Below are 71,053 nucleotides of genomic sequence, written 5' to 3'. Positions count from 1 at the left end.
CAAACAGAAAACATAAAGGAAAAAGAGAAGCTGTTTGAGATTTTCAGACATTAGGATGGAGAGAGAGGCAGCCAAGGTCTCTCATTTCCCATATGTGAGGAAGGGACCAGGTTAGGAGTGGGCTAGGGTGCTCAGCTGGTCTGAGTCTCCTTTGCTCCCCACCCAGATCTCACCAGGCTGGGGCAGGAAATGGATTTGAGCAGATGACCCCTCACACTCCCTACCCCCCACACCATCCAGCCAAATTGCCCAGATGAGGAAACCGAGGCCTGCAGAGGAGAGGCGGCTTGCTGAAGTCCCGGGCAGAGCCAGGATTGGACCCAGGTCTCCGAACTCCTGCACCAAACTCTTCCTGCCAAATTAGTCTGCCCCTGGGAGCCAGAGTGCTCCTATTCCGACATGAAGAAAGACAACATTAGGAATGCAGAGAGCAAATCCCAGGGTAATGGAGCCTGGTGTTTGCAATAAAAATTTAAATGTGCCGTCCTGGTGGCAATAGTGACTTTTATCTGATCAGCCTGTCAGCGCTTAAGAAGGCTGGGCTGTGTAAATGGCAAAAGCAAATTGAATTCATATTTACTGCCCTTGAGTCTGTGGGGTTTATTGTTTCCAATGGATTCATGTCTCTCTCCTCTCTCCCCTTCCTCCTTTTCCTCCCTGTTCTTACACTTACAAGTACTTTTATTATCCGACATCTCACTGGGAAAGTTGACAAGAGAGAAGGCTGTTCTATGTGTGCAGATTTTTTTTCCATCTGCTGCTCCAAGCGAACTTTCCTCCTTCATCTGCCCTGCCCTGTGCCCTGGGAAGCTGGCCTATATGAACTGCCTCCTACAGTATCCTTTGTCCTCTGGCTTCCTGCATTTGGTTGCTGGGAGGCGCAGCAGGAGGTGAGAAAGAGGATGAGAGAGAGGGGGCCTGTTTCCTTGGCTGGCTCCCTCCCAGGCCGTAGTAGGTCAGTGGGTTGTATCTATCCCTGTCTCTCCCGTGGCTGTAACTATGCATGGGTTCTGGGAACTGCCCTCTGCCTTCACCCCTTCAGGCCTGTGGAGAAAGCGTTTGAAAAGCCCTCCTCTATTGCCAGCCCCTGGGGGCCTCGTCACCCCTCTTGGGTTTCCTTAACCCTGCCCATACATGCATGCTTCAGTCGTGTCCAACTCTTTGCAACCTCATGGACTATAGCCTGCCAGGCTCCTCTGTCCATGGGATTTTCCAGGCAAGAGTGCTGGAGGGATTGCCATTCTCTTCTCCAGGGGATCTTCCCAACCCAGGGATCCAACTCGCATCTAACCCTGCCCATACCTCTGTAAACAGTCCCTTCATGACGCGTCTCTCAGGTACACCTGCGATTCTGTTCCCCCCTGACTGATGTCTCCCTATCCCTTCTGTTCAGAAATGGGCAGGCACAGAGGACACTGTTCACAAAGTGGGAGGAGCCTCAGGGGCTAGCGCTAGACCTGGACAGTGAGGAGGAGTTCACGCAGAGGTGGAGAGGACACACAGGCCTGGCATCCCAGACCACCACCCCCCGTGAAGGGCTGGACAGCCCTGCCTCACCGCCCCTCCTACCCCTTTAGTGCTGCTCGGCTGGGGCATGCGGCACAGGACAGGCTCGCAGGCCTTTTCTCTAGTGAGACTTTTTCTCAAGACTTATGTCTGCTGAGGGAATTTGTGGGGTTAGGGCTAGCAAAGGTAGCCCCGACTGTAAAGTCCTGAAAAGTCCTCTTGCTTTCGTGTGTCACCTTGTGAGTCTAGGTTGGCCAACCTGTGATGAGGATTCTGTCCCAAGGCCAATTAAAGGCCTGACATTGGAGGTGGCAACGTGGGAATCCTTGCCTGTAACTGCGTCCCCCATCGCAGCAGCCCCCTCCCTGCTACCCACAAATAACCAAATAAACTCCCATCAAGCCAATTTGATTGCCTAAATTCTTTTTATTTTAATAATCAGAGGTGTTATTAGGAGTCCAAGATTAAACATGCTATGCTTGATGTTGTACCAAAGGCGCAATAACAAGGAAGGGTAATAACCACAGGCCCGGGCAATGAGACAGCGCCCTTCTCAGAGCAGCCTGTGAGCTCTCATGATATAATGCCGGCGAGCAGCCCCTGATGAGGCCCAGCTGTGGACTTGCGGGAAGGGCTGCTTCAGGGAGGTTGGGCCCTCGCCTCGGCTTCCCAGGATGCGGAGAGGAGAGGGGGCTGTGAGGAGCAGGAGGACACTGCTAATAATCCTCATCCTGAAGGAAGAACTGTAGGCAGATGCTAGACACAGCCCTGCCTCAGGGAGCCCCAGTCTGAGAGGAGACACAGCCCCGCCTCAGGGAGCCCCAGTCTGAGAGGAGACACAGCCCTGCCTCAGGTAGCCCCAGTCTGCTTAGTGAAATCCAACCCCTACTTCTATTGACCTTCAAGGCTGATATCCTAGTCAGATGTTAGCCTGTAATTAAGTTCTCTAGCTGGACTAAACTTCAGGGCTGTTCCACCATTGCCTACACTATAGCCTGGGTGGCTTGAAGAAGAAAAGCCAATTTTAATTTTAGCCAGAGCCAAACATAATGAGGAGAGTAAATCATAGAGTGAACATTCCCCAGCCAAATGGAAATGAGTTTTGGATTATCTGCCGCTTTGAATTATCCACCCCACTGCTCCCTTCATCACCAAGGTCCTAGAGGGGACCACACACTCAGGTTGCTCCCCCGAGTGTGGGGACTAGGGAGAGGCTAGGGGTACTTGAGGGTGGTGCTGGTGAGTCAGTGAACTGGGGATGCTCTGTGATTTAGAGCAGAGAATGAAAGGGCTGAAATGACAGACTGGGTCACTGGATGTGAATCTGCTGGAGAAGTCCTTGGGAGAGAGAGCTGGGACTGAAAGGCTGGACTGACTAGAAGTGCAGCCCTGTGTATCCACATTCTCCGCGCTCCACCTCTGAGCTAAGAAGGAAGCAGCCCACCCAGGTTCCGAGAGCTGAAGCCTTGCTTGAGGCTTCAGGTGACAGAATCGAAAAGATGCTTGAAATGGGGTCGGGAGTATCACAGAGAAAGAGAGTCTTGAAAGTCATGACTGAATAAAAGCACAAAATCTCTGGGGGGAACCAGAGCCCCCCACCCTCACACCTGAGGGCCGGAGGGGACGCTGACAGGGGGATATGGGGAGGAAGGCCGGCGCCTAAACTGCTGCTGAGAGCTGCCAGCCCTGTGGGCTGTCTGTGTCCCCTAAGCAGGCCCAGATCACAGGCAACCATGGAGATTAATGCATTCGTAGTTGACAACACGCCCACAAAACAGTATTTGTCCCTATCAAAGCCGAACGAATAAGCTCGCCTCCCGTCCCTCACACACCCTCTACTCGCAGACAGCCTCACTCACATCCCGGCCTTCATTCGTGAAACCAGGCCCTCTTTCACCCACACAGCCCTCCATTCACCAAGCACACAGTCCTCTCAGTCATCACCTCCATTCATGCGACGCCCCCTCTCTCACACACAAAGGCACATTCAGTCAGACACGCCCGCTTCTTCACACACACACACACCTCTCCACTCACACCACACCCCTCCGTTCACAGGTCTTCTTCATTCACACATAAACACTCACCGCGCACAAACACTCATCTGCATATTGGCTCACAGAGGTCTCAAGACAAAGCAGGACTCGTGTTCCACAACCCCGGTTGTGACTACATTGGGTAGAAGACATTTTTCCATTCAACTCTCAATACCAACCATTTGCATGACAACTAAAAGTCCCTTTCCTTCAGCGAGTGGCCTGTTTGTGTTAGTCTTTGAAAGAATGTACATGGGTTTTCGATCAATTTTTTGATTTATTCCCAATGGTCCAGGCTCAGTGGGTGCCTTAAATCCTGAGAGTTATAATTAAGTGTCCCCTGGGCTGGATTCCCCAGAAATGGATTTGAAACAAGGATTTGAGCTTAAGTGGTTTATTCAGCCCGTGATGGCAGGGTTCTCAGAAAAAAGGAAGATGGGAAAAAAGGAAGAAGATGAGATGAGGAGGGGGACACAGCCAGGACAGGCTGTGCAGGAGGCAGGTCACTGCGAAGGGCCGCCAGGGATCACTCTCACTGGGGACCTGAAGGAGACTGCGCAGAATGTGCTTTGGAGTCATCCCACCCAACCAGTGAGGAAGTTGAGGGGTTTATCCTTCATCCCCGCTGCTGGCCTTGGTTGGGGTCTGCTCTCCAGGGCATGAATTTGCCCCAGCCTGCCTGGCCTGCCCCAGATGGGAGTGAGCACACTCCTGCAGCAAGAGGGCACGAACAGAGTGTCAAAGGTGCCAAGGGGTACGCTGGAGCACTCATCCACCCACTCATTTGGTCACTCATCCCTTCTCTCTTCAAACGTCCCTGGTACTTGCTCTGTGCTAGGCACTGGCCTTGCTACTGGGGATTCAGAACTAAACAAAATACAGTCCCTGCCAAGAAGAGGTTCCCAGGTGAATGAGGTAGAGGGCAGGGAAACACATAATTACACGGCAATACAATAAAAGCTACCGGGGATGCTTTAACACGGAGGCAGAGCGCTGTCACCCAGAACAGAGAGGAAGCACTTCTGAGCTCAATAACTTACTTACCGTAACAACTGCTTACCTTGCACAATGGAAGTTTCCACAGACTCTAAGTGGGCTCAATCTGCCCTCGGATGTTTTAGATTCCATTTCCCCTTTTCTTTCCTGTTACCTCTGCTATCTAAGACCACTCTTTGCAGCTAGGTTATGAAGCAGTCCTGGGATTCAGGATGTGGTTTCTGTCTCTGTGGCTTTGCCTGGGGACAGCACAGGGAATGTTTTTGCCCATCCTGTGTGAGTGTCTTTCTGCAGCCATGGAACTTGGACCTTCCAAGGGCAGAGGGATCCCTTGGGGATTTGGCTTTTTCTGCCTCTCTCTCTCTCTGTCTCTTTCTCCTTCTCTTTCTTCAAACTAGAAGCTGTAACTCCAATATCAAAATTGAAGCTGCCTGATGTCAAAGACTGGGCTTCCCAGGTGGCGCCAGTGGTAAAGAACCTGCTTGCCATTGCAAGAGACATAAGAGATGCAGGTTCAATCCCTGGGTCAGGAAGATCCCCTGGAGGAGGGCATGGGAACCCACTCCAGTATTCTTGCCTGGAGAATCCCAAGGACAGAGGAGCTCATTAGGCTATAGTCCATGGGGTTGCAGAGTCAGACATAACTGAAGCAACTTAGCATGAGGTCAAAGACTATGCCTCCTCCATCAGACTGAGAGATCTCTGAAATCAGGAGCTGTCTCCCTCTCCAACACATTAATTGAACTTGCACCCTCCCTTCTTTCTCAAGGTTCTAGAAGGATTCCTATACAAGGCAGCATCAGAGAGGGGAATGGGGAATACCAGTTCTCTGATACTAACTCATTTTTCTTACCCTTAGAAGAAGCCCCAAACTGTTACTTCTGGAGGGCCTGGAAGGTAGTGGGCCTGGAAGGTAGTGGGCCTGGAAGATGGGGCAAGGGCAGGGCTGGAAGTGTCCAACTGGAACCACACCCCAGGATGGGGGCAGGGTCACCACCTGGCAACTCCTAGACCAGAGAAGCAGCGTCTTCTGGAAGCCCATGTCTAGAAATCAAGTTTCCTCTTTTCGTCCCCTGGCTCCAGAGTCTGTCCCTTCAGAGCTTGTCTTGAGTGGTGTGATTTATGGAGAGCAACCAGCTCTCGGTGAGGGCAAAACGCAGGCGGCTGCCTCTCCTAGCAGATTCAAACCCCTCCCACTCTTACTAATTCACACTTTCCCATCAGCCTGGAGCACCCTGGAGGGGCCATTTCTTTTTACCTGAAGCAGAGACAGGCATCTTACTTGATTTACAGGCTTCAGGGGCGGGTGGCTCCTCGGCTAGTTGCTAAGGTATCTTTTAAATGGAAATCAGGGTGGAGAGATATCACATATATCGTGCCAGCCATCTGCTAAATGTTGCCTCTTCTGTCTGGAACAGCTTGAGGTGGTTCTGACGGGGAAGCAAGGCCCAGGGGCTGGGGGAGGTGGGGGAGGGAAGTCTGTGGTCTCCACATCAAGTGAAGGAAGGGGAACTTTCATTTTACGCCACCTTGCCTGCCATTTCCCTTAGCGTTCCCCTTTCTGTCCTCATCTTTCTTTTTTCCCTTTTGTTTTAAATGTAAAATCCCATCTGGAGATTCTGTGCAAACCACCAGCCTTGTTCCATAACTCTAAATTCATTGCCAGTACACTTAATCGTGTACAAGCGCTGTGTATGTGTGTGCGTGAGTGACTCACTACCGTTGGGCCTGACAGGTGGGTCCTCCTGAGCCAATGAAGCCTCAGCTTCTGAGAACACCAGCGTTCCTTCTAGGCCCCTCCCCAAGCAGGAAACACAAGTGCCCAAATTTAGCTGAACAGCTGGGCCGTCCCAGGTTACTAAGCAATCTCGTAGTAGAGGCAGCCAGTTTCTATGTACACCAGGCACGTGGAAGCCTCTGGAGTGTCTCTTCTCTGTCAGGTTCTTCTCTCTCCTCTTCTACTATTAGGGCGGCCCGGAGCTAGACTCTCCCGAGTTCAAACCGTGGTTCTTCTCGGGGGAGCTGGGAGAGTTTGGGCAGGTCCAAATCTCTTTGAACCTTCCTGGTGGTTAAAATAGGGGTAGCAATACTCAGGTCGTCAGGTATGGTAGGGCAGGTTACTCACTGGACAAACCTGTTCGGCTAAGGAGCTCTCCACATGCCCAGTGGGGATTGCTGCTGCTGCTGCTAAGTCGCTTCCGTCGTGTGCGACCCCACAGACGGCAGCCCACCAGGCTCCCCCGTCCCTGGGATTCTCCAGGCGAGAACACTGGAGTGGGTTGCCATTTCCTTCTCCAATGCGTGAAAGTGAAAAGTGAAAGTGATGTCGCTCAGTTGTGTCCCACTTTTAGCGACCCCACGGACTGCAGCCCACCAGTCTCCTCCGTCCATGGGATTTTCCAGGCAAGAGTACTGGAGTGGGTTGCCATTGCCTTCTCCGCCAGTGAGGACACCCCTTTCTAATTACACAAGAGCACCATTGGACCAGCCTTAGCACTCACCTTGCAGAGTTGTGAAAACCAAGTGCAAACCTAGGGAAGGAGAGAGGAGATGCCGTTCCTACCCTGGGTAAACTCCTAGAGACGTGCTGATTTTCTCAGGCACTGCAGGTCCAGAGGAGACTGTTTCTCTTCCTCTTCAGCTCATCGCCTCTGTTTCTCTGGCAACTTTCCCGACTCACCGCTCCCTTCCCCCAGTCCTGGCTCATAGACATTCTGAGCAGACAGGGTCTGGCTCCCTTGCAGATGGATTCTTCCCATGAAGGCTGATTCTGACATTTGATACCAGCATCCGTTTCACAGCCTCCTTCAGATCTCCACGCACCTCTCTCAGCTTTGCCCACAAATAATCCTATGGCCCCTCCTGCCTGCTTTCATCGGCTTCTTTGTTCCTGATACCAGCCTTCTACTCCTAATCTCCACCCCTCCGTGGTCCCCTCACCACCTACATCATTCCGAGATGCTAAGAGGGACCTGGGTTGCTCCTTCTAGCATTTGCTAAAATCCCTTCTCAAAAGAGAGAGCCCTCTGCCCCCTAGGGTGCGCACTAATTGCCTGTTATTCACCCTGTTCCTCTCACCTCCCTCCCAACTTGGGGTTTAAGCTGCTTTTTGTTGGCTATGAGAGTAATATATTAAGTGATAGTTCTCAGAATACAATTTTAATTAAGATTCAATAGTCACTTCTCTGTCAGTAATCTTCCATGCTGATTACTTAAAATATATTTACCCAGCTCTATTATGTCATTGATTTGAATTCATTAGACGTTTGTTAATCCTCAACAAACTTTTTTTTAAAAAAAACTGTGGTTTGTTTAGCATAATTTGCAAGGACAAAACTGTTTGAAACCATGGGCTCCATGCATCCCAAAGCATCCATATCTTTCCCGCTTGCTGGTGCTTTGCCACGCTCCCCCAGAGGGCAGCCGATGGAGGCAGGACTGAAAGGCACACGGATGCCGTGGGACAGGGCAGTCAGTCCATGTGACACGGGTGTTGCCATACTGGTGAGCCTTCCAGGACACAGGGCAGGGTTGGAGAGGGTGGAGAGAGGATCTGGAGGGGCAGTGGAAGATGCCCCCCACAGGCCACCAGCAGCCTCGGCCCTGCACTCACATGTATCTGACAGTGCTTATTACCATTTGCTGTGTGCGCTATGAGGGGGAGACACTGGGAAGTGCTGCCGAGCCTCCAAAAATGCAGGGTTGATGGTTGCCGGAGGGGAAGGGGGGGAGGAAGGGATAGTTAGGGAGTTTGGGATGGACATGGACACACTGCTGTATTGCAAATGGATAACCAACAGGGTCCTACTGTATAGCACAAGGAATTCTGCTCAATGTTATGTGGTAGCCTGGATGGGAGGGGAGTTTGGGGGAGAACGGATACATGTATATGTATGGCTGAGTCCCTTCGCCATCCACCTGAAACTGTCACGACACTGTTAATCAGCTACACTCCCAATACAAAATAAAAAATTTAAAAGAAAAAGAAAATGCAGTGTGACAAGAGCTCATGAGGAGGATGCCTTTCTCAAAGCCTGCCCCCTTCCTCCATAAACACACACAGGCACATACATACATGCACGCAGGCACGCAGCCCCCTCCAGTTTAACTAGCACGGGACATCCTGGGTGTGGCTGTCGCTGTCCCTGTGTCCCCCGTGAGTATAGGGGATACCTCTCACCTCTCCTTGAGCACATGCAGTGGCCAAAGGCATATTCCATGACCGCAGTGAGCCAACCTAGAGAGCATAGCAGATGACTGGCAGAAGATGCTTCTGAAGCTTCTGTGTGACCAGGCCACCCCACAAAGATGGTCTTCTCAGCTGATTAGCCAAGTGAGTGTTGGCTCTGGCCAGTGTTGATACAGAACTCAGAACACAGTGACAACGCCAGAAATTCACTGGGCTCAGCACCATGGTTCATTCACTCATTCATTCATTCCTGGGTGTGGCTGTCTCTGTCCCTGTGTCCCCCGTGAGTATAGGGGATACCTCTCACCTCTCCTTGAGCAGACACAGTGGCCAGAGGCATATTCCATGACTGCAGTGAGCAGTCATGATTGGGCAACTTACTATGAGGTGGGTGTGGTATTGGTGCTAAGATACAGTGACAGGTGGACATGATAGATACTTTCCCTGCTTCGTGGAGTTTCCGGTCTAGGAAGGCAGACATGTAAGTGATGAAGGAACTATGTAAGGGTGGTGAGTGATACATAGGACAAGTAGAGGGTTGTTACTGTCGTTCAGTCGCTCAGCCATGTCCGACTCTTTGTGACTGCAGCATGCCAGGCTTCCCTGTCCTTTACCATCTCCCACAGCTTGCTCAAACTCAAGTCCATCGAGTTGGTGATGCCCTCCAACCATTTCATCCTCTGTCGTCCCCTTCTCCTCCTGCCTTCATTCTTTCTCAGCATCAGGGTCTGTTCTAATGAGTCAGATCTTCGCATCAGGTGGCCAAAGTGTTGGAGCTTCAGCTTCAGTATCAGTCCTTCCAATGAATACTCAGGATTGGTCTCCTTTAGGATGGATGGGTGGATCTCCTTGCAGTCCAAGGGACTCTCAAGAGTCTTCTCCAACACCACAGTTCAAAAGCATCAGTTCTTGGCACTCAGCCTTCCTTATGGTCCAACTCTCACATCTATACATGACCACTGGAAAAACCATAGCCTTAACTAGATGGACCTTTGTTGGCAAAGTAATGTCTCTGCTTTTTAATATGCTGTCTAGGTTTTTTGAGTATAGGGTACTAAGAGGCAAATAGCAGAAGGGTCCGTTTTGGTCTAGGTTTTGGAGAGGCTTCCTGGAGCAGTAGCCTAGAGGTGGACTAGGAGTTTGGTTAGCCAGGAGTGGAGGTGGGAGAGAAGCCAGGGAGAGACCAGAGCAAGGAGGAAGTCCCAGAGGAAGAGCAGCCTGGCATTTATAAGTGAAAGAGGTTGAATGTAGTTGGAGCAAGAAGAGCAAAGGGAGAGAGAGTTGGGAGAAGTAAAGTGAAAAAATGGGCAGAACCAGCTCTTGCAAAGACTTGTTCTTATGCCAAAAAGATAAGAAGAAGGTCAATGTAGATGGAGAAGATTCCTGTTAGTGTTATTAGGACAAAGTTAAGTGTGAATCTAGAAAGTCAGACATATTTGCATGTTGAGAAAGTGGCAGGCAGACACCTCTGGGGTGGATGTGCCTGGTGGTACCAGGGTCAGGGCAGGCTGGTACCTTTCCTGGAAGAGGTCAGTGAGAGCAGGGACTGGCAAGGTGGGCAGTTGCTCACGGGACTTCAGAGTAGAGTTGCATGGAATTAGGCATGTTGACAAAGACTTTCAGTGAGGGTGACCATAATGAAGATGAAAAGGAGAGATATTCTGTGGAACAGAGGTAAATGGCAAGACAATAAATATTTTAGGCTTTGCTGGCCCCATTCTATCTGTTGCAACTACTTACTCCCACCATTGTAGCATGAAAAAAAGAGCCATAGACAATATGCAGATGTGTGCAAGGCCGTGTTCTAATAAAACTTTATTTACAACTACAGGTGGCAGGCTATATTTGGCCCTTGGAATACAGTTAGCTAACCCCTGCTCTAATGGTGCTGTCCAGTTTGGAAGCCCATAGCCACATAAGGCTACTGAGCACTTGAAATGTTCTCTAAGTATTAAATACTCTTAGATTTTGAAGACTTAGTACAAATAAAAAAGATTTCTACACACCTCATTCATAATTGTATTGATTACACATTGAAATAATATTTTAGATACAGTAGGCTAAATTAAATACCTGATCAAAATTGATTTCACTTGTTTCTTTTCACTTTTTAAATATGGCTGTATAATTTAAATGTAATTTAATATGTATGTAATTTAAAATTACATTTATGGCTCATGGTACATTTCTATTAGACAGTGTTATTCAGGACTAATCCTACAGATGAAATGTAGAGTAAGTTTCTAGCCCTAAAGGATCTCAGGCAGTAGATTTACCTTTAAAGAGATACAATGATGGAATTCAAATCTTCACAGTAAAGTAATATTCAACTGGAATAGGTTTTTTTATTTACAAAGCATTTTTTTTTAGAAAACCATAAATATTTACTGAGATGTAAAAAAAAGTCTTGCTATATAAAGAGATGTCTCATATTTCATAGAAGATAGACTCTGACAAATATGTTAATTATTCTAAATTAATTTAGAATGGGTTTTTAAATTTACTATATATCTTGATTTTGTTTTTTTTTTTTTTTGGTATCAGCTAGTTGTCTGCATCTGTGCTCCTCAAACAGAGAAATGGAGCTCTGCTTTCTCAAGATATTAATAGTTGTTATGCAAAAAAGGAGTATATTTAACTAAAAAAAGAAGCCACACGGAATTAAACATTAATCCAAATTTCTTTACTGCCACAGAATTTCTCAACCCTTCTGAACTTGCTACTGCGTAGGGAGCTTTCACAAGAGTAAGAGAGGGCTGTATTTCCCAATTCACTGGCCTTAGGAGTCTTCCTGTAGAACCCAATTCACACTCCTAGAAGGCAAATTGAGAGGTGCTGGTCTGCGTGATGCAACAAAACCAGTGTGGATAATTTTCTAAAAGTCCAGCTCTGTGGAAGTTTTTAGCACCACGTAAATAGAGCCACACTGCGTGCAACATGGAATAGTGAGAAAACTATAAGATTTGAAGGTTCAAAGACCTGAACCAAAGCCCCATCCCTTCCTTCCCTGGATAGCCATTCTTGCAAAAGCATGTTCTATGTGCCAGGCGGTGATTTAAGCCTTTTATTCAGTGGTGAATTAAAAACAAGTCCCAACTGTTTGGAGCTGTGTTGTCATTTAAGAAGACAAACAATAACAAGACACATAGATGAAATGTACAGTAAGGTAGATAGCGATCAATTCCAAGGTGAAAGCAGAGCAAGGAAGAGGAATGTGCACAGAGGGTAAGGCCTCGGAGAGAAAGTGACTTTTTCATAAGGATCTGAAGGAGGTTCTTAGGCTGCGGACAAGTCCTCATCTATATACAGTGATAAGTCCTTCCCTGTGAAGGGTGCTCCCAAAGCCCAGATGAGGTGATGTATACGAAGATCTGGGCAGGGGACCAGTACATACTGAGTGCTCAGAAGTCTGTGTCTTGGTTTCCCATCCCACCCCCTTCCTCACTCCCCTAAGCTCCCAGAGACTTACCCACTCTGTGGATTCTCCATGATAAAGAATTTATCCAAAGGCAGCTCCCCACTTACCCTGACTCCCAGGGACAGCTCTCTCCTTGTCCACCTTCTCGTTCTTAGGGAATGCTGGTCTGATCTGATTTCACAGTGAGCCTAATCCAGTTAAGAAGGCAAAACCGCTTCAAAAGGCTGCTATAATGTATGTTTCAAATCCAAAGATTACTAGACAAACCACTGGTATGGAATTACCCACCCATCCATGCATCCAACAAGTATTGAGCACCTACTGTGTTCCAAGCACTGTGCTAGACACACTGTTGTTGTTCAGTCACCAAGTCGTGTCCGACTCTTTGTGACCCCCAAGGACTGCAGCCCGCCAGGCTCCCTTGTCCATGGGATTTCCCCGGGCAAGAATATTGGAGCGGGCTGTCATTTCCATCTCAAGGGGATCTTCCCAACCCAGGGATTGAACTTGTGTCTCCTGCATTGGCAGGCAGATTCTTTACTGCTGAGCCACCTGGGAAGTGATTGGAGCAATGAACAGAACAGACAAAAGCGCCTACCCTCCCGGAACTGACATTCCAGTTGGGGAGATAGAAAATATTCCATAGACATAATTAATAAGTAAATCAAGTAGGCTGTTCCAAGGCGATAAGAGCTAAGGAGAAAGGAAACATTAGAACCGTGATCGGCAGGATTGCTAGAAGAGATCACTCCTGCATGAGCTGATGCCATTCTCCACTGCTCCCTAGGGCACCTGGTAGGTGTGGGAGAGGGTGCTGCGGGAGAAGGCGTTAGGAAGTCGCCTCCCGACCCTGACCTTGTGTCCCTCTCTTCCAGGCACCACGGCCTGAGTGACCAGACCATGGAGACCCTGCTTGGCGGCCTGCTGGCGTTTGGCATGGCGTTTGCTGTGGTCGACGCCTGTCCCAAGTACTGCGTCTGTCAGAACCTGTCTGAGTCACTGGGGACCCTGTGCCCCTCCAAGGGGCTACTCTTTGTGCCTCCAGACATCGATCGGCGGACAGTGGAGCTGCGTCTGGGCGGCAATTTCATCATCCACATCGGCCGCCAGGACTTCGCCAACATGACGGGGCTGGTGGACCTGACCCTGTCCAGGAACACCATCAGTCACATCCAGCCCTTCTCCTTCCTGGACCTGGAGAGCCTGCGCTCCCTGCACCTCGACAGCAACCGGCTGCCCAGCCTGGGGGAGGACACGCTGCGGGGCCTGGTCAACCTGCAGCATCTCATCGTGAACAACAACCAGCTGGGCGGCATCGCGGACGAGGCCTTCGAGGACTTCCTGCTGACGCTGGAGGACTTGGACCTCTCCTACAACAACCTCCACGGGCTGCCCTGGGGCTCTGTGCGGCGCATGATCAACCTGCACCAGCTGAGCCTCGACCACAACCTGCTGGACCACATCGCCGAGGGCACCTTCGCCGACCTGCAGAAACTGGCCCGCCTGGACCTCACCTCCAACCGGCTGCAGAAGCTGCCCCCGGACCCCATCTTCGCCCGCTCCCAGGCCTCGGCTCTGACCGCCACGCCCTTCGCCCCACCCCTGTCCTTTAGTTTCGGGGGCAACCCGCTGCGCTGTAACTGCGAGCTTCTCTGGCTCCGCAGGCTGGAGCGGGACGACGACCTGGAGACTTGCGGCTCACCGGGCAGCCTCAAGGGCCGCTACTTCTGGCACGTGCGCGAGGAGGAGTTTGTGTGCGAACCGCCGCTCATCACCCAGCACACGCACAAGCTGCTTGTCCTGGAGGGCCAGGCAGCCACGCTCAAGTGCAAGGCCATCGGGGACCCCAGCCCCCTTATCCACTGGGTGGCCCCCGATGACCGCCTGGTGGGGAACTCCTCCAGGACCGCCGTGTATGACAACGGCACCCTGGACATCCTCATCACCACGTCTCAGGACAGCGGCGCCTTCACCTGCATCGCCGCCAACGCCGCCGGGGAGGCCACGGCCACGGTGGAGGTCTCCATCGTCCAGCTGCCGCACCTCAGCAACAGCACCAGCCGGGCGGCGCCCCCCAAGTCCCGCCTCTCCGACATCACCGGCTCCAGCAAGACCAGCCGCGGAGGTGGAGGAAGTGGGGGCGGGGAGCCTCCCAAAAGCCCCCCGGAACGGGCTGTGCTGGTGTCCGACGTGACCACCACCTCGGCCCTGGTCAAGTGGTCGGTCAGCAAGTCTGCCCCGCGGGTGAAAATGTACCAGCTGCAGTACAACTGCTCCGACGATGAGGTACTGATTTACAGGTGAGCCGGGGCTGCGGCAATGCAGGGAAGTGTCCAGATGGGCCCGGAGGAAGTGATGGGGAGGGTTCAGAGCGGTTCCTACCTACGCCGCCCTCCACCCCCGCCCCCTAGAGGTGTTTGTGCGAGTCCAGGGACAAACTGTGCCATTTGTGCAGGTGAGAGGAAATAGAATGAACATTACGTACAAGTTTAAGGAGAGGGTGCCCTACAGGTGCAGCCTGAAGATAGATGTATGCGGGGGACGGTGCCTCCCAGAGGTCTGGTGGTGCCAGGTGGTCTCAACGACTATGAGCTCCGAGCTTTCTTCTTCTTTTTTAAAATTAATTATTCTACAATATTGTGATGGTTTTGTCATACATCAACCAACATGAATCAGCCACATTTGAGCCTTAGATGGAGGACACACAATAACGATAAGCAGATCTCTTGGCCAGAGGATCTGACTCCTCCAACGAAGGAGGAATCTGGCCTTCACCTAGATTCATAGGCAGTCATGGGTAAGGTCAGGAAGTGTAGAATTCAGATCATCACGCTGCCATTTGCTAATCATTTAATTCTCTTGCCCTGCCTCAGTTTTCCTCATCTGTAAAATGGGGATAATCCACGCCTGAGTTAGTCTGCTGGTGAAAGTGAAACTGTTAGTTGCTCAGTTGTGTCCAGGTCTTTGCAACCCCATGGACGGTAGCCATCAGACTCCTCTGTCCTTGGAATTCTCCAAGAATACTGGAGTGGATAGCCATTCCCTTCACCAGGGGATCTTTCCAACCAAGGGATCAAACCTGAGTCTTCTGCATTGCAGGCAGATTGTTTACTGTGTGACCCACCAGGGAAGCCCACACTGGCTGAAGAAGAAAAAGGAAGAGGTAACATGTTGGTTCACGTAACTGAAATTCAGCATCCTGCCTCAGACCCAGCTAGATCAAAGGGCCCACAAGCATCCTGCACTCTGTCTCTTTGCTTCCCTAAGTTTTGTTTTCTTCCTTCACCGTCACACACCTCTTTCCTCTGGGCAGCCCTAGAAGAAGAGCCTCCCTGTCCCAGTTGTTCTGCCAAAGTCCTGGATGAGCTCTGATTAACCAGAGCAGGTCATGTGAGCCAGTGGATATTAGGTCATCCTGCCCAGCTTTCCTGACCTCTCCAGGCATCAGTCTTTTCATCTGTAAAATGGAGACAATAGTGTTGACTTTGTTGATCTGCTGTGAGGATCAAAGGGTCATTTCTTAGGCTGGTAGAAGGGAGGTGAAGACTCAAAAGCTGCAACAGAACTGCTTAAGTTGTTCAGAAGGAAGGCTCCATCAGATGATGAATCCAAGCTAAAGGGTCAGGGTCTGACCACAGGTGTTTCCTTTGCAGCCAGATTCTGGCTTATGTTAAACATGACAGATGTGCCTTAGAGTCTTACAGCTCAAGGAATGTATGGTTTCTTTTGAAATCCTGTGTGTTTTATCTTATGCATTCAAAAGGATTATTCTGAAAAGGGATCCCATAGACTTTACCAGACAGCTGAAAGGTCCATGGTGCAAGAGAGCTCAAGAACCTTGATCCATTGATGAGGTTTCTTTCAGCTCTGACTTTCTCACCTGATGAATAGGTCTCTGGATGGGAAGGTGTGGATGAAGAAAGGCATTTATTCACCAAATGAAGTTCATGAGATGGAGGGTGGGAACACCGTGGACCCTGGTGGAGCCAAGGAACTTCCCTTACCTTGAGTCACATATGTGACTTGTCTGGGGCACAGTTTCCTTCTCAGGATATAACGAAAACAGCAGTAGAACTTAACTGAAGTATATGCATTCACATATATATATATATATATATATATGAAATTAAGTAATATGTATTGTTATATATGTGACATACATGTGAAATTAAGCAATATACATATGTATTTTTCTGCTTACAAAAGTAAGTCTTTGTAGAAAATTTGGAACATTGACAAAATGATAAAGAGATAGAAAAAAGTTGCCTGTAATCCCACCACTCACAGTTAGCCAAAGCATTTGGTCTCTAAGTTTTATTTCACTTTAAAACAATACTCATGATCAATCTAATATGTCCTTTTGTTTCTTAATTCTTTCACTCAACATTGTACCTTGCTTAGATCTCACGATATTAAAATATTTTTCATTTGGCTATAACATAATTTATTTAATCAATCTTTTATTTTTGGACATTTAGGCTGTTTCTATTTTTCAGTATTAAAAGCAAGAAAAGCAGTAAAGCAGCAATGGATATATCTTTTTACATAAATATAGTTATGCAAAACTTCAGTGATTTCCTTAGCCTATTTCCCTAGGGGTTGAGTCACTGGTTTCATAGGTAAATAATGATCTTTATACATTGCATATAAACACTTAGTTATCCTCTCACCAGTGAGAGGTACCCATTTTGACCACACCCTTGCCAATTATAGATATATAATTACTTTCATTTTTGCCAATCTCATAGGTGAAAAATGGAACTTGTTTTAATTTGCATTTCTTTGATAGCGTGTGAGGTTGACCTTTTGAAAATAAGTATATTGCTTCACTTGTGAATTTATTATATGGTTTTGACTTTGATATAAAGTGTAAAGGCGAAAAGCTACCAGCTCTGAGGCCTACACAGGCATAGAATGAAAGGAAATGCAGTTTGTAAGGGAAGAGGTGCTGGCATCAAGGTGGCAAAAAGCCAAGACTGCCAAGATGGAGCCCCTCCCTGAGGCATCTCAGAAATCCTGGGAGGACCCCAAGAGGGGTCAGAGTTATGCTTCTGAAGTCACTCAAAGCTGAATTCAAACCACTTTTATTTGGTGATTGAGATCTTGGAGACACTAGCTTTATAAGTAGAAATATAGGCAGACTTTGGAGATAATTTTGGATTGGGTTCCAGACCATGGCAATAAAGCGAATATTGCAATAAAGCCAGCCACATCAATTGTTTGGTTTCCCAGTGCATATGAAAGTTATGCTGCCACTATACTGTAGTCTATTAAATGTGCAATAACATTATGTCTCAAAAAGCAATGTACATACTTTAATTAAAAAATACCTTAATGCTAAAAAATGCCAACCATCATCTGAGCCTTCAGAGAATCATAGTAGTAACACCAAAGATCACTGGTCACGGACACCATAACAAATATAATAATAATGAAAAAATTTTGAAATTGTGAGAGAATTACCAAAGTGTGACACAGAGACATGAAGAGAGAAAATGCTGTTAGAAAAACATCAGCTATAGACTTCTTCAATGCAACATGGCCTCAAATCTTCAATTTGTAAAAAATACAGCATTTGCCAAGTGTAATAAGCAAAGTGCAAGAAAGAAAAGTAAATGGAAGCATCAGGAAGCTTAGGGAAAAAATTCAGATGACAGTGCTGACTTCCCCTTATTGAGGTCTTGAAGATTAGAAGAGAAACATCATGGAAAGCTTTCTGAATCGTGCAGGCATGTAGTAAGTGTTCAGGCAATACAAGTGATTATTGTTGTTGTTTTTAGCAATAGGGGTAGGAGTAACAGTAATGGTGAGAGTGAGACCATTATCTTGTCTGCCATCCTGGGGGGCAAAGGGAAGAGGAAGGTTAGATACACAGCTCAATCTTTAAGAGGCCAGATTTCCAAAATTTAAAGGAAAAGGCCAGTGTGCGTCTGTAGCCAGTTAATAGTAATGGCAATCACTAGACAGCATTTTTGTCAGCTTACTGTGGGTTTTACACATAGCTTTCCAAGAAGTAAGTATTTCATTTCATTCTCCTGGACATACCAGGAAGTATAAAAGACCAGGAGAATTAAACTCTCCCAAGGTCGCGCCCCTGACTTCAGTTCCGAAATTCAGCCACCGTGGCCATTCTGCCTTCGTCCTTACAGTACAACTGGCTGTTAGGACAAATAGGAGACTCCAAGGAAGAGCAGTAGGTTTTTAGAAAGCAAACTGGCCCCACAGGAAAGAAGAGACACCAACCGGGCTGCACGGTAGCTCTGTGACATGCTCAGCCTTCAACAGCGATGTGTTCACAAGAGGGGCAGAAAGGTTTCTACCCGAAGATGAATATGACAGCGCTCAAAAAACTATGATCATGGCATCCAGTCCCATCACTTCATGGCAAATAGATGGGGAAAAAGTGGAAACAGTGACAGATTTTATTTTCTTAGACTCCAGAATCACTGTGGATGGTGACTGCAGCCATGAATTTAAAAAACACTTGCTCCTTGGAAGAAAAGCTATGACAAACCTAGACAGCATGTTAAAAAGCAGAGACATCACTTTGCTGACAAAGGTCCGCGTAGTCAAAGCTATGGTTTTCCCAGTAATCATGTATGGATGTGAGAGTTGGACCATAAAGAAGGCTGAGCACCAAAGAATTTCAGCTTTCAAACTGTGGTTCTAAAGAAGACTCCTGAGAGTCTCTTGGACAACAAGGAGCTCAAATTAGTAATCCTAAAGGAAATCAACCCTGAATGTTCATTGGAAGGACTGATGGTAAAGCTGAAATTCCAATACTTTGGCCGCCTAATGGGAAGAGCCGAATCTTTGGAAAAGACCCTGATGCTGGGTGAGGTTGAAAGCAGGAGGAGAAGGGGACGACAGAGGAGGAGATAGTTCGATGGAATCACTGACTCAGTGGGCATGAGTTTGAGCAAACTTTGGTAGATGGTGAAGGACGGGAAAACCTGGCGTTCTGCAGTCCATGGGGTTGCAAACAGTTGGACAGGACTGAGTGACTAGACAACAACAATATCCGATACAGAGATGCTCACTGCAGGGCTTTTAATCCATGTTTGTCGCAGGAAGGACAAACCTGCTGGCTGAGAAGGAGGCTGCAGGAAGACTGGACAAGAGCAGCAGGCAAAGCCACAGTTTCCAAATCGCCTCCCTTTCCCCTCAAGAACAGCCACAGCAATAATGGTACAAATTTGCATCAAGAGCTTGTTTGAACCAGGCACTATTCTGAGGACTTTATACATATGAACTCAACAGTTTTTCCAAAACCCCGGGGGGTTGAGAACTACCGTTATTCCACTTCCCATATAAGAAACTGTCTCAAGGTTTCAGAGTCAGAACTTGAATCCAGGCCGTGTGGAAGAGGCAAGACCAATACTCAGGGAGGGACCCAAGGCCAACTGAGACACCTCATACCGCCCTGCGTTTGTTCTGGTCCCCAGGCCCCAAGGGTCACATCCCAGGACTAGAGGATACAAGCCAAGGTTCCAAGCCCGTGGGAGTGAGCTTGAGACAGCAGGGACAGAAAGAGGAGTGCCCAAGATGGGAAAAGCGCAGATATTCTGCTTTTGAAGACTAGACTCATATAAAGCATAGGATGCTAGGCTGGGCGTGGACATTCCAAATTCCAGAAGGGATTGCTCAACAGATGGCTGTAAGCCCTTGGCAAAGAATGCCAATTGCCAGAACCCCACAAGGACTCCCAAGGGGCTAAATCATACCTAGGTATTGAGTTGTCTTCAGGGGACACTATGACCCAGTTCTTTTTCTTTTTCGTGTTTTAATTGAAGTATAGTTGATGTACATAATTTACAGATGTTCAACGTAGTGATTCACAGCTTTTAAAGGTTATATTCCATTTATAGCTCCTGCAAAATACTGGCTATATTCCCTGTGTTGTACAATGCATCGTTGTAGCTTATTTATTTTAAACGTAATAGTTTAAATTATTCTTCATCTTTAAATCTTTAATCTTCTTAATCCCCATCCCAATCTTGCCCCTCCGCCAGACTGGTATAACCGCTAGTTTGTTCTCTATATCTGTGAGTCTTTCTTACGTTATATTCACTATTTTCTGACCCAGTAGTTCTTTTCATCATTCACAAGGACAGCCCTTCCCAGTGACATCCCTCTTGACAACGAGATTCTCTCCACGAGACGCATTCATCCCCGTGTGTCTCCATGGGGCAAGGTGGACCAGAACCTCTGGGGTGATAGATGCTGTTGGAAAACATCCTAGCGGGTTTCCAGTGGCTGAGACTCACTGCCGTAAACAGAGTGCATCACAACTGTAAAGGACAGGTGACAAAAACCCCACCCTGAGTTTGGGCGAAAACGGAGATGCGTAAACTGTGAAATGAACTTGTCAACCAGATTATTTTTTAGTTCCTTTTTTCCAAAAATTTAGTTTTAATTGGAGAATAATGGCTTTACAATGTTGTGTCAGTTTCTGCCATGCGACAGGGTGAGTCGCCTGTAAGTACACATATGTTCCCTCCCCCGTGAGCCTCCCTCCCACCCCACCCTCACTGACCCAATATGCACTAACGTGTAGATAGACAGCTAGTGGGAAGCTGCCGTGCAGCGCAGAGAGCTCAGCCCTGTGCTCTGGGACCAGATTGATTACCAAATTGCTGTGCACATGCGAGAAAGCCTCTGGCTTGTACCTCCACACCTGCCCCATTCTGCGCTGCTCAGAATATTTTCTTATTGACATGGATAATGACACAGAAAATATGTATTCTTTTTGGTTCAAATACTCAGCTGCCATAGTTCAAGATGAAGAAAATCTGGCTTGATGGGAGTTTTGTGTGGCATCGGCTCAGAGTTTTAGCTGATCTCAAGGATGTTGTGGCTAAAAAGTGATGGAGCTGCCAAAAGACTCCTGTAATTGGGGGCTGTGTTAACAGAAGTCAAGTGCTGAGATCATGGGAGGTTGCAGTTTTAACCACTGAGTCATTTTGAGCTGGTCAAAGCAGAGCTGTAACACATTTACTACAGGAAGACACAGTCTTCAGAGATTATCTTCACCAGTGGCAATATATCCAGAGATCCGCTGATGAGAATGGGATTCTAGAATCTTGTGAGATGGGCAGAGGTTGGTGATGACAGGATTTGGGAAAGAAGTCATATATCCTTTAATTTATTCACAGAACGTACGAGTAGAAGAGAACACACACACACACACACACAAACACACACTCTAAAGCAGGCATCGGCCCATTGCAACAAAAAAATTCCAAGTGCAGCACCTGTGCCTACCTCTCTCGTTGCTCTCCATCTGGCTGCAGAATGACTTGGCTTGTGTCTTTCTTCCTCTCTAACGTGTGCTGTGCATGCATCCTCATCTCCGTATCCCGCGCTCCTAGCGAGACCTGACCCGTGACAACTAGTGGGTCAATATCTGGTGCACTGAACAGAATGGAAGCGAACATCAGGGCTGCCCGAGAGCACACAAAGCAAGAGCTGCCGCAAGGTAGCGAGCTGCCCATACCAGGACGACTCAAGCTGATTCCACACCGGGGATGCCCAGTGGGCAGCCTGACTGTAACATTTGGCTTAAACGGTCCCACCCTGATGGTCTGTGACTCTGTTTAAGGCTTATTATCCCATGATCAAGACAATATGGTTACCACAGTTGCTAAATCCACCTGCTTTTGCCAATTGGGGCCACATGGCATCTTGCCTCCCAGGGTTAGGGTGCCCTGTCTCATAGGGGTCTGAGCCCAGGGCCTGAGGTTGCAGACAGGGACCTTGGTGGAGGCTTAATTATCCAGCCAGATTGGACATGTCATTGACAGGTGACCACTGACTGACACCATGGGCCTGCAGAAACCCTGGGAGCTGGGAGCTGTGTGTGAACCATCAGGTTCTAGTCTATATACCTAGGCTTCCCTGCTAGCTCAGCAGTAAAGAATCTGCTTGCAATTCAGGGCTCAGCAGTAAAGAATCTGCTTGCAGTTCAGGAGGTGCGGGTTTGATCCCTGGGTCAGGAAGATCTCCTGGGAAAGGAAATGGCAATCTACTCCAGTTGATTTGCCTGGGAAATCCAATGGACAATCCTGGTGGGCTATCATCCATGGGGTTGAAAAAGAGATACGATTAGTGACTGAACTATGACAAACAACAACAATCTACACACCAGGAAGGGAAAGCAGAGGCCTGGCTAATCCCAAACCATGGATAACTCAGGATTTGAATTTGGCTGTGAAATAGTGTCTTGCTTTTTTTTAATTATCAGATGATTAGCTCTCTAATTATCTAAGGGTTTTTGCTGACCTCCCAAGGCATTTGCCTTCCCTGAGTACCCACAATGGAGCCCTGCAGGCAGCTCTGGGTCATACTAGACACAGACAGTCCACAAGTGGGACCATGTGACCGGGGAAGACTGACTCCTGCATCTGTCAGCCCCAGGGCCTGCCCTTTCAGGAAGTGACTGGTATTCATGGGGACAGTGTCAGAGGTGGGGGAGTCAATGAGGGGAAGAAGGCTGGGAGAGGGGAGTCAGAAAGAAGGGGGCCTCCCCTCCCCAAGGAGAGAGCAACAGTCCATCCCAGCTGTGCCCCATCCCTGGTATGACCTGGTAGGGTAAGTGTCCCACATGTTATTATCAGCCCGAGTGACATTTGCAAACACTTGTCTCTAAGAGTCGTCAAGAACATCTGTCACCAGGCGTGGTGTTGGAACAGTCCCCGGGAGGGCCAGGGGAACAGCCAGCGTACTTCTAAAGCACAGCATGGAATTAGCCAGGATGCAGCCTTGTCTTCGTGAGGCTTATTCTGCTGTCATCATCTCCACATAGCAAAAGTGAGGGCTTATGAGGCAAGAGACCCTGAAGGTGGTGGAAGATAGTAGCCATTATATGACCTGCTGCAACTTTATCTTTAACCGATGGATGTGAGAGTTGGACTGTGAAGAAGGCTGAGCATCGAAGAATTGATGCTTTTGAACTGTGGTGTTGGAGAAGACTCTTGGGAGTCCCTTGGACTGCAAGGAGATCCAACCAGTCCATTCTGAAGGAGATCAACCTTGGGATTTCTTTGGAAGGAATGATGCTAAAGCTGAAACTCCAGTACTTTGGCCACCTCATGCGAAGAGTTGACTCATTGGAAAAGACTTTGATGCTGGGAGGGATTGGGGGCAGGAGGAGAAGGGGACGACAGAGGATGAGATGGCTGGATGGCATCACGGACTCGATGGACATGAATCTGAGTGAACTCCGGGAGCTGGTGATGGACAGGGAGGCCTGGCGTGCTGCGATTCATGGGGTCGCAAAGAGTTGGACACAACTGAGCGACTGAACTGAACTGAACTTCCCGTACCATATTCCTCCATGACATAATCCCCACCTTGAACTCACCTTGTTGAGTTTTGCAGGGCTAGAGTGGGGCATTTTATTATTACTATTATTATTACTGTTGGTCTGTCTCCCATCTAGGGAAAAAATAAGGCAGATTCAATCTGCCTACTCCATCATTTTGAATCAATACCCCAGTGGAGATTGCCCCTGCCCCCTACCCCATGAAAATGCAGCAAATTGGAACTCCACAAAAGGGTAGAGGGGAATTTACTAATGAACCTACGATCCTATGAATATGGGGAGAAATTTCTGGGGAGGATGCTCCCTATAGTGTTAGTCACTCAGTCGTGTCCAACTTTTTGTGACCCCATGGTCTATAGCCCACCAGGTGTCTCTGTCCGTGGAATTCTCTAGGTAAGAATACTGGAGTGCATAGTCATTCCCTCCTCCAGGGAATCTTCCCAACCCAGGGACTGAACCCGGTCTCCTGCATTGCAGGCAGATTCTTTACCATCTGAGCCACCAAGGAAGCCAGGGAGGGCCATACCAGATATAAGAGCTCCCATCTATGCAGGGGGAGGATTCTTTGATTCAGCTGCCTCCACAGACATCTCAGCTTCTACTGAAAGGTTGGATTGGACCCCACTGTCAGGGAAAAAATGTATAAAGGAGAAAGTTGGGGTAACTGGGGCAGAAAGATTCCCGTGAACTCCCTGGTTAGAGCCAAAATCAGCCTGCCTTGGATTTTATATTTTTTTACACTGTTTGACTATTGAAATCTGACGTCAACAAGCAGGGATGGCCAAGACAAATATTATATCCATTTTATAGCTCAGGAAACTGAGTCTTTAATGAATTGAGGAGATTTCCCAATGTTCCACAAAGCAAAGACTAGAAATATCATGCCCACATCCAATGCCAGGTACATGCTGTGTGAAACTTCTCACTAATATCCCAAGGAGTTTTCCTTAAGGCTGGAGACTTGGGCTGAGGGACACCAACTGTGACTTCTTTTTCTCAGAAGGATGGGGTAATTCACTGGGAGGCTGCTGAGATTTTCTCTTCCAGTTTTCGTTTCTTTCCTCACATTTCTAAGGCCTAGCCATAGCAATTAGGATGAATAGAAAACTCAACCAAAAGAGATTTAAATTCATAAGGGTTTATGTCTCTTGTGTAAAAGAAGTCAGTGGAAGGGAGTTTAGTCTGGGTTTCTGGGCAGCCTGGCCACCAAGAACCCAGCTCCCACCTTTCTGCTCAGCCATCCTCAGCACACAGGTTCTGTCTTTAAGGTTTCCTCATGGTGAGAAATGGCTGCTGGCGTGCCAGCTATCACATCTCCTTTCTATACAGTGGGAAAGATGAAAAGCAGAAGGATAAGAGGGCAACGGAGGGGAGGTTCTCCCTCCAGTAACTTCTGCTTCTATCTCTTTTGGCCATATCTGTCTGCAAGGGAGGCTGGGAAATGTAGTTTTTTAAAGCTAGGCCAAATGCACTGCCAGTAATATAGCACTTCTAGAACCTGAGTTTGCACCCCAACTTTACCACTTACTAGTGCTGGGATCATGGGCAAATCACTAAGCCACTCATATTTATACCACTAGTGGCATGAACTGAATGAGATCACATATTTGGAAGTGCATTTACATGGTCAACTATGAAGTATCAGAAACATGTCAGTACTTACTGTTATTAGGAGCCTGACAACTTTCCCTACTTAGCCCTCTCTTCCTGTCCTTGTTCTCCAGGCTTCTTCTTGTGGCTCCATTCTTCAAAACTTACTCCAAGAGAGCTGTAACCTGGGAAAACAATCTGATAATGTTTTAAGAGATCAAGATATAAGACGTAATCCCTTTCAGAAATCTTTGTAGTTTAACTGGAAGCTCTGAAAGACCCCAAACAGTGAATCTTTAAGGGTGTAATTTCAAAGCCCAGGGCAGGTTTCAGCATAGGAGAGATATTTTTCAGGGGTGCCTTCCAGGAGCATCTCAAATCGCATCACTACTTTCTCATCCTGCCCCTCTTGCTCCACACAAGATGAACACCACTCAGATGCAAACCCTTCAGGGCATCAGTTCAGAGGTAACTAAATTCTCCACGTGTCATTCCCTCTAGTCTCAAAAAGTTCTGTCTGAAGACATATCTGAAGAGAGAAAATTAACAGGAGTAAAATTATTACAGTGTGTATCCAGCCTGCTTTTCTCCTGGAATGTGGCTTTTCCCCCTTGTAGTGAAGGGAGAACCAGAGAGTCAGCTCCTTTTAGCCTCCTAACAGCTCCAGGAGAGCCGGGAGTCAGGCAGGTGTGAAACCTAGGCATTCTGACACCGAACCTGAGGTTTCCCATCACGCTGGTGCTCCCCAAGCCTGGTTTGTGCTGGAATCCACGGGGAGCTGCATCCTGTCTCCAGGAGATCCCAAGCCAGCTTCAGGTGCGACCCAAGCATCCGTGTTTTTAAAATTCTTCCAGCGACTCTGATGTGTGTTCCACATGGGGCCCTTGTGCCTGGGGAGTGGACATTGCTGGGAGGTGAGCTGCTATAAATCCCACAGCTGGGGCTTTGGTATCTGAACTTCTGGTGGGAGAAGTCAAAAGACCAGGGTTCCCATCCCGGCTCTCCCATGCCTTTATCATCTCACCTCTCTTAGACTTTGTTTCATCTATAACACTGAAATATAAACTCTTTCAAACAGGGTCATCTCCAAAGAGATGAAGTATGTGAAACATTTAGGAAACAAAAGCACTTTGTGCATTTTAGGTGCTGGAGTCATTTTTCTTGCCCTTTGGCTGAGGCTGAGTGATAAATACCAGGAGGCTAGAATCAGGGACTCCAGATATGGGCTCTCATCTCCCCTCCCTTTCCTTCTCTGAGCCTCAGGCTTCTCGTCTGCAGAATGGGGATGCTAGTGACTCCCAAAGGTGTTGTGAAATGGGAAGAGATGTAAGCCATGAAGAAGAGCAGTTTCAGATAGTGCGAAGTGCTTCTTATCGCAAAGATCTGACTATAGCAGTTTGACCAAACTGGGGATTTGTTTCTGTCATGTAATGGAATTCCAGAGGGTTGGTGCTCAGGGCTGGCATGGGAGTTCCATGGACCTCAGGAACTGAGGCTCCTTCTCAAGTTGCACAACCTTTAACATGTGACTCTCTGCCTCTGTGCTCACTGACCCTTCCCCCCAGGACTTCCTCCTGCGTGCCCAGCCCACAGAGAGGGCTGCTAAAGTGGAGGAGAGCTGATGTCCCCAGAAGCAGCCCCAGTCTATGCCAGGAAGGATTAACACCCCAGCTTCCTCCCCTAGGTGGGGAAGAAAGACAGCTGAAGCGTAATCTATGCAGTCCCCCAGAGGGTCCCGATACGACTGAACCCAGATTGCTCATGATGGTAACTTGCTTAGCGACATACCTACCCTGTATGGACCTTCTTCCCCAAAAGAAGAGAGTCCTGGTCCCAGATCAACTATTGGCACTCAAATCTTTGTCTTAGAGTCTGCTCCCAGGAAAGCCAGATGAAGGAAGACAGGCACCAACCTTTCAGATGAGTCAGCCCCTTTATTTATTTAGTTTTTGAAAGTCTTTATTGAATTTGTTACAATACTGCTTCTGTTTTATGTTAGTTTTTTTTTTTTTTTGGCTGGGAGGCATGTGGGGTCTTAGCTCTGCAACCAGGGATTGAACCCACAAGCCCTGCATTGAAAGGTGAAGTCTTAACCATCGGACTGCCAGAGAAGTCCCTGAGTCAGCCCACTGAAAGAGTCCCCCAGGAATCCCACCCCAAGACTCCCACTTCTGTCCGTTGTATTTCCTCAGTCTGCAGCAGAGGTTGAGACAGTTGGCTGTTTGTTCAGGTATGTTGCTTTCCCAAATAAAGTCAGGGATCTGCTGGGGAGTTGGGGGAGGACGGATGCCCGGCCGGTGTGCAGCCCCAGAGAGCTCTATGGGTGAAAGCATCAGTGTCATACACATCTCTTAGCATCTACCTGCCCACACCATCCCGGGAGCCAGCAGCCTGCACATGTAGCTGAATCCAGCCTGGGGAAGGGAGATGATCTGGGCTGCTTTTCTCCTCTGTGTGAGCAAGCGCTCTTTTCTCATCTCTAGAGACGCTGAGACAGAGAAAGAAGCCGAGGGGGATGTCTGAGTCTTTGCCAATTAGACCTATGATCTGGCAAGTGTGTGTGTGAGGAGAGTGGGCACCCTGTGGGTGACAGAAGGGCTCCAGACGTGAAGTCAAATTAACGCCCATCATCTTCAGAGCCTCAGAGGTGGTGGGGGATGGAGAGTGAACAGGATCACACAGAACCACAGACTGTGATGTGCCAGCCCAGGGTGAGAGCGGGGCCACGGAGACGTGCAACGCGGATGAATAAGCTCATTAACTATTTACAAAGGAGAGCTATTTCTAGCTGGGGTGGGCTCCAGAGAGGGCCTCCCACTAGAGCTATGGCTGCAGTGCTGATGCTGTGAGGGGGTGGGTATGGGTCCAGATGTGGGAACTCAACTTCTACTGCCTTATCAAGAAGGTACCTGTTCAGGAAGTAAATGTCACTCGGAACTATTAAACACTCAACCTTCTAACCAGGTAATTCATTAGTGATGATACTAAGTTAGGGGGCTGTTCAGTTTAGTAATTGACCACCTAAAAGATGAAAATGTAAATGAATTGCTTGGTGAAGTTGATCTACTTGAGCTTTTTCATGAGCTAATGGAAGTGCATTCACAAGCCTGGGTGGGGAGGGGTGTATTCTGTGGCTGGGTGGGCAGAGCTTCTGGAAGTAGGTGGAATGGGCTATAAGCTATGTCCTGGGGAGTAGGTGGGATTTGGAAGGAAGAACGGAAGGGTTAGCTGTTTTAGGTGGAACCAATAAGAAAGAGGCCAAGGCAGGAATGATCAGGCCTGGTCAAGACCCCTGAAAACCCTGGTGTATTAGTCAGTGCTGCCACAATAATAATGCTGCATGACAAACAAGTCCAAAAATCTCAGTAGCTTACAGCCTATTGAATCTTCTTCCTTGTGGGTGTATAGGTTGGTTGGAATTCGCTGGGTCTCAGCTGGGCTGGGCTCCAGGCTCCAAGTCTGGTTTAAATCTTCTCCATGTGTTTTGTTCTGAAGCTCAGGTACGGGGGCAGTGGTCACCCAGAGTATATTTTTCTCATGGTGATAGCATAAATGAAGAGGGTAGGTGAAGAAGCAAACATCAAGCCTCTGCTGGTATTACATCGGCTAAATCTCATGGGGCAAAACAAGTTACAAGGCCAAGCCCAAAGTCAAGGGGCAGGGCGTGCACATCACCCACGGTCAGGCCATGGCAAGACTGTGATTTCATTTTGTTGGTATTTAGTTGCTCAGTCATATCTGACTCTTTTGCGACCCCATGGACCAAAACCTCTGGTAAACCTCTGGACTGCAGCTCACCAGGCTCCTCTGTCCATGGGATTCTCCAGGCAAGAAGACTGGAGTGGGTCGCCGTTTCCTTTACCCAGGGGATCTTCCTGACCCAGGGATCAGACCTGCATCTCCTGCATTGCAAGTGGATTCTTTACCACTAAACACCTGAGAAAGCCCAGTTAAAGAGAAGTGAAGGAACAGGTTCAACAGCTCAGTCCACCACAGCTGGCTTGTTTGGTGGAAACGCTCTCTCTAGTGCTGCTGCTGCTGCTGCTAAGTCACTTCAGTCGTGTCCGACTCTGTGCGACCCCACAGACGGCAGCCCACTAGGCTCCTCTGTCCCTGGGATTCTCCAGGCAAGAACACTGGAATGGGTTGCCATTTCCTTCTCCAGTCCATGAAATTGAAAAGTAAAAGTGAAGTCGCTCAGTCGTGCCTGACTCTTAGCCACCCCATGGACTGGAGCCTACCAGGTTCCTCTGTCCATGGGATTTTCCAGGCAAGAGTACTGGAGTGGGGTGCCATTGCCTTCTCCGATCTCTAGTGCAGTGGGTCTCAAACTTGAGCACACATCAGAATCACCCACCAAACTTAGCACTGTTAGCACAGCGATGCAGGGCCCTACCCCCCTGGGTTTCTGACCCATTCGGTCTGGAGTGGGGTCTGAGAATCTACAATTCTAATGTATTCTCCCAGTGGTGCTGATGCTGTCCATCCGGGGCCACTTTTTGATACCCTCTGGTCTATGGAAACAATAGGAGGTTTGTTCAGAGAGAATGGAAGAGGGTAGACTGTGGGTGGCCTGGAGTGTCACACAGAGTAGCTGTATTTACTGAGCCCTACCTACATTCCGTGCTGTGATAAATGGGGTTGCAAAGAGTCAGACATGACTGAGCAACTGAACTGAGCTGAACTACATTCCAGGTATTGTTTTAAAGATGGGCTGTGTATTTAACTCTCTTACATGGTACTTTAAGCCTATGGCATTGCCATTTGACGGATGAAGACTCTGAGGGATAGGAAGGCATTGCGACTTATGAGATTTCCCAGCTTGGAGGTGGTGAAGCTAGATTTTTGTAGCTGTCCTGACTTCAGGCTTTCTCCTTCTGGCCGTGGGGAGCCAGTGTCAAGCTCTGAGGGGAGAAACGACCTGTGACGGAAAAACTGATTTGGAACCGGATGGTCTAGGCACAAACTGCACTTTGACTCTCGGTATCTAGGTTTTTTATTTATTCAACCAGTAGATATTTGTTGAGTGCACGCTTTGGGGTAGAATCTACTCAAGACCATAGGGTTAGAACAAAATAGGCAAAGCCTTGGTCTACAAGGAGCTTACGTTCTTATGGAGGAGAGGGAAGAAAAATTTTAAATGTGCACTAGGAAAAGAAATAAGTAGTGTAAGGATGCACTGGGGAGCGCTGTTTTATATGGGTGGCCAGAGATGGCCTTTCTAAAAAGTGATATTGGAGCGGGGACCGGAATGCAGTGAGAGAAAGAGCAACGACAAAGGCCCTGGGGTAGGATGTCCTTGTCCTGTTGGGAGACGCAGCCAGACTCCCCTGCGTCTGGAGGGAGAGTGACAGTGAGTGAGGTCAGAGAACTGGATGCAGCTGGATCGGGTAGGGCCTCACAGGCCATGGTGAGGCCTTGGGCTTTATGTGGGATGAGACGAGAGTCATTGCAGGGATGAGCACAGGAGAGTGGCATGATGCGATTAAGAAAGACAATTCTGGCTGACTACAGAATCTGGAGACCACAGCGGGCAGGGGCGGAGGCAGGGAGACCAGGTACACCGTGGCTGTTGGACCCTCCTGCTCCTTAATGCCTGTATCCATAAAGTGGGAGAAGGACCCCTCCCACTGAAATTTCCCCTCCTGGCTTGTTATGATAGTGGGAGGGAGGTCAGGGTGTGGGGATGTGAGTGAGCAGGAAATACTCAGGAAGGAGACAAAATGGCATCTTGTGATGAGTTTTCTGCAGAATCCTTGGAGCTGCGTCTGCCTGGCCCGGGAACCTCCCCGAGGCCCAGCCCACAGGCACGGCGGAGAGAGGAGTTTCCCATCTCCCCCTCCAGAGCATCACAGCTCACCCATCTCTCCCGCAACTCCTCCAGTCAGCATCCCGCCCTCTCCCCCCAAGTCCTCTCACTCTGATAGGGGAGTAATTATTTATGTTCCTGTTTAATTAGCTCATTAGGCATGTGCTGCAGTATTTCTGAGACTAAATCTCCCTCTCCAGTGGCTTTTAAGAGCATTTTTGCTGGTGCCTGGCCGCAGCGATTGGGGCTGCCCTTATGGGTTTGAGGGTGGCCGGTGGTCAGGGGCTGGGTGACCTGTGTTCTGGCTCCTGGGGTGTGTGTGTGTGTGGACAGCTGGGGAGGCCGCTGAGGCCCTGGGCATGGAGACAGGATCTTGGAAACTGCGACGGTGGCAACAGCCGGCACTGAACACCAGAGAGATATTTTTACCACCCGTCAGAATGCCACTGCGTGTGAGCCATTGCCAAGGGCTGCTTCCAAAGGCTGCTTTTCCCTCAAGCTTTGATTGTTGATCAAAGAAAGGTCTGTGTGGAACAGGGAGGCTTTGAAAATTCCCAGGTTGGCTAGGCCGGTGCTCCGCAGTCCTTTCCCTCTGGCAGGGAGGCTGGAAAGAAGCTTCTGTCCTGCGGCAAAAGTGAGTGGGTGGAGCCCGCCCTCCTGAGGTCAGGAAAGGAGTCCCCCCATTGTCCTTCATCTTTCCTAGAGGGGGCCTAGGAATAGAATCCCACCCAGAAATACTGCCTTCATGTAAGATCAGGAGGTCTGACATTGCACCGTTAGAGGTGTGTTTCTTTCCATCTGTCATGGGAGACACTCACTCAGGCGGTTTCCTCTGGGACTGACAGAGAGGATACAGACATAACAGGCCACAGTGGAGGGTCTAGCAGGAGGCGGCAGGGAGAGTCAGGAAGGGGTTGTTAGGAAACCTCGAGGCCCAGTTGCGTTGTGTGGACATATTGCTAAGGGCTTGAGAGAGTTCAGGGAGAGGGAGGGAAGTCAAGGTCTTGGGACTAATTTGGTTATTCGTTCTTTAAAACTCTTTTGTGGCTCTGTTCTTCTGTCTTTAAAATGGGCATAGTTCTTGCTACTCCCATAGACTGACAAAAGTCCAGAGTGAAAAGGGGACAGTTCAAGGTCATCCAGGCCTGCCTTCTCATTTCTTCACCAATCCTTACAATGCCCACCACCCTTCCTACCCATCACCCCCACCCCTACCACCTTCTTGGAATGCTGACTTGCCCCACATGGGGGATAACTTCCAGACACAAGAACCCGCCCTCCTTTTTATTCAAGAGCCCAGACCACCGCTGGGTGCCTTTAAGTTGAGAGGGGTTTTTTTTGTTTTTTTTTTTTTTCTTTTTTTTCCCCTTACAGGCCCCAAACTTCACCTTTCTCTGCCACCTAGCCTTAGATTCTGTCTTCATCCTCATCAGGCATAAAACTCATTCTTCTTCCACAATATTTAATTTTTGCAGATAATTCTCCTGGTTCACCTAGTACTATTTGTTTTTTCAAATTCAAGATCCTCCCTCCCTGCTGCCTTCCACTTTTAGTCATTCTAGAGGTTTTCATCTGCTGCTTATGATGCCAGGTCTGAGCCACTCGTGGGGAAGACAACTGGGCACAGGATACCTTCACCCTTCTGCAGCTCATATTTCCCAGGGAGGGAGGCATTAAAGGACTGTGTACTTGTGTAGTCACTGATTCAGATACCATAGCTGTGATAAGCTGTGTGAGGCTTGGCAAGAGCAGATCCTGGGGAGGTCAGAGAAGGCTTCCTGGAGGAGGTGACCCAGAAGGTCAAGTAGGAGCTCAATCAGTGAAGAAATGTGGGCAGGACTGCAGGTAAAGGACTGCCATGTTTGTTCCTGGAGGAAGGACGGACGTGGGGTGTGTCCCCTGCTTCAGATGCATGTCAGGCCGTGCCCTCCTGCATGTGTGGGATCCAGAAACTGGATGCGGCCTGACCAGAGCAGAGTGGACTGGGGCAGTTCCTCATGGGCCAGGGCCCCCCGCATCTGAAGGCAGCCTCAGGCCCCCTGGTCTCCTCTGATCCAACTCCCACACAGACAAGGTGGCCTACAAAGCCACTCCCGTCACACGTTCTGAAGCCCCCACACCCCCTCCTCCCTGGGTTCTTCCCAGGATGAAGTGGCCCCAGGGATGTGTGGCCACCTGGTTGGTATGTGGGCATTATAAGTGAGGTCAGTGTTTGGACATCACAACAAACATCCTGGGGTCCTCGAGTTCAAGCCTTCTTAATGACTTTTGATCACCATAAAACTTTTAAAAATTTACTCCTCGTGTTTTACATACGTTTTTATGTTGCAAGTCCTTGTATGGGCTTGGTTGAGGGTCATATGTGTGTGTGTGCTTGGTCACTTAGACATGTCCAACTCTGCAACCCCATGGACTGTAGCCTGCCAGGCTCCCTCTGTCCATGGGATTCTCCAGGCAAGAATACTGGAGTGGGGAGCCATGCCCTTCTGCAGGGGATCTTCCTGACCCAGGATGGAACCCATGTCTCCTGTATTGCAGGCGGATTCTTTACCATCTGAGCCGCCAGGATAGCCCTGGTTGCTCCGGTCAGTGGTGAGTGGAATTATAAGTCACAAAGTCGGTTGGTGGGGGTTAGGTCAAAAGTACCAAGTGGTTGTGGACGGTCTCTTCTCCAGCCATGACTGTGAGAGTGAGAACCTACCTTTCTGAGAATTGGTTACGTGCCAGGTACTTGTCTAAGTTTATTTATTAACTCATTTAATTCTTGCAACATCCCAATGAAGAAGGTGCTATTATGATCCTGATGAGAAAACTGAGGCCCGAAGAGGTCAAGGTGTCCCACCTGGGATTTGACTCCGGAGCCTACACCTCAAGGCCTTGATAATACATACTTAGCATCTGAGTGCTTGCTGTGTGCTTCTCAGGATACCGAGCATGTGCACCACCCCTGGGAGGCAGCTGTTACACCTAAGACAGCTTAACAGGGTAGGAATCTCTGGGATCAGAGAGGGTAAGTAAGCCACCTAAGGTCTCCCAGCTTGAAAGTGGCAGAGCCAGAATTCAAGTCTAGGTTGGCTGTGCTCCAGAGAGCTCCTGACCCTTCCTTTCCTTCCCAGGACATGAGTTAGGATGGAGAGGAGCAAGGCAAGTGTCTCGGGGTCACAGGTGGTGTGTTCAGAATAGAGGTTGGTGACCACATTTCCTTTCCAGACAGTCTAGCTTCTCCTTCCCAGCCACCTGGTCTATTAGCAAACCCAGGTCACTCAGAAGCACCAGGAGGAAACAGGGGGAGTCTGAACCAGACCAGACCACCCCATGCACGCATAAGGAGGAACCTAGAGGAGAGGCAGGAGAGGGGGCTGCTTCAGGGAGGGGTCTCAGTTAAGACATGGGGAAGAACTTCCAGGCAGTCCTGGTGGTGTCTGGTGAGCAAAGCCAGGCTTCTTTGAGAGCAAGAGGCCTCAGCTGCCTGAAGGGCCTGGAGGGTTCCACCTGAGGCAGGCAGGCTTTTTACTCCTTTATGCTAAAAAAAAAAAACCTGATGACCATACCCTGGGCGTTCTAATGTGTGGCTTGCCCTTTGAACCACGGCTGCCTCCTCCCAGGGCTGAAATGAAACCCACGTCGTGAGTCCAGCCCAGGCGACTGGGGTGCTCCAGGGAGAGGAGGGAGACTCATGGCTCGGTCTCTGCCCTGTGTGAGCCGTCATCCCCGGAGCCACCGTGGCCGCTGCCTCCTCGGCCAAGCAAGGCCCAGGCCTTGCGCCGAGGGCCAGGGGGTTGCGGGGCGGGGAGGGGCGCCGCGAGTCTCTGACAGCCCTGGGGCTCCCTGGCTCACAGAAGGCAGTGGAGGGAACAGCCAATAGATCACAGCTGGGCTGTTGACCTTGAGTCTTAAGCAAAGTGAAGAATAAAAGGTCATATTTATTCCGGCAGAGCCACGGGAGCCGTGAAATATCAGAGTGTGAATAAAGACTGTGCTAAATCACTCACTGCCGCTGGGGACTTGGCTGATCTGTCTTCTGGCCCCATCATCACCCACTGGGTGAGCTGGGGCTCAGTATACTCAGAGAAGGACGGGAAAGAAGAGATGGGGACTCCAGGGGACCCTAACGGAATAGAGTGGTGCCAAGACCCCTGCGATTCATAGGCTTGTGGAGTGTAAGATGTCCCTTGCCTCAAGTGCCACCTCTAAATACCCCTGACCAGCCCACATGGAGCTGAGTCTACCCTCCCTACCAGCCCCCAGCCCTTTCACCTTCTTTTAACCTGCTATGCTTTTTCTTTTTTCCCATAGCACACTCCCCTTTGTAACATATTATGTGATTTACCAGTTGTGTTCATCACTTCCTGTCTGCCTTCTCCCTGCCCGGAGGGTCAGCTCCATGGGGTGGGGACTTGTGTCTCATGCCCATGGCTGGACCCCCGGCAGCGGCACTGGCACACGACAGATAGATGCCCCGTGAAAGTCAGATGAACAGATGAGTCTGGGAAGACTTCACCGAAAGTCTAATCGCTACCTCTCACCAGGGAATAGTGGTGACTCAGATCGGGGGTGGGGCTTGCCTCAGGCCATCCAGCCTAGTGGGGGCTACAGGCTGGGAGATGAATCTGGGCACCTGCCTCCAGGGGGCTCAGGTGCTGTGCGGTCCAGGCTGCTCTCACGCCCATCAGAGGACGCGCTTGCTGGTCACATGCTATTAAATACTGGTAGGACCCCAGAGCCGTGCAGCCTGGGGTGGGGTGGGCTGGGGTCTGGCTCGCTTCCTCCCTTGATTAAAACAAACAAACAAACAAACAAACAATGACAACCAAAAAAAACCCAAACAGATAGTAAATTTACTGATAATTAGGTTCCTAACCCAAAAGGGGTCCAAAACTATGGGTTCCATGACTGGAGAATGTCAGGGAATTTTCCTTCCTGGGAGTTTTCCAGGGGTGGAGGGGGAGTGAGGCGATAAGTGTGCATTAAGCACCTTCACCCTCGCGCGGATCATTCACTCGATTCCATCTCCCAGGCTGTGACGGAGTGTAGTGGTCACAGCCAGCCTGAGCTCTGTGCCAAGCACTGTTATCGGTGCTTTTAGGTAGTTCATTCATTTCCCTTGTCCAACAGCTCTTCAGAGTGCATAGCTTCTGTTACGGTCCTCATGTTACAGATGAGCAACAGAGGCAAATACGCCATAAAATAAATGTTACTGTTCTGGGTGCTCTGGATGCAGTCAGCAAACAGAACACCCAGAGATCCTCAGCCTCATGGGGAAACCGGCAACAAGCAGGATGAATGGACAGGTTATAGACGTGCGGGGAGCAGTCAGTGCTCTGCCCAGAAGAATCCATCCACAGAGCAGGGTAAGGGGCACGGGGCTGGGGAGGGGTGTTGGCGGATGGCAATATTAAATAAGGGGGCTGGGCGGGCCTCTCTGAGAAGGTGACATGTGTCAACGACTTGAAGGAGGTGAGTCAAGCAGGGGTCTGCAGGAAGGGCATTTCAGGCAGAGGGAACAGCCAGCGTGAGGCCTCAAGGGTGGAGCATGTCTGGGGAGCCAGGGTGGCTGCCATAGAGGGAGCTGGGGGGGGGGTGCAGGGTCGAGGAGACGGGGCAGGGAGGTCATGGGGCCAGACCACGTGGAGCCTTGCAGACGCTTGGAGCATGTTTTCCCCACGCTGTGGCTTGTTCAAATGCTTGTCTCATCGAAATGTTCACGTTCCCTGACAGCCTCAAGCCAGCACTCTCATCTCCTCACGCACTAATGAGGCTTCAACCCTAGTCAGTAGACATGCACACCCAACACACCGACACACCTGTGCACCAGTCAGTGGACACACATGCAGCTGCCCTGCCGGGCTTCACCCTCCATCCCGCCTGTGTGGCTGGGAGAGTAGCAGGCGGCTCACCAGCCTCGCCCCCGCTGCAGCTGCAGCAGGGCCCCTCCCCGGCCCGACCAGGAGAGGGAGAAAGTGAGCCTGGGGCCTCGGACCTGTGCACCCCCAATAAACAGCGCTGGAGAGACTCCCAGGAAGCTCCAGACCTGTCTGTGCTGTGCTCACAGGATTACTTCCCTGCTGAGATCAGAGACCCAGGCTGGGGGAGGGGGGGAGGGAGGGGAAGATACGAATACCACTTTTAGTTGTTCCCAGTTAAAACCATGAGGATGCATGGCTAGGCCCAGGCCAGCCTCACCTGAAAACTCCCAGCTCGTGAGGAAGTCCCACAGCGAAGTTGATCTTCCCATTCAGCGCAGGGGCACCAACCCCCAGACACCCCACCAGTGACCCCAGGCAGTTCACCTTCACCGCTGCAAGAGGTCCTACTGGGAGGTGGGTGGGTTGGATGGTGTTCATGCTCTCTATAGAAACTATGATGATAGCTAGTTGGGTGATAGGTAGAAGACAAATAGATAGATATGATAGATAAACAGATGATAAATGGATAGATGATAAAGTAAGCATTCACTAGAGTATATATCGCATGTCAGCGCCTTCCTTACTTTATTTCTAATTCTCATACAACTCTGCAGATTAGCTTTGTAGACTGCTTTTACAATCAAGACGACTAAGCTCTGGGAAGTTAAACACTGGGTAAAGATTATGAAGCCAGTAAGATGTGAGTCAGGACTGAAGCCCAGAGCCCGGGTCTCTCTGATGTCAAATCCCATTCAGAATTGGGGACCCGGTGCCCGAACTCCCACAGCCCTTTGATGGCTGTGCCTGGCCTTCCCTCCCCCTGCCTCTCCCTCGCTACCATCACCCCTCTCCCAGTGATATTCTCGTGGAGTTCTAGATGTCAGAATTGGACACTGGGACACAGAGAAGGAAGGTGACTTGCCCAAGGTCACACAGCAAGTCCATGAGAGAGCCAGGGTTGGAGCCTGTCCCTCCAGCTGGACTGGAGAATATTTGGTGGGTGTGGACGGTTCTGCTTCTCCATCCACTGGACAGAGTGGCCTCCCCATTGCCCACAGAAGTTTTTTCCCTACCCTGAGTCATGCCTTCCCGGTCAGCCTGCTTGTTAGAGGCAGAGATGTCCAGGGCAGGATCAGCAGAAGCGCAGGCCGGAGAAGTGCTGAGCGGGCTCCATGAGACCACCAGCTGAAAGGACCTCTCTCTGTGGGGTAAGGCGGCGAGCATGATGGCCCTGCAGCTCAGTGAGCCAGAAGTCGAGCAATCCCCTCGGTTGCGGGGTCCAGCCTCAGGCCTGTAACTTGGAGAACCTGTCAGTTTCTCAGTTCCTTATCCATGCAGAGCTGTTGAGGGTCCTCATTTAAAAAAAAATGACACCTCACCTTTGCAAGCACTTTACCACACGCAGATAGGCGCTTGGTAGGTTTTCCCAACAATCTCCTAGTCTCACTCAGCTAGTAGCTGTCAGGGCCAGGGTTTGAACTCGATCTTCAGGCACCAAATCCAAGTATCATCATGACTGCTTTTTCTTCCCCAGTAAACTCTGAGATCTCTAAGAAACAGCACAGAGAAAGATTTATTGCCAAGTTACTAAAGATAATACTGATTACTGCTATTTTAGAAAAATTTTGTTGAAGCGTTAATTTAAAATGTGTTAATTCCTACGGATGGCTGCTTTTTATTGCACAAACATATCTTGAGCACTGTACTCAGTACTTAACAAATACTATTGTGTTTAAGTTTCACAAAGATACTGTAGGATCCATGCTATTAACCCATTTTGTAGGCAAGAAAACTGAGGGAGACTTAGAGATGTGAAGTGACTTACCTACATTGCATGGTCAATAAGCTTTTTTCACCCTAGCACAGACTTAACCTGGGGAGTGATACAGTTCCCTTTTGCAAGACGCTTCTGATCTGATAGAGGGAGGGGATTACAATGGCAATGGCAGCCCACTCCAGTACTCTTGCCTGGAAAATCCCACGGACAGAGGAGCCTGGTGGGCTGCAGTCCATGGGGTCACTAAGAGTCGGACACGACTTCACTTTTCACTTTTCACTTTCATGCATTGGAGAAGGAAATGGCAACCCACTCCAGTATTCTTGCTCGGAGAATCCCAGGAAAGGGGGAGCCTGGTGGGCTGCCATCTATGGGGTCGCACAGAGTCGGACAGGACTGAAGCAACTTAGCAAGTAAGCAAGCAAAAGGCAACAAGCATCTTTTTGGCCACTTTGTTACTGTGCTGAAATATACATAACATAAAAATGTACCATTGTAACCATTTTTAAGTCTGTAGTGCAAGAACCTTAAGTATATTTGCATTGTTGTAGAACCATCACCATCATCCATCTTCACTTTTCCATCATCCTAAACTGAAACTCTGTACCCATCTGATGCTAACTCCCCATTCCCTCCTCCCCCAGCCCCTAGCAAACATTCTTCTACTGTCCGTCTATGAATTTGACCATTCTAGGTACCTCCTGTAAGGGGAGACACGCAATATTTGTCTTCTGTGTCTGGCTTATTTCACTCAGCATTATGTCCTCAAGATTCGCCCAAGCTGTGACATGTGTCAGCGTTTCATAGAAATGCGGAATGTGTCACGAATTTGCGTGTCATCCTTGTGCAAGGATCATCCTAATCTCTTCTGCATCGTTCCAATTCAAGTATATGTGTAGCGGAAGCAAGCACCGTCATGACATTTTTAAGGAGTTGGTGCCACAGGTGACTTTGCCTCTGCGCAGTGCCCCTGGGAAATCACAGATCTGCTGGCTGGGCAGGGTTGTCTGATCAGGTACATCCCTGGGTGGCACTGACTTGGCGTCTGCTGGCTGTTCTAGTGTGTTTGGAGGCGGCTGGTGGGGAATCTTCATTTTGTTCACTCCTGTGTTTACAACGAGGTATAATTGGTCTGACACCTTCTGTGTTTCTTCTGTAAGTGATGAATTGTTACTGAGCAAGTTTTTCTCAGCTCCTTGAGGAGATAAATGGCAATGATCATCGCCGTCGTCATCGTCATTGGGGTACCAAGTGGCCCTGGGAAGGAGAGGAGGGGCAGTAGTGTTTTCCCCAGCACACATCATGTCTCACACTCACTGCAGGAGGTTGATACTGCTGTCCCCATTTCTCATTGAGCAAACTGAGGTTCAGAAAGAGGGGAAAAAGTGACTCTGAGTTACACTGTTGGTCGGGGGCAGAACTAGCCTTCAAAGAGAGATTTCTGCCAGGTTCCAAAGCCCACAGTTTTTTTTTTTCCCTGCGATGTGCTGACCTGGTGACTCAGACGATAAGGAATCTACCTGCGAGCAGGTGACCCGGGTTCAATTCCTGGGTCGGGAAGATCCCCTGGAGAAGGGAATGGCTACCCGCTCCTGTATTCTTGCCTGGAGAATCCCATGGACAGAGGAGCCTGGTGGGCTGCAGTCCATGAGGTCGCAAAGGGTCAGACACGACAGAGTGACTAGCGCTTTGCATTTTGTATTGTGCTGACCCAATCCTTGGGGGCTGGAAGCTAAGGACAGTTAAATGCAGAGAAAAGACCCACATCCACAGAAACTCGGATGAAGAGAGACAGAGAGAGAGAAGGATAGAGAGAGAGAGGCCTGGTGTGGGCAGGGGGCCTTGCCTGGGTGGGCTCAGCCAACAGTGGTAGAGACGTGACTTCAGGGAGCAGGATGGGAGCAGTATGGCTTAAATGTGGGGAATCTCAGGGCATTTCCATTAGCCGCCTGCTCCGGGTGAGCTGTGGGTGCGATGCCACTTTCCGAACAGAGTGTTGTCTTGGGGTGGGGAGGGCCTCAGGAAAAGTAGGGTCTACTTGGGGGAAAGTGATGCTTTTCTCAGAGTTCAAACCCACCCCCGACACTCATACATGCAGAGAGAAGGGCCAAAGATAGATGGGTGTGTGATCAGAGGGGCGGAGCTGGGGTGCAAGCTGGAGAGCGAGTCCCGAGGAGATGGTGGGGAGGGATAGAAATGTTCATTCCGGAGAAGTGGAAACACAAGGCGGGGTGAGAGAGCGGCTGCACAACTTGGGAAGTGCCAACATATGTTCAAGAAAGAAACGCCTTGTCCCGTGGGTGTCCCCATGGGGTTGAGCTGGGGCCGGTGGGACCAAGCAGCAACTGTCAGACCTCAGCAGCGAGAGCAGGAATTCTGAGCTGCTCAGAGTTGTGTGAAGCTGGAGGCGGGGCTGTCTGGTGTGTCCGTGGAAGTGTGTGAGTGGAGGGCCAATAGCCAGAGGGGTCGACGGCCCCCTCGGCCCACCCTTCCTGTGATCTCTGAGTGGAGGTGGCAGAGGGAGGACCAGAAGGAGCTGCAGCATCGTGGCGGGTCAACCGGAGACGGGCTGGGCCGGAGGGCTGGGCCGGAGGGCTGGCTGGGCCAGTGCAGAGTCCGGCCGCCAGAGCTCGGCCAGGGGGCCTAGAGTGGGACTGTGTGCCTGCCTCCCCAGCTAGTATTTAATCTAACCTCAGGCTGTGGATTCATCCCTGGCCTCGTTGGGACCAGATGACCCCCCTCAGTCAGAACTGTTAGCATCCTCTAAGCTCATGATGGACCAGGGACACAGTTTCAATTGTAGGCACTGGCTCATTTCATCCTGATAGCAATCCAGTGAGGGAGGCTCTATTCTCTGTCCCCCCTTACAAAGAGGTTAAGTGGCTTGCCCAAGGTCACAGAGCAGGTGAGTGGTGGCACTGGGCTTGGAACCCTGGGGGTCCAGCCCCAGGCTCACACGCTGACCTCTTGGCTTTACCCTCTCGATGAAGGGATGCCATGGAACAGGGAGGAATTCCTGCCCTGACACTGTGGTCTCAGCCGAACGTGGAGGCTGGTGGTTTCCCAAACCCTTGGCAGATAGCTAGGTCTGTCACAAGTGCTGGGTCAGGGAGCAAAGGCAGGGCCTCCCCAGGTCAGATCCTCATCTGCCATCAGGTAAGTCCTGACTCTGGGGAGGTGGGTGAAGAGGCAGTGTGCTGGGACTTGGCTCCCTTTGGTTTACTTTCCAGTAATCTCTGCAATCACTCAGCCAGGGCTGAGCAAACGCTGTCACCACGTGTCATCTGAAAAAGACTTTCGGAGTCACATGCGGCCAGAGCAGAGGGGACGGGGTAGGGGGAGACATGTTGCTGAAGCCACGAGGCCTCCTGTCGGCCCAGCCAGGATCCAGGCACCTCCCACATCTCCCATGAGATGCTTGCAAGAGATTTGCCAGCCACGAATCCTTGAGGCCTGGATTTCCACTGTCAGAGATAAACGTTACTTTTAGCTCAGCATCACCCAGTCTTTTATATAACAAACCCTCCAGTGGCTCTTTCTGTGTGCCAGACACTGATCCAGGTTCCTCATGAATCATGACTCACTTAAACTTTATAACATCCCCATAGAGCGGAGATTATAAATGCCTCATTTTACGGAAATAGGATATTTCTAGGAAAATAGGCCCAGAAAGGTAAAGAACCAGGAGGTGATTTCAGCTACGAAGGGGCAGAAGCAGTGTGTTCACCCAGCATCTGTCTGTCTCCAGGGTCTCCATGGCCCTCGACCACCTCTCTTTCTAAAGGTGTCTACTCCTGAGAAGGGTGACAGTCATAATAGTGATTGGATTCATCAGGGACTTTTCTTAACAGAGACACAGCAGAAGTCTAAGGATAGCTGGTAGATGAAAAGCGGGAATGCAGGCACGCGCTATAGCGATGGGGACCAGAGGGCCTAAAGCCTCTCTGGTTTGGCCTGGGGCTGGCCCAGCCTGTGGACTGTGGGTAAAGGGAGGCTGCTTGGAAAGGGGCTGGACCACAGGCTGAGTGACAGGCAAAGAGTCAGAGCACTGTGGGGGAGGGGCGACAAGCTTGAGTCAGGCCTGGGGGAGCCCCAGAGAGACTCCAGGGAACCTAGAAGTCCCAGGATCCAAGGGAAGCTGGAAGAGCTGAAAAGAAGGGCTGAAACTCTCCAGAGTCACGGAGAGAAGGCCTCAGTTCAGTTCAGTTCAGTCGCTGAGTGGTGTCCGACTCTTTGCAACCCCATGAATCGCAGCACACCAGGCCTCCCTGTCCATCACCAACTCCCGGAGTTCACTCAGACTCACGCCCATCGAGTCCGTGATGCCATCCAGCCATCTCATCCTCTGTCGTCCCCTTCTCCTCCTGCCCCCAATCCCTCCCAGCATCAGAGTCTTTTCCAATGAGTCAACTCTTCGCATGAGGTGGCCAAAGTACTAGAGTTTCAGCTTTAGCATCATTCCTTCCAAAGAAATCCCAGGGTTGATCTCCTTCAGAACGGACTGGTTGGATCTCCTTGCAGTCCAAGGGACTCTCAAGAGTCTTCTCCAACACCGCAGTTCAAAAGCATCAATTCTTCGGCCCTCAGCCTTCTTCACAGTCCAACTCTCACATCCATACATGACCACAGGAAAAACCATAGCCTTGGCTAGACGGACCTTAGTCAGCAAAGTAATGTCTCTGCTTTTGAATATGCTATCTAGGTTGGTCATAACTTTTCTTCCAAGGAAGACAGAAAGCTCGGACGCCTGGATTGAAGCCTACAGGATCAATGGTCCTTGTTTGGAGGGTGTCTGTGTGCTGGGCCCACGTTTTTGGGAATGCCAGGGCTCACATGGGAGATGGCAGGATTCCTACCACCTGCTGGAGAGGGGCATAGTAAGAGCCTTGCTGAGGTGAACTCTGAGATGGTGGGCTGCTTCCCAGCTGCACTGTCTAGTGTGGCAGACACTGGCCACTTGCGACTGTTGAGCCCTTGAAATATGCCCAGTGTGACGGAGGAACTGAATTTTAAATTTCATTTAAATTAGTTTGAAGTTAAATTTAAAAAGCCACGTATAGCTACTGCATTGTATTTATTTTATTTGTTAGTCACTCAGTCGTGTCTGACTCTTTGTGACTCCGTGGACTGTCGCCCTCCAGGCTCCTCTGTCCGCGGGATTTTCCAGGCAAGAATACTGGAGTGGGTTGCCATTTCCTTCTTCAGGGGATCTTCCCCACCCTCCTACATTACAGGTGGATTCTTTACCAACTGAGCCGCCTGGGAAGCCCAGCTACTGTATTGGGAAGTGCCAATACAGAACATCTACTTCATTCAAAATGTTTCTGAGGGCCTACTATGTGCCAAGTATTGTTTGAGATGCTGAGGAAATATCAGGAAGCAAAGGAGACAGAAAACCCTGATCTTAACCCTGAACTGAGATTCTAGTGGAAGGAGAGAGAGGGAGATACTTAACAGGAAGCCTAGTAAATAGGCAAATGATAGTGTCTGTCAGGCCATAAAAATGCAGTGGGAAAAGACAGAGTAAGGGGCTTGCAGGGGGCAAGGTAGAGATGGGGAAGCCGGCGATGCTAAATAGGGCAGTTAGAGGAGGTGACATCGGAGCAGAGCTGAAGGAGACGGGGCAGGGTGTGTGTGACGCCCGGAGGAGGAGCATCCGGGTAAGGGCAACAGGCAGTGCAAAGGCCCTGTGGCAAGAGCACCCTTGGCAAGTCTGAGGGGTAGCAGGGAGGCCAGGTGACTGGTGCAGAGTGGGTGGGTTGAGTAGGATGAGGCGAACTGGGAGGGGTGAGAGGAGATCACAAAGGGCCTGTGGGGCACGTGAGACTCTGACTAGGTGAGACAGGCCTCACTGGGGGCATTGGGCAGAGGAAGGACTTGACCTGACCTGGGCTTTAACCAGATGCACTGGCTGTTTGTAGAGGAGAGGTGGGGGTGGGGAGCCAGGGAGGTCATCTGAGGCCGCTGCAACCGGGAGTTTTGATCCCCAGCCCCGCCTGCTGTCCTCAGGGCTGCGGGAATGGATATTGGGGTTCTCTGCCTCAGAATCTCACTCCTGTTGAATGTGGCTGCTTTACTTCCTGATGGGCAAAATCATCGCCAATAAGACAGAGTGCCTCAGGCACCCAGCTGAGCCCCCGTGTTCTCAGGAGGGGCAGCGGCTGTGGGGCAGTGACCGAGCCTGGCCCCTGGCCCTTCTCAGAAGCTAATGAGAGGCTCTTGATTCTCGGAGCCCTCACGGAGTCGAGCAGGCTCTACGGGAATCCTGTTCTGAGGAGGAGCCACAGGCCTGCCCCTGTTATCACTCAGGGAAGGCGAGCACCAGAAGAGGGGGCTCTGTGATACATACTGGTAATTACAGTCCTTCTCTCTAATTGCTCTCTGATCCCGAGACCAGAAACAACAAATACAAAAGACAGGTCCTTCCAGACCCACAGCAGTCTGTCCTGCTGAGTTTGAACACAGCCTCAGGATTCTTCTCAACACCAGTGCTTGTCTGATCGTTGGAGCTGGCACACGAGACAAGGCCTCCAGCACCCAGCTCCTGGCTGCTAATTTGGTGACTTCATTTCCCACCACTCTCCCTTTCCTTCACTCTGTTTTGGCCAAATCGGTCTTCTCACTGTCCCTGCCTCGGGGCCTTTGCACTGGCGGCGGCTCCCTCTATGGGAAAACTGCCCACAGAGAACCAGGAAGCCCCCTCATTTCCTTCCGGCCTCCCAGAAGCTTTCAGAAGCAGTAGGACAACACTTACCACTCATGGAACGCTCGTCTCTAATTAGCTCTGTGGCTTCAGGTCGATTCAGTTAATTCTCATCTCTAAAATGGGGAGCATTATTATGAAAGGTACTTCAGGGTTATCAAGAACATTGATTGAGAGTGCTGGGTTCAAATCTCAGCCAGGCACAAATGTTTTCTCTGTTGAGCGGATCATTTAACTCCTCTGAGCCTTGATTTCTTCTTCTGTAAAATGAGGGTAATAATAGTACCTCCCTCATAAGAGTTGCTGTGGGGATTAAATCAGTTAATATAGGTAGAGTGCTCAGAACACTGGTTGGCATATAGTAAGTGTTCCATAAATGTCAGCCACCATTGTAGTAATATACGTTTGTGTTTTTGTGTTTTACTTGCTGTCAAACAGTTAGCTAGACACTGAGATTTGCTTCTGCTATGAGCTGATTCTGCCCAGTTCAATTCAAGGTAATAATGCGGTACCAGGAAGATCATGCTGGGTGGCCTTGGCAGCCCTGGCTTACAAAGCTGGCTCAGCAGCCTTCTGGCTGTGTGAACTTGAGCAGGTGACTGATCTGCCTGAGCCTCAGTTTCTTCATCTGTAGTGTGGGGATAATTATTCCTACTCACAGAGTCAGTGTGCAGAAACAGAGAGACCTTGCCTATCACGTGCTGGGTGCAGTATGTACTCAATAAATCATATGCCAGATAGACCCAGCCACAGGGGTTCTGCTCCCTTGCAGCTGTGCAGGGAAGCCAACCAGCCCCTTTGGGACTGGCAGCTAGAGGGAGAGGCCGGGGAGCCAGGCTGCTTGCCTTGGTTTAATGAGGCCCTTTCATGTGCCCTGAGATGTCATGGCCGGCCAGGGAGCTTGGCAGGCTGGTGATTCTGTGAAGAGCCAGTAATGAGGGTGCAGAGCCAGCGAAGTGGAGTGGGGGCAGCTTGATGTGGTCTCCAAATTAGTGCCGGGGCTCAGCGGGAGGCCGATGCATCGCTGATGGGGGAGGGGAGGGGGAGGAGAGAGAAGGGGGAGCACCTCAACGTGCTGAGGGGATGGAGGCTGGGGTGAAAGACGTGGTGTCTGCTCCCAACTCCAGGAAGGCAAGAATTGCATTTCTTGTGTAGACACCAGCACCGACTGCTTCCTCTTACACAAACACACACGTTCCCCTTCAGTCACCCGCCCCCCCATACACACTCACCCCCTCTCTTTTTCTCTGTCACACGCCTACACATAATGAACTCCTCAGGGTCACCTCATCATATCTGCAGGGGGCTGCATTAGTCAGGAGAGGCCAGCTCCTGGGGGCGAATGGAGGCAAACGCAAAAGGCTCAAGCACGGGGGAGTTTGATGGTTTGCTCTCCTGGGGGTCCAGGGCAGTCTCCCGGGTTTGTCAGGAGGCCTTCCTCACATGCAGAGTTGGGCACCAGGTTTCCTCGGGTGGGCCAAGGCTGCTCACTGCACCCAGGTCCAGGGAGAATGGAGCAGGGACTCCCCCTCTTTCCTGGCCTGGCCCAGAGGTATGCACACTGCTGTTGCCGTGTCCCCTTTACCAGAACTCACCACCTGGACAGCGCCCAGGGCACAGGTGTCTGGGGAGTGCGGCCTGGAGTGAGCCCACGAAAGCGGGGCAGTCGTTGTCGGTGGTCCGCTCACAGGCTTTGCCCCCAGGCTCAGGTGGCCTCTAAGAGCCTCTCTCACCCCCATTCCCAGATGCTCCAGGAATGGCATAGCTTTAATGGTAGTAGAGCTGCTAGCAGCTTTAAAGGCAGCAGCTGGGGAAGAGTGGACTTGGGCTGCAGCGTCTCTGGGAGAGGCCATGTGGGGGGGCCCCTTCAGAAGTACTGGGGGACATGTGGAGTCTCTGGGGCACTGAGGAAGCTGCGTAGAAGAGGGACATAGCAGGGACCAACACTGTATGGAACCAGAACCTTTGTGTACCATTTGTATGTGAACACCTACACACACACACACACAAACACACACACACACTCACAAATACTCAGGCAGTCAACTTTCAAATGATAGACACACAGTCATGTCCCCCACACATCTTTTCACACACACACACACACACACACACACACATTCACTTACACTCACACAGTCCAACACGTATCTACATGCAAGTTCATAAAGATTGTCAGGGGGGCCCTTAAAAGATGTAGAAAAATGCCTTTCCAGGAAGATTTCCTTAGGACCAGCCAGTGTCTGAGAGTCACCAGCCATCATATTATATTTAACTAAGAATCCCTCAAATTTGTACAGGCCTTAACATTTAGCAAAGCACTCTTTCATTGACTGCTCAACCACAGGGTAAATATTTACTCAGCAGGGACTCAAGGCCAGATACTATGATTGGCAGCAGAGATACAAAGATGAAGACACAGCCCATGTCCTCCAGGGATTCACAGGCCTCCGTGGAGAAGGGCTCTATTGGAGGAAGGCAGGAGGGGCTGTGGGAGCAGAGAGCAGAGGTGGGGTCAGAGGTGACGCTGAGTCGGGCCTCGAAAGACGAGGTCACCAGGTGGGAAAACACAAGTGATTTCCAGGATGGTGGTCCGCTCTGTGCAAAAGTGCCAGGTGGTAGATTTGGGGAGTGATGAGTGATTCCGAGAAGGTGGCAAAACGCTTCCTTCAGCTGGAGTTCTACTAGATAGATGTGATGCCGCTGACATGAAGTAAGGACAGTTTTCTCCAGAAATGCAAGGAAAAAACAGTCTTTTCCTTCTTGTCATGTAAAGTGTATGTTCTTGTGTCACCTAGGATTCAGTCTGGAAAAAATGAACACTCTAGATCTAAGACGGAATCTGGTACTGGGGTTGGGTTCCAGGTGATGGAATTGCTGAGGGGTCAGCATCACAGAGATTAGCTACAGCCGGAAGCCACTGCCACCACCCACCCCACCCCAGGACTTCAGGTACACGGAGGAGATGGTTTGATCAGAGCCTAAGATCCAGGTCTATCTGGCAGGAGCTAGAACCCCTGAAGGTGGGATCACAGAGGAGGCTCAGGAGCTGACAAGCAGATACCACTTGAAGCAGAAAAAGAGGAAGAAATACCTGGCTCTCCCCTCCTCCTACCTGCTAGGGCCTCCATTGGCCAACTCTACCTGGCAGGCAAAGGAGCTTGGGAACAGGCAAGGGAGTCTGGGAAATGTAGTTCCTCGTCATTCAGGAGAGGGCAGGTGAAGGGAAGACAGAATAACCAGTATGAGAATGATAACCACTATGAGAGAGTAACCAATATGCTCCTGTGTGATTTCTTCTGAAACCTCTGCTATCAACTGTAGAAATCAGCTGTAGATTTATTTGCTAGTGTTAAACCGAATAAACAAATACCAAAAGAATATTAATAGGGGGAAAAAAAGGAGGAAAAACAGCTCAGAAGCAGCCACTGAACGCTTGTTTTGTTTTTCCTGGGTAAGCGCTTGGGGTGGCAGTTTTAAATTGTGCTTTAGAGCGTATGAGCTTAATTAAATTTAACACTTTGGAGCAACTTAAAATAGCAATGTATGTTTTCTACTAAAAGAGATGTCGCCAGCTTATGTGACGGAAAGAAATCTATCAGGATTTCAGGATGAGTCTTTCATAGAGAGGGCTGTGACCCAATCGTTGTGCCAGACATCTTTTTTTTCCCCTTTTCTTGCCTCTCCAGATCCATTTGCCCATCCTGCCCACTGCTGTGTGCCCTGAAGGGCTGGCCAGTGTGCACCCATGAACTCTGGCTTTCAGCTGGGTTCGGTCCTAGGGAGCAGTAGCAGAAGCCTGGGAAGAGGGAAGAGGCTTGAGGCTGGGGCACCTGTTTGTCTGGTCCTCACCCTGTACAGTTCCCACTGGTTGTCTCTGTCCCTCAACCGAGTTTTCTAGACTAATGTGTCTCAGCAGGCGGTGATTTTGTCCCCACATGGTGATGTCTGGAGACATCGTTGGTTGTCATAACTGGGGACGGGGGCTACTGGCATCCAGCGGGTAGAGCCCAGGGATGCTGCTAATAAACACATACAGTACACAGGACAGACCCACCACCAGGGCTCATCGCCCACGTGTCAGCAGTGCCAAGGCGGAGGCACCCTGCTCTGCCCAGGTCAGTGCTTCTCAAGGCATTTGTGGTGAACGACCAGCTTTCTTTTTTGCAGACCAGTGCTTTTGTAAGACTATCATAGAAACACTTTATCAGAAAAAGAATGGTCACTCATTTAGGAGTCACAACCAGTGCTAAATGGCTGTAAAACGTTCTTAAAGCTTACTCTCAATGTCTGTGCTGTCTGATCATGGACCAGGAGCAAACAGCTCATGAACGACCACCACCTGTGGACCGCCCTCTGAGTAGTGCCGACCTGTGGGAGTCTGCTTCCTGAATGTGGAAACAGCTTGGCTGCGACTAGCCCTGGGTCACTGCCTGTGCACTGTGGGCCCCCATCCTATGTCCACGTCTTTGTAATGAGCCCCTTTACAAGTGGTCCTTTATCATCCCATTGCTCTGTGAGTGCACCCTCTGCACCGCAAGGCCTGACTGATTCTGGGTTGTTTTAAGAACGTGGGCTAGGATGAGGGTGTGTGAGTGGAAGGACAAGGACGGGATGGGAAGTCTGGATTGGGAGCCCAGCTCAGGACCCTGGACATCCCTTGTAGGTCATGATTAGCCCTTGAAGACTGTTTCAGCGGCCAGGGGACACGTCCAGAGTTGTGCTTTAGCTGGAGCACTCTGGAGATGATGGTGCTGAGCACAGACTTCAAGGAAGCACAGCCAGAGGTGGAGAGGCCAGTTTGGAGAACACTCTGCATCCATCCAGACCAGAAATGGTGAGGCCCAAGCAAAAGCATGAGTGTGGTGATGGAAAGAGGGAGAGGTTCGGAAGGTACAGCCTCCCAGCCAGAGTGCTAGTAGGGTGTGGGTAGGAGTGAAGTTGTTAATAGCCTGAGTTCTTGTGCTCTTTAATCAATGGAAATTGCTAAGGGCCAGATGAGAAATTCAGGCAAGGCCTCACTGGGGCTCCTGCTGCAGCATGAGAAAGCAGAAACAAGTACCGGTGCCCTTATTCACCCCCTGTGGGGGGAGGGGGGTTGAGTTGGTCCCTTAAATGGGACGAGCGTGGGACAGATTGGTGGGTCAGGCTCAAGGGGTGGCTTGGGTGGTCTGCCCACCCCTGTGTTGGTGCTGCGTGCAGAGATCATGCACAGGACCCTGTTTTGCTTCCAGCGCATCAGAAGTGGCAGTTGGGTTTTGGCCTTTTTGTAGCTTGTTGGTCATCATTTGCCCCAACTGCGCATGCACGCAGTTACTTTCAGTCCCTTGTAGCTTCTTTGTTGGAGAAGGCAATGGCACCCCACTCTAGTACTCTTGCCTGGAAAATCCCATGGACGGAGGAGCCTGGTGGGCTGCAGTCCATGGGGTCACTAGGAGTCAGACACGACTGAGTGACGTCACTTTCACTTTTCACTTTCATGCATTGAGGAAGGAAATGGCAACCCACTGCAGTGTTCTTGCCTGGAGACTCTCAGGGATGGGGGAGCCTGGTGGGCTGCCATCTATGGGGTCGCACAGAGTCAGACACAACTGAAGCGACTTAGCAGCAGCAGCAGCAGCAGCTTCTTTGTAGGGCTTCCCTGGTGGCTCAGATGATAAAGAATCTGCCTGCAATGTGGGAGACCCCAGTTCGATCCCTGGGTCAGGAAGATCCCCTGGAGAAGGGAATCTTCTTTATATTCTGTCGCTCGAGGAGACGTTTGTCCAGGTGCAAGTACTGCAGTGAAGGGCACCAGGTCCCAGTCCATCTCAAAGAGGGATCCAGGCTCCCCAGATCCAGCCTAGGGGCAGTCAGCAGCCAGGAACAAAATGGGGTGAGCATGGCCGCATGGGCAGGAAATGAGGTTGGTTTTGTCGCTAGAGTTTGAATAGTGCCTGACTCACATGACTGGCTCGTGCAGGCCGTCCTTTCCCTGCCTGGAGTGGGGAGCAGTCTTGCTTGTGATTAAGAACTGGGCTCTGAATCCCGGATCCAAATCTGGTCTCAGCTCCATTCCCCCAAGGAAAAGTGAAAACTGTTTAGCTTCCTCCTTTCCTAAGTGGGAATGATAGCTTATCATTGTCAGGAGGCTGAATGAGGTACTGCATGTAAACTGCCCAGCACAAGGTTAGCACTTGGTGAACGCTGGTTATTACTGTCAGCAAAGCAAAGCTTGACTTCCAAGGTGGCTTGAGCCAGCTGGTTCTAGTTTTCCTGTTAAGTCCACACACACACACACACACGCACGCACGCACACCCCCCACCCCCACCCCCCAACCCCCCAGAGAAAACAAGAGCTGCTTTTCTGCTCTTAATCCTGGGAAGCAGGCTTTTCTATCTGGCCTTGCTTCTGATGGACCATTTACAGTGCAAGGATTTCCCCAGCCTGACCCTTCATCCCCGGTGCCAGCTGCTTGCTAAGGATCAGCCTCACCCTATAACACCTCCCTTAACAGCAGCCCAGTTGCAGCTTCATCTCATCATGATCTTCCCTGACTCGGGAAGCAAGGGGGATGGGGAGAGGCCAGGCAGGGTCCACACAATGTCACCCCAGGGAGGGCAGGAAGACAAGGGCTGTGAGGCAGCAAGGTATAGCGATTAGGAGCGGAGGCTCTGGGGCCAGACTGTCTGGTTCGGATCCCAGCTCTGCCACTTACTAGCTGGGCACTCTCAGGCAGGTAGCTTAACCTTTCTGTGCCTCAGGTTCTTACATGTAAAACAGCAATAATAATGACCTCCCAACAATTGTTGGATTAAATGAGTTAATCCTCTTAGTGATTCTGGCACAGAGGAAGCCCTCAATGTTGGCTACTCTTCGTCGTCATAGTAGTAGTAGTAGTAATAGCCGGGTCTGCTTCCAGGATAAGACGCCTAAATACTGAGATGATGTCTAGGCTATGAGTCCCTCTCCTGTGTCCCGGGATTGTGGTGAGGTTTAAACACAATACTGAGTGTGAAAACCCTTGTCACATACCAGAGGTTCAATAAACCAGCCAACCCATCCCCTCCCTGAAGGGATATGTTCGTTTATTGCTCGTGACCCAGAGAGGTGGCCGAATGAGGTGGGTCAGAGTGGACAGGAGCTGGACTGCCTGGGTTTGAATGCCGACCCTGCCATGTTACGTTTGCCTAACACCTCTGCAGAAAAAAGACCACGACGGCAGCTGCTTCAGAGAGTCGCCGTAGGGCTAAGCGAGTTGATTGATAGACATGGGGTTGCTAAAGCAGAGCCTGAACACACTTGCCTTGGAGCATTTGCTCCACCTTTGTTGGGTTTCCCGGGGCGCTAGTGGTAAAGCACCTGCCTGCCAGTGCGTGAGACTGAGAGACACGGGTTCAACCCCTGGGTGAGGAAGACCCCTGGAGGAGGGCATGCAACCCACTCCAGTCTTCTTGCCTGGAGAAACCCCAAGGACAGAGGAGCCTGGCAAGCTACAGTCCATAGGGTTGCAAAGAGCTGGACACAACTGAAGCGACTAAGCACACACCCTACTATTGCACCATTCTGGGTGTGCATAGCTCCTGCCACTCCAACTCACGACACTCACATCACTACCCTGAGGTGGAAGGAAGTGGACTCTGCACAGCAGTGGGCCCAGGAGAACCGAGGTTCTGTTTGTGGAGGAGCGTGAGCCTCAGTGAGCTGAGCTGCTCCATGGAAGGGGCTGGCTGATCTGCAACAGGCCGGGGCAGGGTTTTCACTCAGATGAAGAAAATCATCCTCATTTGTGGAAAGGAATAAGGCCAGGCTGTGGATCTAGAAGCTAGTGTCAAAGCCCCAGCTACCTCATCCTGGCAGTCCCAGCTGTGTGACCTCAGGCAAATCACTTAACCTCTCTGAGCCTCGGCCAGTCCCCTGTGATCTGAGGGCCCAGGATTGCCGTGATGCACAGGTGGAACAGATAGATCTAAGGGGCCGGGTGCAGTGCCTTTGCTGGGTCCAGGCCCCCAACTCCTCCACTCACCTCTTCTGCCCCACACACTGTAGCTATAGGATGGAAGTGGGCATGGGGCAGAGGACTCAATTTCCTCTTGTGGCTTCCCTAGCAGCCTAGAGGGGCCGAGAGTGAGGCGGGAGGCAGGAGCCTCCAGGGCTGCCCACTGACGGGACATCAATACCTGCCTGTCAGTCCCAGCCTCCGTGCGCGGTTCCCAGGTGGAAGTCTTCAGGCTCCAGTATTTCATGTTTGAGGTCTCAATTACGCTGCCGGGCCCTGGGTGTGAGCCGTTGACGGGCACAGATGGCACTGGAGTAGCAGGGGACAGAAGCACACTGGGCTCTTTGGGAGTTGGGGGGGCTGGGGGGCGGTGGGGGAGGCTGCAGGGAAACGTGGCTCCTTTCGGCCGAGGTGAGTATTTCTGCAAGAGTGTGTGTGGGATGAGACAGGCGTCGTTTCTAGGAACTCCCACCAGAAGGCATGCTGGAAGGGCCGAGGCTAGGGTGGTCTGGCCCCAGTGTGGGGAAATTGCTGCCCTCTCTGACCCTACCTTAAGGTGGAGGGAGCCGTCGAGGCCTCCCCAACCAGTGATACTACCCGGGGTGTCTTTGGATGCCCCTGGCCTGCTATGGCAGTGATGGAGGACCGCTCCCTTCCCTCTGGGAAGCAGAGTTCTTCCCAGTCTTCAACGTTGCACCCTGCCCTTCCCCTCCAAGCAACACCCCTCTTCGCACCTCCAGTTTCCTTCTGCCTAGACCCCCACCCACCCCAACCAGTCTGCAGCAGTGAAGTTGTCCCTCCTGAGACATGAGAAAGCCATCTGGAGAGGAGAATGGCCTTGGCCCCTGAGGATAGGACCTTGTCTGGGACTAAGCTCAGCTCGGAACGGGGCTCAGTCATTGCTGGGGAATCTCCCAGGACAGACAGCGGGTGGAGGCAGCCCTCGGGCTGGGCGGCCACGGCTGACCTGACCTCACCCCCACGGCCCAGAGACTGAGGGGCTGTTGGAAGCGCTCCAGGCAGAAGCGGGGAGGCGGGGAGTCCCTTTTCTTTAACTGCTGCTGCTTCACATCTTTAATCTCTCTGCCTCCCCCCCGCCCCTCCCCCACGCCTCCTCTCCCTGCTCTCCCTTGAATCTCTCCGCTCTGGTCTCCGAACCTCCAACTCTAACCGCTTTCCACTGTCGACTACCGGCTGTTCCATTCCCTTCTTGGCTACACTCATCATCGATTTATTTACACGCCTTCCGGGGTGCTTTGCACGCCCGGCTGCCGACGACTCTTTCTCTGTGCGCCTGGCTCTGACACATCCACCCCCTGGTCCGGAATCTTCCTCTCTCTTCCCCCCACCTCTGTTCTCTTGCCTGGGGCCCCTTCCTCTCTGTCTCGCCCTCTCTGCCTTTTCCTGCCTCTCCACCTATCACCTCTCCTCCTTGCCTCGTTCTCTGCGCCTGTGGCTCTCTCCCTCTCCATGGCTCCTCTCTGTCACCCTCTCTCTTCTGCTTCTGCCCCTGTCCCCTCATCACCCTACTGTTCCTCACCATCCCTCCCGCTCTGGACCTATCCCCTCCACCTCCCAGGATGATCCCAGCCTCCAACAAGGCCTTTGTGGTCAACAACCTTGTGTCCGGGACTGGCTACGACCTGTGCGTGCTGGCCATGTGGGACGACACGGCCACCACGCTCACGGCCACCAACATCGTGGGCTGCGCCCAGTTCTTCACCAAGGCCGACTACCCGCAGTGCCAGTCCATGCACAGCCAGATCCTGGGCGGCACCATGATCCTGGTCATCGGCGGCATCATCGTGGCCACGCTGCTGGTCTTCATCGTCATCCTCATGGTGCGCTACAGGGTCTGCAACCAGGAGGGCGCGGGGAAGCCCACAGCTGCCGTCACCAACGTGCACTCTCAGACCAACGGGGCCCAGCCGCCTGCTCTGGGCAGTGTGCCCAGTGGGGCCCCCGTGCCCGGACCGCCCAAGGTGGTGGTGCGCAACGAGCTCGTGGACTTCAGTGCCAGCTTGGCGCGAGGCAGCGACTCCTCTTCCTCCAGCTCCCTGGGCATTGGGGAGGGGCTGGGACGGGGCCTCTGGAGGCTCCCGCCCCCCGCCCCCCGCCCCAAGCCCAACCTTGACCGCCTCATGGGGGCCTTCGCCTCCTTGGACCTCAAAAGTCAGAGAAAGGAGGAGCTGCTGGACTCCAGGACTCCAGGCGGGAGGGGGTCTGGGACGTCGGCCAAGGGCCACCCCTCAGACCGAGAGCCACTGCTGGGGCCGCCCGCGGCCAGGGCCAGGAGCCTGCTCCCCTTGCCCCTGGAGGGCAAGGCCAAACGCAGCCACTCCTTCGACATGGGGGACTTTGCAGCCGCGGCTGCGGGCGGGGTCGCCCCCAGTGGCTACAGCCCCCCACGGAGGGTCTCGAACATCTGGACAAAGCGCAGCCTCTCTGTAAACGGCATGCTCTTGCCCTTTGAGGAGAGTGGCCTGGTGGGGGCCCGAGGAACTTTTGGCAGCTCTGAGTGGGTGATGGAGAGCACGGTGTAGGCCTGGGGGGTGGGCCTCCTCCCTCCCACCCTGCCAGGGTAGGAGAAGGGGGAGCATCTTTACCCACAAGTCTTTGTGGAGTTTCCATGGTGATGTTTACATCCAGGGACCATTTTGTCTCCCTGTCAACGGCCTCCCCCCACCCCACTACGCCACCCACACACACCTTCCCAGGCCCGTCCCCCACCACCCGTCGGGGTGTGCTCAGGGAAAGCGGACTCGATCGCTCACATGTCAGACTGAGCCCTGAGTGTTTGGAAAGGCAGGGCTCCTGCCCTTCTAATCACAAATGTAGCCTATAAGCAAGCGGCTTTGGGTTGCGGATGGTTCCAGTGTTGTTTTTGTTTCTTAATTTATTTCTTCCATGTCCCAGACTCCTCCTCTTCAGTGACACAGATAATGGAGAATTTATGCCACACACAAAAGCAGGTCCCAGCAGGTGGTGGGCAATCGCTGCCAGCTGAGCAAAGCAGGGAATGATTTGGGCGGCACGTTTGTTTGGGGGAAGATTGAAGTCCTCCGCCTAGACCCCCTCATTACTCCCAAGTCCCCACAGTCAGGGAGGTTGCGTGAACCCCTCATCACTGGCCCAACTTCCTTTGCTTCTCAAACACGACGCCCCACACCTAGCACATCAGCTTAAACCAGAAGGGTAATTTCCAGGACTCTGCATGAGGGAGAGGGAGAAGGGTTTTATGAGACCCATGGGTATAAGGTATGTTAACTTATGGAGGTGCTTTGGGATTTTTGCTTCTTTTAAGGGAAGCTGGGATGTGGGGCGGATCATGGTTGGGAGGGGCTTGCCAAGAGGTTTTCTCTTCAGGGGAGTGGATCCAAAGGAGCAGAAGGAGCACTGGACACAGAGTCCAAAGCTGCGAGTCTGGGTTTCAGGCAAGACCCTTTCTCTGTGGAACCTCAGGCTTCTAATTCATAAAATACTGAGAGCGTACCAAATCTCCAACTCCCTTCCAGTTCAAAGGACTAAGGACTCTTCACGACTAAATGAGTTGCAGGATTTTGAAGCTCGAAGAGGTGTTTGCGATCATTTCACCCTTAACCTTCTCTCTCCTTTCCTCCAGAGTCCACGAGACCTGCCCAAGGCCACATAGTGAGTTAGTGACCAAGTCAGGGCCTAAGGCCACGTGCCTCTTGGGGGTGGTGTCTGAAGTCCGTTACCAAGTGTTCACCGTGGCTAGGGCATTTCTGTGTCTAGAGCCTGTCCTTTGTTTGTTCTTGAAGAAGGTGGCTCAGGGTGGGACACAGGGACACGGGGGCTGCTTTCCACGATGCCAGTCAGGAGGCAGATGTGTCTGGAAATGACAGGACAAGGAGGGGCACACAGGCTCCTGTCCATCTGGGGACTGAACCCCGCACGCACAGACTCCGGCGAGAGGAGACCGAGGACGTGTGGCCGGTGCGGGGGAAGGCATCCGGAAGCATCTGGAGGGCCTTCCCCCGCACCTCTGTCTCTCTTGGTCCCTGTCTGTCCCAGGTCTCACCTCACTGTCAACACACTACCTCTCCCCACCTCATTCCTCCTTCTCCCAAACCTCCACCATAGAGCTCTGGCCTCCGTTTCTCATTCTCCCTCCTTCTGCCCCTTGCCAACCACACAGCCTACAAAGCATACAGGTGAGTCCATCTGGGGCTGAAATGTTCCGATGGGCTCAGCCCTGGAGCTGAGCTGGTGGCCCCCCAGCCCCGCCCAGAACACACAGGCAGAGGGCGGGGAACCGTCTATGCAGGACTGCCTTCTGGCTCCCGCCCAGGAGCCTCCAGACCCCATGCCTTCCTCCTTGCCTGCCCGCCTCCTCTCTCTCCTCACCTTCCCTCCTCTCTCCTGTCTTCATTCCTTTTCTGCTGGTGCCTCTCTGCCTCCCCCGAGTCCCTTTCTGGTCCAGACCAGGTCATCCACAGACCGGGCCGGGCTCTCCCTGAGACCACAAGCTCACTCCCAGCCCCAGTGCTGGAGCAGAAGCTTTCCGCAGCCATGGGAGACCTCCAGCCTCGGTGACGTGAAAGAAAATCTCCCTCACCCTCCCTCTTTCTCTGCCCCACTTGCCTCCTCTCCTTTTTCCCTCTGCACTTTCTCACTCAGCCTTTTCTAAATGTAGCCATTGAGGAGGTGACCCCAAATGCCACTCTCTTTTTGCCTTTGGGTTCAGACGCCTCGAGGAAAAGTGGTAGGCTTGGGAAGCGAGGGGAACCAACTGTCCTCGTCAGCGGCTCCAAGCTCTGTCGTGACATGATATGTGCTAGCACTTGTGTTTGTCAGGTTTGGAAAGCGACATCCCTGTGGGCAGACTACAAATGCCAACCTTCTCCTTTGATAAAAAAAAAAATAGTGTACAGTAAAATGTACAGTTTTAAAACAACTAACCACACTTCTTCGGAGAGACAAAAAAAAAAAAAAAAGAACATTCCTGTGTCTGTGAAGTCTGCTGTTTATTTCTCTGGAAACTCTGTGGTTTTCTGAAGGTGGCCTTGAGATGGCATCTTTCTCTCACAGCTGTGTTTGGTTCTGCCTGATGAGAGCCTGCTTCCTGCCAAGTTCACATATAAGACGGGAGCCTTCCGAACTAAGAGAGAATGGGCCCGCCCTCTTGGAGTAAAGGTCAGTAGAGGGTCTGGAATGAAGCTCCAGGCTAAGAAGGGATAGCTCCGTCTGTCCAGGCTGCCTACCACCTTATGGTTCTGTCCTCTCACCCTCCGCCCTGCATCCTTTTTCCTGGACAGTGGCCACTACCACACGTAGCCACTAGGGGCGCCAGAGTACCTTCCACCCACTTTGGGTGAGCCCAAGATGGCATTTTTTTTCAAAAGGGTCTTTTACTGGCGAAGCGGGACAACAAGGAGGGGCTAGGGGTAAAGAACCCGCCGGTCAATGCAGGAGACACAAGAGACTCAGGTGCGATCCCTGGGTTGGGAAGATCTGCTGGAAGAGGGCATGGCGACCCACTCTAGTATTCTTGGCAGGAGAATCCCCATGGACAGAGGAGCCTGGCGGGCTACAGTCCACAGGGCCACAAAGAGTCTGACACGACTAAAGTGACCGGGCACGCGTGCGCGCAAGACAGCAAACCAAAGCACAGACCGCGGTAGAGAAACAAACGAGCTTCTGGAACACAGCTCCCCACCCCTGTCTTCCTCTAGTGCCTAGGTCCGCACTGTCTAAGAGGTATAAAGTCTGTGCTGCACTGCAATTTTAAATTTTCTAGAAGCCCGTTAAATCAAGTATAGAGAACCAGGTGAAGCTAACATATAGTTTATTTAACCCAATATATCAAAAATATTTTCATTTCAACATATAATCACTACAGAGTTATTAGTAAGATATTGCACCCTTTTTTTGTGCAATAGTGTTGGGAATCTGACACGTGTGTCACACGGCACCTCTCAGTTCAGACTAAGTGGCTTTAACGTGCTTGAGAACCGCACGGAGCTCGTACAGTCAGCTCTACACGTACAGCCACTGACGTGCAAGCACAGCTTCTGGAAGGGGAAGGAGGCTAACAGTTCCTGAGCTCCCACCGTTCTAGGTCCCGTGCTGCTGCTGCAGCTGCACGGATCACTGAACCCTCACGGCAGCCTCTCAAGGTAAACTATGCCAGTGTTTCAGATGAAGGGCCGAGGCTCAGCAAGGCCAAGTAACTTGCACAAGGTCACACGGTAAGCCTGGCTGCAAACCCTTAGCTCTTCCCGTGACATCACACTGCCTCCCCCACCCCTCCTCCCTCCCTTCAACTCATTTGTTTCAGACAGTTATTTTGTCCTGGCTGAAGTAGTCAAATTTATAGTCTGATCAGAAAGCCCTTGGTTTGGCCTCAAGGACTAAAATTCTCAGAATGTTGACTCAGGTCCTCTTGGTTAAGTGGCTTCTTCTGACCCCACATTAGTCTTTTTGGCTTTTTTTAGCTTGTATACATTCCTACTCTGGCCAGGAAAATCCACCCAGGCTTCAGATGGTCCTGCCCAGACCTTACCATTCCTCCTCCTGGCCTGGTGACCTCTAGAGGTCCCTTGTTTAATAGTTTTCCACCTCCAGCCTCGTCTGGTCCTCTCTGCCCTGAAAGCCTGTAACTTTGTCCCCTAAAGACAGAAAACTCCACAATAGCTCACTCCAAAGACCAAACCATCTTCCTGTCTCTTCCTAATCCAAAAACCTCTAACTGAAGAGGTGTTTGCCTACCAGATCCTCTTTCCTGATCGACAGAAGGCTTTAGCTCTCTGATCTCTTGCAGAAGAGAGGTAGCTGATATACTCTGAGCCTGGCTGAATTATTCATCTTTCTGGCAAGACTTCAACCCTCTCTCCCCAAGTTCAGTCCACAAATTGATACAGTCCAAAGATTCTCCTCAAAGGAGATTTTTTTCATTTTGCCATGATTACAGCACTAAAAAATTCCAAAAGAACTTAGACTTGCTTTTTTTTTTAAGTGATATCACTTCTAACCAGGTAAGAGGAAGATCACTGTCTCAGATGTCCGCCTTCCCACATGGGTAGTAGCTTTTCTCCCAGAGTCTGTGGGTATCAATTTTTCGTAAGTACAGGCTGAGTACTTCTGTGTCTTCTGTTGTCTGTTCTCAGTGTGTTTGCAGTAAAGGTCTCAGGGCTTCAGTAAACTGGGTGGGGCTTCCTCTGTTTTTGCAGCCATGGGGATTTCTGCAAACTGCTGCTGGTGAAATAGACACACTTATCCAAAAGAAAGGGCTTCCCTGGTGGCTCAGACGGTAAAGAATTTGCCTGCAATGCAGGAGACCCAGGTTCAATTCCTGGGTAGGGAAAATCCCTTGGGAAGGGAACAGCTACCCAGTCAAGTATGCTTGTCTGGAGAATTCCATGGGCAGAGGAGCCTGGTGGGCTATAGTCCATGGGGTTGCCAAGAGTCGTACGTGACTGAGCGACTAAGCATGCATGCATCCGAAAGAAAAGACTGCTGGCAAGGGGCAGGCAAAATCTGAGCACACAGTTTTGCACATCACGCTCAGATCCCCAGACCCGTGTGATGCAGTTGGCAGCAGGAAAAGTTTGCTGTGAAAAGAAGGCTTCTCACAGGCCAACAGCTGAGGTTTCTACCTTTGAATAATAAAATCAGACCCCTCCACGGGTTGCTCTGCAAACATCTCAAAGGAACACTACCCTCTTCTCAGTCTAAAAATATCTGTTTGTGTTTTCAGCCTTTCAACCAAAGATGTTAGATTCTCAGCTTTCATTTTCTCATTTCAGGTTCCCCAGCTCACAGCAGTGAATGTTTACAAGGCTCATAGGTTTCCCTTCCCTGCAGCCTCTAGCAGAGGGAAATTGATAACGTTTCCCAACAGACCAAAGAGGGAAGCTGACCTTTCCCTCTCCAGCTACCTGTGATCCCCAGAAGGGCCATTCAGTGTCTTCGGAGAAGTGCAGCGGTCTTGTCCCATGATCTTATTTGGGACAATGTTTGGCGTCTTTCTTCTGCTCACTGACTCTGGGGAAACAGAACCAGATTGCAGACTCTAGTCTGGTTATTGTCCTGCTTTGTTGGGATAAGGATCTTCTGATCCGTTTAGCCAACAGTTGAGCGTACTCCTGGTGAATCACAGCCAGCATTCTCTCCACCACTGAGTGCTGGAGTCTCTCTGGGGCTGCGCTGAGGAAGATCTCACTATCCAGGCCCTTCCTGGGATGTCAGTGCAGCCTGCAGTTACTTGGTTTCCTGTTGATGAGAGGGTGAATCTGGAATTTCACCCATCTCCATGGGACCCCCAAGTCCAGCTGGTCCACAGCCAGTCAGCCTACTGACCAGCCTCCCGCAGCCCTGGGCCTCTCCGTCCAGGCTGCCCCTCTGGTTGGTGATGATGAGCACACCCCCTCTTTTGTCACCTCCTCGGTAACGTGTGTTCATTGGTGCTTTCTGGCACATCCAGCAGCAATATAAATCCAGCATTTATATGTCTTGCCAGGGTGAATATCTTTCCTTTGAATCCCCAGTGCTGCATCTGAGGTGTCCTTGGTTCCCAAAACCATGGTTACATCTATCAGCTGACCTTTCTGTGACCAATCCCACTTTCTCATGAGACGAAACCTCAGAGCCCCACACCTGTCCTCTCCATCTCTGACTTGGCATGTCCTGGTAACAAGCAAGTATCTTGTTCACCATTTGAGAAGGAATATTACCAAGAAGAAGAGAATTAAGCCTTCAGTTATATCCAGTAGTCTTAAATGTTACCCTCCTGGGTTTCCTCTCATACCCTTTCCACACATTCCTTGGGGGAATCTCTCAAGGATAATATTCTGCCTGTCTACCAGGGATTGGCTGGTTGCCTGAACTACCCTGACTAATTATGGGAAAGTTCTCATCCCTTCATAGGTTGACACAAGCTTGGTATTTTCCAAGCTGATGTTGAACTGCAAGATTACATTGATAATAGCTGATATTCATTGAGTTTCCTATGTGCCGTGCACTGTTCTAAGAGCTTCCTATAGATTATCTCAATTTATCATCAAAACAATCCAATCAAGTGGGTTACTATTATCATCCCCACTGGGGAAGCTAAGGTAGAGAAGGGTTAAATAACTTGCCCAAGGTCACACAGCTAGTGAGTGGCAGAGCTGGGTAAACATTCCATAAATTGATTTACACTGAAGTTACCTACAGAACTGCAGAGACCATTAGAGATACAGAGCTTGCTGTGTTTTAGGTCAGAGCCTGAATCTTGGTATGTGAACCTTGAATTTGAGAAAATGATCCAGAAGAGAAAGTGAGAGAGTTGGAGCAATCAGCACTAGGTGTTTTCGGCAAGCATTTGCTGACCTACTGCATGCCGAGCACTCCCTAGTATGGAGAGAAATCAAAATAAAAGTGAAGGACACTGGGCATGCACCGGAGGGCCTTACACGCTTCCTCAAGGGGCAGGGCTTAAGCTGGTTTCCAGATCTCTGGTTTTGCAGAGATGGCCTATTTTCACTCCTTTAAAGATAACCTATAGATCTACTACCCAGGAGGAGACGTATGGGTGGATGGATTGGCCTCAAGCCCACATGGCACCTCTGACTGGAAGAATTCACTAGATTTTAAGTTCCAAAGGGACCAGCATGGTGACATGACCAGCTTTGGGTCAAAGGGACCCAGGCAGGACTAGAATCCTGTACCGGACAAACAGGGTCAGAAGGATGACAACTGTGGCAATCCCAGGAGCTTCTGAGGTGGCTGGGAGGAGGCCTGGAAGAGGGCAGATGGACAGCTGTGAAGAACTGGAGGGTCCTGAATGGCCTGAGGCAGGAGCACCTGCTCCTGGAGGAGGAGGGGCCTCCAGCACGAGGAGCTGGTTTCAGAGTCTGTTTTTTGGCCCGAGTTTTCTTTCTTATAAAGTAACAGTGGTAAGTATCATCTCTGGTAAGTACGCCTGAGGAGCTACCATTTAGTTATATAGATCACACATCGGGTTGGGAAAGGCAGAGTGATAACAGTCATTATTATTAATGCTATGCATCATTGAAAACAGCATTATAAGTTACAGCATATTAGCAATAATATTAGCTATCTCAGGCTCACAGAATCTCGGGGCTCACAGAGCTATTAGAGGTCATCCATGCTAGCCTCCCTCAATGGGCATTAGAATCACCTGTTCAATATCCATGAAAACTGTTAATAATCTTATTACGGCAAGCTCGTGCATGATGAATTTCAGAATTCACCCCAGACAAGGAGTGGCTCCCTGTACTCCAGTCAGACCAATGCCTGATGGTTATGCTTCCTGTTGGGCCCTTGCAGAGCCATCATTCCTTCCTTCACAAGAAATCCAGAGCCCAGAGAAAAAGTAGCTCGCAGAGACTGCTGTGGCCCAACAGTGGTAGGAAACCAGGTATAGAGCCACAGTCCTGCAGGGAAAATCTCCCCTGGGTGCAGTCAGGGGAGGGGAGGAGCTGTTGTTTCCTTGCTGAATCAACCCTGGTCATGCCATTGAGAGAAGGAAGGAGGCAGAAAAGGAGCAGAAAGTACATGGTAGCCTCTGCAGTCCCTGCTGCTGCTGCTAAGTCGCTTCAGTTGTGTCCGACTCTGTGTGACCCCATAGACGGCAGCCCACCAGGCTCCACCGGCCCTGGGATTCTCCAGGCAAGAACACTGGGGTGGGTTGCCATTTCCTTCTCCAATGCATGAAAGTGAAAAGTGAAAGTGAAGTTGCTCAGTTGTGACCCCATGGACTGCAGCCCACCAGGCTCCTCTGTCCATGGGATTTTCCAGGCAAGAGGACTGGAGCGGGGTGCCGTTGCCTTCTCCACTGCAGTCCCTGACGCTCCTTTAATTCCTGAGATCCACTGTCCCAGCAGCTAGAAGGACGTGGAAGATTCCAGACCTCTCCCCTAGGTTCCTTCACTCATCGATTCCCCAATCCCTGCTCCCCCTTCACCCTTGTCCCAGGTCTGACATAATGATGAAAATCAAACCATCAGGGCTCTGGAATGACAAGTGCTACCACTAAAAACCTCCCACTGGCTTTTCCTTATTCCTTTGGGTGAAAAGACCCTTCTACAATGTAAATACTTATAGGAAGACTCTTTCAGGTGCCAGGTAAACCACCCAGGGAGAGGCTGGCTCTGTTCAAGAAAGTAGAGGGGCCAGAGGGTCCTCTTTGGAGTCAGACGGCAAGTACTTCCAAGGGGTGGTGGGATGGCCCCAGGCAGCCCTCTCACCAGCCCTCTCTGCCTCTCCTTAACATCCAGGTCTCCTGTAGCAAAAACATCCATCTGCTTGAGGTGGAAGAATCATAATTGGCTCCCTGTTTGGTTTTTACTTGTGAAACATCACACCGGTCCCAGCTTGAATGAAGAAAGAATGTTAGACAAACATCTCACCCACTCTGGAGGTGGAGGGGCTGGCTGGAGTGTGCACAGCTGGACAGGCCCCTGGCAAGAGCTGCCAGCACACAGGTGCTTCAGGAAGGGCAACGGGACATGATTCCGGGGATCACTGACCCCCACACCCCAGGAGCTCGGCTTCCATGTGGAAACACGAATGGAGACAACGGTGGGTCACCCTAGAGCTCTGGGAAGAGGTGGGGAGTACCGCAACAGCGATCGCGGGGCCTCGTTCCTCCTTCATCTTCACACTTTCAAGCCTTCTGTTGAGATTCTACCTTCTGAGGTATCCTTCAAACGGCTGTAGGTTAATTCAGCCCTGACCTGCTAGGGAAGCAGAGGCTCGGACTTTTCCTGGGACCTTTCTGTTGAGTTCTAGGGCCTTCCGTCCTCCTTGAGATTTATGGGAAAATGGGGATCTGTGCCAGGCATGATCAAATCCCCTTGCCTGAGCTGCCTCCGTCTTTGGTTTGGAGTAAAATACAAGATGGAGGGGGCCTAGGCAAGTGTATCCAGTTCTACCCTGGAGGAGGAAATGGCAACCCACTCCAGTATCCTTGCCTGGAAAAAATCCCATGGACAGAGGAGCCTCGTGGGTTATAGGCCGTGGAGTGGTAAAGAGTTGCACGCTACTGAGCACTCACTCACACCATCTTCTTTGGTGAGCCGTGTTCTTTTTCAGGTGCCTTGGCTAAGATTTTAAAATCACACACATACACATACACTTCTACACATTTGAGGTTTTGATTGGCATTGCACTGAATCTGAAGACCAAATTGCAGCAGTGACCTGACATCGTCGCAATATTGACTCATAACTCAAACATGGTGTCTCACTCCACTAATTTAGGTCTCTGTAATTTCTTCCAATACTTCCTCCACTTTCTGCATAGAGGGCTTGTATATCTTCTGTTAGGTTTATTCCAAGGAATTTGATACTTTGATATGGTATAAATGGTAAAATTTCAAAATTCCAACATTTTCATCTCATACTCTTTAAAAGACTGTTTGCTGTTTAAAACAATAATACTTTCAATGTATCATGGGGTTCATAACATGTTGAAGGTACCTATATAACACTGATAATACAATATTGAGGAAAGACGAATAAAATTATAATTAGGGGAAAAATAAATAAAATTCTAATTAAAGAGTATCCAATTCCAGGGGTGGTCAACCAATGTTCCTTCCCTACAACCAACTTTGTCTGCAGCATGGTGGAGGATGAAATGTAACTGGAGACATTTATGATACATAAAGTCAGCAGCAGAGCTAGAGAGACTGTACGGCATCTCACTATCAAAAAGGAATTCTTTCATGTGGATTATCATTCCTTCCATTCCTTGCCTAAAAACTCCAATTTATACATTACTGCTTTCCCCACTTTACAGATTTTCCAAACTGAGAGTGAAAGTTGCCCATTTCCTCCCAAGTTCTTATAGGGCTTATGAAGCAGAGTGGGTCTCAAACTAAGTTTTCTGACCCCACAATTGGAGTTCCCTTCACATGACACCCGCCAACACTCAGCCATCACAGTGCTGGCTGCCGCAACAGGAGGTAGGAAAGAGAACCACACAGGCAGGTCTTGGAGAGGCAGACGAAGGCTACAGGACTCTAGGGAGTTGAGAGATGGGGATGAGAAGGGCAGCTCTGCAGGAATTCTATGTGGATATGAGGCTTGGCCCTCTGGGGACAGCCCAGATGGGAGAGGGGTCATAGACTCTAATCCATCTTGGGATAAGCAAAAAAGAACGGATGTGAGAGGGGTCCAGGCAAGGATGAGTAGGACAAGAATGCAAGGCAGGATCAGAAAAGCAGGTGGGAGGACAGCTGTACAGGCCCAAGGTGCGGATCCAGGCCATCCACCATCCTCATCTAGATGAGGCGGAAGGAGCAGAAGGCTGGGTGCCCTCCACAAGGAGTGCCCTTGAGGGCCCTCTACCTAGTGAAGCCAGGAGGCTAGCAGGGCCCACCAAGGAGCTGGTTGTTTTTAGGATTTGAGTGAGTGTGCTGTATGCTTTGAGGCTCTGATTTCTCAAAGGAACCAGTCTGGCAAAGATTCTTGACCCATGTAGTAAGAGAAGCACATTGAAAAGTCGTGGCTATGTCTGCACCTGCATTTCAGGGTCTACTGAAGGAAGAAAGGGCTGGCTTCTCCATGCTGCTGGAGGCTCTGGGTCACAGCTGTACCATCAAATCCACTTGCCTCTTCCAGGTCTCCACGAGGGGATGGCTGGAGACTGGATGAGTGGAGAATGATGGAAGGTGACGAGCCCCAGGCCTTTCAGATTGTTCCGGAAAGCACTGACCTGCCACAGCCAGTTTCTAGGGAGAGGGCTGCTGCACAGAAAGATGGAAATCTTTCAGAAAGCTTTATGGAATCTGGGTTGGCCTTGAACCAGCTTGGGGAGGGAGGACTTGGGATGCCTTCCTTTTGGTTGTGATACACCCTAAATAGGCTAGTTCCTTTCAGAATACAAAGGATTGTCCAAGCAGGAGAGAGGGAACTAGTGTTATTTACCAAACAGGGTGGTAAGCATCTCATATACTTCATGTATTGTTCCTCATAGTCTTCACCCATCCTGGTGACCTAGGGGTTAGATCATCCATTTTCTGAGAAAACAGACACAGAGATGTTAATGACTGGCCACAGGTCATACAGTTAGGGAGAGGGCTGGAGATTTAATCACTCAATAACTGCAGTTGCCCCCAAAGTAACCTATGTAACAGCTAATGACATTAGAATTTCAGTGTGTTTTCTGGAAGGTGAGCAATGAAGAGGGACTCTGACATTAAAAAGTAGAAGACATGGAGAGATGCACTGAGCAAATATCTAGTGACTTCTCCGTGCCTCTCTTCTGCGCTTCTTGAGTCAAACTTTGTCCTGACAAACTAAGCACTAAATAAACCCCATGTCACTGTTTGTTTTTTTTGTTTGTTTGTTTTCACTTTCTAAAGTGTAAGTGTTGGAAAGAGGGGAGAAGTAATATAGAACAAGGCAAGCACACTGCACACCCCTCCCTTCAAAGGAGTTGGGTGTTTTCCCCATTTCAGAAATGCTCATCTGTAAAATGGCCATAGTATCTCTCTACTTCCAAATCACAGAGCTCTCTACAGCACAAATAACCCATAGGATTTGAGAAGTTACAGATTCATGATGGCAGAGAAGGCAATGGCAACCCACTCCAGTACTCTTGCCTGGAAAATCCCATGGGCGGAGGAGCCTGGTGGGCTGCAGTCCATTGGGTCGCTAAGAGTGAGACACGTTTGAGTGACTTCACTTTCACTTTTCACTTTCATGCTTTGGAGAAGGAAATGGCAACCCACTCAAGTGTTCTTGCCTGGAGAATCCCAGGGATGGGGGAGCCTGGTGGGCTGCTGTCTATGGGGTCGCACAGAGTCGGACATGACTGAAGCAACTTAGCAGCAGCAGCAGCAGCAGTAGCAGATTCATGATGATTAATGATATGGATCAATGGTAACACTGTTACAGATTTCAGGCCACTAGTGATTATTATCTTTCCCAACAACAGAGTCTTTTCCAATGAGTCAGTTCTTTGCATCAGGTGGCCAAAGTATCGGAGTCTCACCTTCAACATCAGTCCTTCTAATGAACACTCAGGACTGGTCTTCTTTAGGATGGACTGGTTGGATCTCCTTGCAGTCCAAGGAACTCTCAAAGAGTCTTCTCCAACACCACAGTTCAAAAGCATCAATTCTTCCGTGCTCAGCTTTCTTTATAGTCCAACTCTCACATCCATACATGACTACTGGAAAAACCATAGCCTTGATGGAGGAGAAGGGGACAACAGAGGATGAGATAGTTGGATGGCATCACTGACTCAATGAATATGAATGAGTAGACTCTGGGAGCTGGTGATGGACAGGGAGGCCTGGTGCACTGCAGTCCATGGGGTCGCAAAGAGTTGGACATGAGGCCCAGAGTCTCAAGGCTTGAAAGATCAGAGGTTTCCAAAGAAGCCCTCCTCCACTCACCAGTCTTCCTGCTGGGCGGCATGATTACTAACAGGTCCATACCTTTCATTCCTAAGTCCACCAAGGAACAGAACAGGTGAAGAACACATACTCTGTGCTTCAAGGAGCTCCAGGTTTATACAGACTCCACCATTTCTCCTCCTTAAAAGGTGCCCAGAGCCATTACAGAAGACAACTCCAAGAATATTCTGTGATCACCACTGACATAGAAAAACACAGTACCAGGGCCCCAGATGGAAAGTCTTAGGGAGGTCTGTTCTCTTGCCACATCAGCTCTGCTATCCGTGGTACATGAGGAAGATGGCAGGGGAGAGGCAGAGGCACTGGGCAACCTCTGAGGCCCTGGGGAGCAGATGTTTGTGCTCTGGGACTGTCCCTCCCAGCTGCGGGATCCAGGGATGTTGCCCACACCTCCCAGGTGCACATCACAGGCCAGTGATGTGATACCTGCGCTCTTCCATCCCTGCTCGAATGAGGACAACGACCCCCCTCCTCCACCCTTCTCCCACCGGCAATTTGTTCCTTTACAATTCTCCCTTTATCCTCAATCAAGGACTGAAAGAACAAAGTTATAAAAATAGCAACTAATAAAATTCTAGGGCCTTAATACGAATCACTGTTTACCCGCTTCCTCTGACCTGACTTTCTGGTGGATAAATTTGTTCCCTTTTAGTTCCTGCCCTGTTACAATGCAAATGCTCAGAAAACTCTGCCAGGTGACTAGTAAAGCAGGTAATTCCAGGTCCCTAGAGGAGACAGTGATGAGCTTTATTCAAAGGCAGGGGTGGGCAGGCTGGGGTGCCCATTATAACATCCCCTCCACCCACCTCTCATTGCTCATTTCCCTGGGGATGCAAACACCTTCCACCTGGTTTGAGTGGGAAGGATAAAAAGGATCCCTATGAGTCTTCACTTCTGAATCAGCACACTGAACACAAGCTACAACAGTCAAAGTAATGACATCTTTATTAAACTTCTCCACATTACCAGTGGTCTGAGAGGCTTTGGGGGAGCCTGGGTGACTGGCCAGCCCCTTTATTCCCACAAGCCTCCTTCACGACAAGGCGGTTTTGGGGAACAAGATGATGTACAAAAGAGGCAAAATGTACCTATATGAAGAGTCAAGTTTCCATGTTGATGGTAAACAGAAAAGCTTTGGGGTTATAGCAGAACTCTGGGACAAACAGGGAAAAGAAGAGTGAGGAAAGGAAGGCAGTGGCCCAGGCCTCTTAACCAAGGATCTTGGGAACCTTGGCCTTGGAGGAAACCAAAGCCCTTGAAGGTTTGGTTTTCTCCTGTGGCCTGAAGTTCAAGTCTCGTCCCTGAAGGCAGAGTACTGGATATCTTGAGGGAAGGCTTGCGAGTGTGAACAAAAGTCCCAGGTCCTGCCAGCAGCTCTTTTTCCAGATGGCCAATGCCACAGCAAAGGCTGGGAGGGAAGAGCCGGGGAAGTCCACTGGAGCAGGGATCTGGGAAGGGTGCTTCCTAGTTCCTAGAAGATGACAGGGTGGACAAGGACTGCCTCCATGCTTTATTATGGCTTGACTGACCCATCCTGTGGGAGGAAAAAGGCAGAAACCTGGTACACAGAAAAGACAGCAGCTGGGGGGAGGGCAGCAGGGAGAACATTTAAAACCCCAATAAGTAATTTGCAGCACATCTGTTTTCCAAAGACACTGACATAATCACTCCCGTTCTCACGATGATTCAATGAGCATTACGATTTTTGTCACTCACTTTCCAGGTGAGTGCACACACGCATGAAAGGGTCAGTAAATTTCCCACGATCACACAGAGCTCGGAGGGGCATCTTTGGACTTGAAACTGATCCCAGACCCCCCACCCCTCAACCCCCAGATCTCCAGTTCATCCACCCCAACCCTTCACCAATCACAGCAGGGAGGGAAGTGATAAACGAGACTAAGAAGTTAGGAAAGATACCCGCAAACCGCGAAAGGGAGGCCGGGGAAAGGCCCGGGGCGCACAGCAATGGGCCGGCACATACCTGTCCTCGGAGTCCCAGTGTCTTTCAGGACATTCGAGTGGCTCTCTTCCTTGGGATGGAAGAATGGAATCCTTCCACAAGAGAGACAGAGGTGACAGGAGAAAAGGCTCGGATGAGGCCCGAGGTGAGGGTGAGGGGCTTGCGAAGGACTTGGGGCCCATCTCCAACCACCACCCATCTCCTGGCGGGACCGAGTGCACAAAACCCCTCCACCCCTCCCGCCACAACGTCTACAACCAACCGGCGGTGAAGGACGGGGGGCCCAGTTCTCCACATCCTGGGCCTCAGGGGTTTTCCTGAATCCTTATAGCAGTTCTCATCTTCCTGGAAGGGGAGATCCCCATAAGCCCGTTCTCCAACGAAGTCAGCTTCATGCCATCTTAGAGAAAAATGAGCGAAGTGCCGCCGGAAAGTAACGGATCCCAACGACTTCTTCAGGGGCC

At 50.4% G+C, this 71,053-nt stretch overlaps 1 protein-coding gene and 1 non-coding gene across 2 annotated transcripts; one reads left to right on the top strand and one right to left on the bottom strand.

Moving 5' to 3' along the window:
* The first annotated feature begins 13,026 nt into the window (after positions 1-13,026).
* On the top strand, positions 13,027-56,723 carry LRFN2 (leucine rich repeat and fibronectin type III domain containing 2). Its single transcript, XM_069562630.1, has 2 exons — positions 13,027-14,445; positions 54,812-56,723. The coding sequence occupies exons 1-2, from the start codon at positions 13,046-13,048 to the stop codon at positions 55,773-55,775; spliced, it is 2,364 nt and encodes a 787-aa protein (XP_069418731.1). The 5' UTR covers positions 13,027-13,045; the 3' UTR covers positions 55,776-56,723.
* Positions 39,356-39,462, bottom strand: LOC138426136 (U6 spliceosomal RNA). Its single transcript, XR_011251558.1, has one exon. It is a non-coding gene; the product is annotated as a U6 spliceosomal RNA (small nuclear RNA).
* Positions 56,724-71,053: the final 14,330 nt, after the last annotated feature.

This window comes from Ovis canadensis, chromosome 20 (assembly GCF_042477335.2).
Source record: "Ovis canadensis isolate MfBH-ARS-UI-01 breed Bighorn chromosome 20, ARS-UI_OviCan_v2, whole genome shotgun sequence".
Taxonomy (NCBI): domain Eukaryota; kingdom Metazoa; phylum Chordata; class Mammalia; order Artiodactyla; family Bovidae; genus Ovis; species Ovis canadensis.
This window is presented reverse-complemented; position numbering and strand designations above follow the sequence as displayed.

Bases quoted from the DNA above. Each gene is read 5' to 3' on its own strand.
- LRFN2 (XM_069562630.1), top strand. From the start codon at position 13,046: ATGGAGACCCTGCTTGGCGGCCTGCTGGCGTTTGGCATGGCGTTTGCT. The intron at 14,446-54,811 runs GTGAGCCGGGGC...TCCACCTCCCAG, and splicing joins GATGAGGTACTGATTTACAG to GATGATCCCAGCCTCCAACA.